Source organism: Lepisosteus oculatus, chromosome 2 (assembly GCF_040954835.1).
Source record: "Lepisosteus oculatus isolate fLepOcu1 chromosome 2, fLepOcu1.hap2, whole genome shotgun sequence".
NCBI lineage: Eukaryota > Metazoa > Chordata > Actinopteri > Semionotiformes > Lepisosteidae > Lepisosteus > Lepisosteus oculatus.
The window spans coordinates 59220844-59292932 of NC_090697.1; the positions used below are offsets into that span (position 1 = coordinate 59220844).

The following is a 72089-nucleotide window of genomic DNA, read 5'->3' on the forward strand; positions in this document are numbered from 1 at the left end:
CAGTCAATAAAAAACAAAAACCACCCAGCACTTGTACGTCTCCATGGCCATCAACCTGCTTATCCAGAATACATGAATACAGGATGGAGTGTGCACTGTACTGTATGTAATTATTTGTGTGAAGTGTCTACAGGTACTGTATGTATTATTAATTATTTCTGTTTTTGTACCAAGGCACCAGATCCAATTCTTAGTACATGTACTGTAAATTACAGTATTCGGCAAATAAAGTGATTCTGATTCTGATAAAACATGGTATGTTAAAATGACACAATGCACTATTAAGACCCCATATGGAATATTGTGTATAACATTGGTCACCAATTATACTTGTTATCTGAGAGCCAGGTCACTTTACTATCTACATTATATCAATTGTACATATTATTTAATCTGGCAGCTGGTTGCCTAGTCTTCGATTCTATACTTTTGAATTTGCTTTGCAGCCTCTACACAGCTGATCTATCAGGACCCATCCATTTGGAAGCTTCCTGAATCTTCACTAATGTACAAACTATGCCAAAATTTTGATCATTAGTATACTGTAAATACAGTAAGGAAGACCAGTGGTCTTAATGGAGATTGTGGTGGTACTCATCTAAATACTTCATCCAAAATTTAACATGACATATTTACAAATAAGGGGTCACGAAAATAGTGAATAACAGAAAATGACTTAGAGGATTAATCAATAAATCAGTTGAATATCATAATTCCCAACTTGTAAAGATTTTTTCCAAGAATATAACCAAATGGTACAATTAGAGGAGCATGAATTCTTTGTTCTCTGGCACAGCTTTGGTGAAAAGTGTAGTAATTCAGGAACACTGGTTTCAACAAATATTTATTAACAGTGACACTACACACACTTAACAACAGACAACATACTCTAAACATGCAACACACAAGTTATGTAATTTACTGTACAAATAAGGCTTCCCAGAAGTCTAACGTCCTAACCACCCAGAAAAAACCCAGACCATTATCAAGTATTCAAACTTACTGAACTGAACTTGAACTTGAACTTGAACTTTATTGCCATATGTAACCGGTGCTAGTACAATGGAATTCTTACTTACAGAAAGTCTCTCGATTGTAAAACAAGTGTAAAAAACAAAACAAAGTGCAAACAGTGCATCAAGACAATGTACAAAAAAACAATAGACAATGTGCAAGGAAACATGCAGACAGTTTGAATGTAAACAATACAGACGTGTAAACAATGACTGGAGAAGTACAATAAATAAATTACAATGAGGTAGATGGTGATGGTGTAGGTGTGGTCCGAGGGGGATGGCTAAATGTGTTCACCAGTCTCACAGCTTATGGATAAAAGCTATTGAAGAATCTAGTGGTAAGTGTCCGTATGCTCTTATATCTCTTGCCTGAGGGCAGTGGGGTGAAGAGCTCATGCCCGGGGTGGTGACTGTCCTCTGTGATGGCCAGAATTCTACCATGGCAGCGGTCCTCATTGAGCTGTTTAATCTCGGTGAGACCGCAGCCGATGATCTTCTGGGCCATATTGACCATTCTCTGCAGTGCCTTTCTTTCTCGCGAAGAGGTGTTGCCATACCACACGGTGATCCCGTTGGTGAGGACGCTCTCGATAGTGCAGCGGTAGAAGTTCACCAACACATGTATTGGCATCCCCCATCGCTTGAGGCACCTCAAGAAATAAAGGCGCTGCTGAGCCTTCTTCATGATAGAGTCAGTGTTCACAGTCCAGGTTAGATCTTTAGAGATGTGAGTTCCCAAAAACCTAAAGCTGGTGACTGTTTCCACTTCCGTTCCATCAATACTGAGTGGGCTGTGAGTGTGTGGCCTGTGTCTCTGAAAGTCCACTATTAGCTCTTTCGTTTTCTTTATGTTCAAGTCCAGGTTATTGCTATGACACCACCTAAGCAGCTGTACAACTTCATCCCTGTAAGAGGACTCTTCATCATCACTGATCAGTCCTATTATAGTGGTCATCGGCAAACTTAATGATGCGGTTGTTGCTGTGTCTTGCTGTGCAGTCGTGAGTAAATAGGGAGTACAACCTTGGACTCAGACAGCAGCCTTGTGGGGTTCCAGTGTTCAGGGTGAGTGGTGTTGATGTTTTATTGCCTATCCGCACCACCTGTGGTCTCTTGATAAGAAAGTCCAGCAGCCAGTTGCAGACAGAGTTGCACAGACCTAATCCCCTGAGCTTTGTCACCAGTTGACTGGGTATGATGGAATTGAATGCTGAACTGTAGTCCACAAACAGCATTCTCACATACGAGTTCTTAGTGTCCAGGTGTTCCAAGGCTGTATGCAGAGCCAGGGAGACAGCATCATCCACTGATCTGTTGTTCTGGTAGGCGAACTGCAGGGGGTCCTTACAATATTGTCCTTACTTATTTTTTGTTAATATAGTCATTCACATAGATACATAGAGATGCAACTCTCTACCATCTGGAAAATGGTACCGGAGCATTCGGGCCCGGACTACCAGACTCAGAGACAGTTTTTACCCCCGCACTATCAAACTATTAAACTCCCAGCCTCTCTCAACTATGATCTGAACCTCATAGTGCCTTCCCTCTTACCAAAAACTCAAACACACATAATTTTCCATCCTTTATTTGATTTGTATTGTTGTTGTATTGTTGTTTTTTGTACTACTTACCATCTGAGAGCTAGCTAAATAGCATTTTGTAATACCATATACCTGTATATGAGTATTACAAAATGACAGCAAACTTGAACTTGAACTTGAGATCTTAAAGACCGGGACAGCGATTCAACAAGCCCAGTCATAGAGACTGAGTGTCGAGTGAACATGTACAGTAAGTTACAAGACTACGAGAGCATAGATATAGATTATTGAGTAGCAATAATGCACACAGCCAAGGTGGGCCTCTCGCAACCAGTCTCATGTGGTCAGTTTAGCATTTTTCAATTGACGACCGTGTTTGTTTTTTTATTATCAATTTATTATTTGGGGGAATTTAATTTTTTGTGCACTGTTCAATTTCCTACAGTATGTGCACTGATTTCATAACCTGTGTGCACATGCTCATGCGCACAGCTCAGAGGAAATATTGCCTCTCACCCTAATTTTTTCTTTTTCTTCCTGTTGTCCACTGTGCCTCCCCACCTCTTTAAATGGTGTCTTTCTGCACTTTTGATTGACACTTAATAATTTACCCAGAGGTTAATTAACCAAGGAGTTACCCATTATATCTAGGTTCTTAGAGACAGCAAAGTTATTTTTGCAGTCATTTTTAGCTGTATCTATACATACAGTATACAGTATATTCTTTATAATGATAAACAGGACATAAATGCCATTTTCTTGTGTCCGCAACAAATTCTAGTAATTTTGTTAAAGAAGACCTTTCTAAATCCATGCTCCATGTATCTTTACAATGATTTTTTTTCTAAATATTCAAATCTATTTTGTTCCCATTTTTATTAATTAGTTTTATATTTGTAGTTCTCCTATCTGTAGAAATGTCCCAGCACTGAAATGTCCTACCTAGGGGTACAATACTGGGAAAATAACATAACTTCAATGGAAATTGAAATATTCATTTAACATATATTTATTGCATTTTTTTTATTAATGTCATGTTATTTTGTAGATAGTTTACTCCTGCTTTTAGAGTTCCATTACTTTTTTAGAACTGAAAAAAAATGCTTTACAATATTTGCCTCTGTTTCAATGTCTCCATTGCGGTAAATGTAATGTTTTTATGTATCTGTACCCATAGGACTGTATATTTTTCTTTGAATCTTGAATCATTTACACAGTCTATAGAGTGTTCTCAACTTTAAACCATTTAGGTCATGTTTTCCTAAACTTAAACTTCAATGGTTTAGGGATGAATTTGTTTTCAACTTTATGGTTTTGAAGTATGATCATCCGTCTTTGGTTGACTCTCTATCCATCCATGACTCCGTATAGTCTGCTTTTCTAAAATTATAAGCCCTAATTTTAAAAGGAAGCTTTAGAGACTTAAACATTACGTCAATGATACCATATTATGGTCACAGTTTCCCAATGGTTGTATAATGTCTGTTCCCTTAATTATATCCTGTTTGAAAAAAATTAGGTCTAAAGAAGCTCTTTTCACTTCTTGCTGTTTTTACAAACTAAGTTAAGCAGCAATCAGTAACCATTTTAGCCATATCATTTTCAACTTCTATTTTTTTCATCACAATATCCACATTTGTGAAAATCTTCTATCAAAATTATTTCACCTTTTCTACTACTCTATTATTCAATATCTCCCTCTTTCTGTTTAAACCCTATCCACACTAACACTCAAGACATTTTGAGTTCAAGTCCCTTGAGTTCTCAGCTCCAGACCTCTAAATAGCTTTCCTGCCTAACTCTCCATTGTCTTTGCCCATCAACTCCTTCAGGACACTGAAGACTCTCTTCCCCGTTCCCTTTCTGCCATTTAGCCACACATATAATGCTGTTCTAATCACTATTGAATCATGCAAGATAAGCCGGCTCATTTTTTTTAATAAGGACTAGCCTTATTCCAAGGTCCTCAAATTCCTCTTTGACAAGTCTATCCCTATTCCACCTCAGTCTGACTGTTTTGGTAATTTTCTAATTTTATGTGATTCCATCGGCACAACCAGTTCTCCCTCCTCTCTCAGCTACAGTCTCACCTAGTCTGCATTCTACAAAACCAACAACTCCAACTGCTCCTCTTGCCTCCACAATTCCGCCTTCTCCTGCTACACAGCCGCCAAGCTCTCCAGTTGATATTATCTCTCGCTAAAATTCTCAGATTCTTGAACCATTTTCTCATTCTGTTGCCGACATTAATTCACATCTGCTTAATGCTTGAAAAGCTCCTTCCCTTCAGCACTGCCTCCCCTCCCATCTTCAGTCTTCCTCTTTCCTTCTCTGTATCAGATTTTACCCCCAGCACAGCTACAGCCTTGGGCTCTCAGGCTTTAGATACTTTTTATTATCATTCATGATCATTCATCATCATCCAGATTCTTAAAGGTAAAAACATAAATCTTCCATCTCTAGCTCTAAATTTGATCATCATGTAGTGGACTGCAGTGACCTTGCTGTTATTTTTAAACCTCTCTATTCACACCTTTTCAAAAACGCTTAACCCTTGGCAAATTCATTATAGCCTAATGTATTGATAGAGATGTCATATGCTCTATCTATCTTCACAGGTACCAGGAATTGAACCACTACATGGACCACTACCACTATAATGCTAATATTTATGTTCATTATGGTGGATCTTTATTTTATGAATACCACAAAACCTTTTCAGCAGAAGCTGCAGCTGTCCCCGCTGCATATAACACTATTGCTAATTGGTCCTACTGACCTTTTCCATCAGTAACCATAGCTCATAGCTTTAACTCACTCTGTCCCAGAGCTGGAGCTTTTGCCTTCCTCCCTCTTTTCTTTTTCTGCCTAATCCCTCCCTGGCCTTCCTGTCCAATTCTATTTATTATTCTGTTCTCCCATCTCATTCTTCATCCTTGGACATATATGGACAAATACTGTACTGTATTATGTTCCACCATCTCTCACTTTCAGATTTTGAATTCCATCTCTGAACGTAATATGCTTTCCTTGTTGGGACATTTCAATAACACTATATTATACCACATTTATTTATGCCATATTATACCTCAAAGAAAATCTTACATCTCTCAACTTCTGTCTCTTTCTACAACAGGTCTCCCAATGCACCTGTTGCAATATCAGCCAAAGCTTAGAAGAATATTAGGATATGGAGTCTTTTACACCACTACAGGAACAGTCTGTCTGTGTTTTACAGTGATGGTGTTCTGCTCCCCATGATCTTTGTCTCTTCACTGATGCTTCCACTGTCAGTTTAGTAGGCATTTTGATGCCCAGTGGTTTTGTAGTTCCTTGTCCTTTCAAATACAAGCTCTCACCCCACATACAATTCTCTGCCCTTCTGGAATTGGTCGATTTAGAGTTGCTGCCACCCAACTGGGTTTTGTGAAGGCCAACACACAGTTCTCATAATAGATAGATTACATTTAACTGCCACAAGGCACAGACATTAATTATTTTTAGTGCCAAACATACTTATTAAATGCTGGATTTTTACAATAAGCATGACTTATTGACAAAAAGTATTTTTTAGACAATGTGAATATTTAAACATAAGCCCATAGAAAGCACTTTAAAGTGTAAAACATTAGCTCCACAAATCATTACCTTACTATGACACAGAACATCATTTAATTACACTTTCTACACCACCAAAAGACAACATTGCATTACTTTGCCATAACCACAACAGAACTATAAGGACATGTGTGACTGCTAAACATGCAAATGTTGGATGCACGATTCATTACATACTGTACAACAAAAATCCCTAATATAATCATAAGAAACTCAATAAGAAAATAAGCACGAAATGGGTAGGTTGAGAATATATTTTCTATTTTAAGTATCTAGCAAAGTGACTTGGACAAAGAATTGGATATTTAGAGTCAGGGCAACTTTCAACTCCAAAAGATAGAGGTAATGCCAAAACAAGCTTTAATATTAAGTTTTTTAATTTAAGTTGAGAAAAGGGGGTAAAGCATTAAAAGCATTACATGTATTAAGTTCTTCCTGCCACAAATTTCTTATTTTGCCCATTTGATAAGTAGGATTTAATTGAAGAATGAAAAGGTATAGAAGGAATTATAAATATTAAACAAAGTGGAGATCTGGAAAACAATTGAAATTGACTTTGCCCAAATATTAACAGAGGGTACATTAAGAATTTATCTGTATTGTACAATTTCTGGGATTTACTTTTTTATTATTATTTTTATTATCACTCTGCTTCTCAGAACCCATGCCCAGCACAGCTCAGGTGTTATGGGAGGGCCAACTGTATTTGGAAGAAGCAGGTGACAGTAGGTAGAATAACCTGCATTAATGATAGGAATTTAAATTGGGTATCAGAAACGATTTGTGTTTTTTTTTGTTTTTGTACTCACGCAAGTGCATGCATGAAAGCGGCTGTCTCTCCCTCGTTTTGGAATGTATGAATGTTGGCATGTGAGCAGGTCTGTTAGGGACAATGCTTTGTTGTGCTGCATTTTCCTATAATAAAGGGTGGTATTTCTAGCTCATGCGGTCAAAGCAATTCACTGAAATTAGTGAGAAACTAAAATTTCCTTCCTAAAGATCTATAGCACTTTTAAGTCCTACATTATTTATTCTTTGATTTTTAATGAACTTGGATACAGGGTAATGCGAGTTATGGGTGTGCATTATACATTAAGCCAGAACTCCCAAAAGGTTCTCTTTTTTCCCATGGTATTTGTGCTGCAATAGATACTATGAGAATGGACAGCTGGTAAACAGAGGAATTGATTAGCAATGGTGAGACTTTATGTTTCACACCTCGTGTAAGGGATAAAAAAGGAGTTTTTGCATTTCCGTTCCCTCTTAACAATACACAGCAGCAGCCCAACCCTGACCCTGGTGCTTTGAGAAGATTATTACTCTTGAATTGAAAGAGCTACTGAGCCAGACACTTATGTATGTATCTTACATATAAACAATCAATAAGTAGAATTAGTTGCTTTTATTTGTATATTAATGTTAGATCAGTAGATGTAATTTGCTTGTACAACAAAAAAATAAAATTAAAAAAATATCAATTCAGATAATGCCTTTATAGGGGACCGAAATGGATTGCAGTCGAAGTGGCTTTTAAGGATTGTCAGTACAAATGTGGCAATTAGTCAGCCAAATTCTGCTATTAACCCATCTTTGCTAGAACATGATGAGATTAATTATTTGGTAGTTCAAAAATTGATTAGTTTCCATGAGTAAACCAAAACAATTAGTTTGAGGCGATTTGAACCCCTAGAACTCTAACAATCCCATTACTAGCTCCCTCTATCTCCCTCTAGTGGCCACAGTGTCGACTCTGCTGCCAGTCATGGAGTTCTTCAAAAAGAATGCTTTAAACGAGCTGAATGTGACAAAACAAAATAACTGCAGAGGGAGGGATGATGGTAATATTAATAGCGAGGATTTTTTTATGTTATTGAAAATGGCAGGGGTATTGAAGATTATGAGGGTGGAGATGTTATTAAGTTGATGTTGAGTTTTTTCTGCCTTTCCAATAAAAATCCATTGGTTGATTGTTGATTTTTTAAATGAGAACTCTAGAAGTTCTTTAAACTCTTGCACTATGTGAAACTAATTGTTCTGCTTTAACGGGTGAAAGCCTTGTCATAGTAGTACAAGTAGTTTTCAACCCTGTGGGTGGTGGTCATAGAAAATTTATAAATCCTTTTTTTTAAAAGAATTAATAGATTTGGAATAAGCTTAAACACCTGGTATTGATGTGGAATGCTGAATATCAACTCTGTCTTGCCTCCTTTTGAGTGAGCCTGTTGAATTCTGCTGTTACACATGGAAATCCAGCAGGCATCTGGTAGATCTATCAGATTAAATTATTTCCATTTCTGATATTGCCAGATTTGAAAAGCTATATCAAAATCATGGAATAGAAATTATGTGAACATTATAGATATGGTTATTTCTGATAAATTTAAGACCAGTTCAGAGTTACATCCTAAAACAGTTTTCCTTTCTGAAGAAAACCCAATTATTATAGGATTAAGAATCTGAAAGCTTTTTGAAACTCCTTGCTCTAGTGAACTGTGCTACAAGTTTATAATCACAAATTATTAAAATTAAAATTTTAATCACAAATCTGTTGTAACAATGACTTTGATAACTTGAGTTAGAAATGTATGTTTCTATCCCAATTCCATTGTACTGTATGTATATACAAGAAGCCTCTACAAAATTGTGTTTTAGCTGCACTAAACTTTAAATGAATATATGAAATGATGATCCCAGTACTAAATAAATCTGGATAAACCTATACCTGATGCAAATGCATTATGGGAAAGTGTCTGCTTTGTAACAGTTATGATGTTGTATGTAACAACCCAAGGAAAATAAAATTATTAAATGATATGATTTTGAGTCTAGGCAGAATTTTTTTTACCGTTGTCAAATGAATGACATATGATTTGCAGAAGATAAGTGCTATTTGGTTAAATTCCTTAATAGAAAATCAGACATTGCAAAGAGTTAAGACTCATATCTTATTATGGTGTGACATACTGTAGTTATGTTATATTGTGGGGTAGAAAATCAATGTATTTTTACAGACAGTAAACATTACAGTAACCTGCTCAACCCTCTACTCATGAAATCGAGTTCCATGCTCAAGAGATTCACTTCAATTAAAGAATAAAAAATCCTATTTTCCTCATTATTTCAATACTGAAAAATGGCCAAAATTATAAGGGTTCAAAATGCAACCCAATACCAGTTTTTATTAACTCAAAGTTAATCTGCCCCCAATACTTAAAGCCGTTTCAAGTTACTCAGTTCAACGTAGACTTCTAATATGATCAAATGTAAATGAAACATATTATATCTACTGTATCATTCATTTTATTTTCATGACTACAACTACAAAATTATTTTTCATTTTGCTATCCCAATGAATTTGGAGAGCATTAGATATAATCTTTTCCTCCATTCTAAAATTCTAAGTCTGTGAGAAATTTAAGGAAAATGTTTCCTTTTTAGTGCTAAATTTATGTGTGATGTTGTGTGCAGTGCATGCCCACATGAACTTGCAGATCCAGCCAGTCAGAATGCATGCCAGATACTGCAGCACTTTGCTGCGCCCATGGCCTAGCGCACCGTAATGCACCCCATTAAAAAAATTCTGTTTTTTGGAGTGCACTATTTTTTACAACCGCCAGGTGGTGCAGTGAATACTTAATGTGGCGTGTGGAACATTTGGGCTGTCGCCAGAAAACACCTGGTTTCGAATCCCGGTCAATGCTTAGTCCCTTGAGACAATCTTTTTTCCAATTATAAAATCTGTATATTGTTTAGACTTTTATTAATTTTCAACTTTGTATTACAGTATGTTAAATATTAAATTAATAAAAAAGAAAGGCTGTTTTATAAAAACAAAATTTTTCATTTGGATACATTAAAAAGAGTATATTATTATACTGTAGCTCAGGGGTGCCCAACCTTTTTAAATGTAAGATCTACTTTTTCATTTGCCAGTCCAGCGCGATCTACCAGTGTGAATTTGAAGCTCTGATATAGAACTGTGGGCACATCAGTGCAATAACGATACCTATCACAAAAATGAAAGCAAATAAAAGCAAGTGACTCATGCTACAGTGAATAAATAATGTTCCCCATTTTAGAAAAAAATATATCCTACCTTAATGTGAGCATTGGCACTGAGAAGCTTACTTGAGAACACTTGTAATTTTTTTTGAATGTGTTGACACTGCTGATCATGTCGATGACATTTTTATTTTGTCCCTGCAGCTCGACATTCAACTCATTCAGCAGTTCAGTCAAGTCTGTGAGAAATGCTAAATCCAGAAGCCACTGGTCATCCTCTAATTGGGCATATTTACCATTTTTAGATGACTTGAGAAACTGTTTGATTTCAGGCAACAGCTGTCTGAACCTTGCCAAACAGCAAAGCAGCCTCAGCAAATGCTTTTTTATTACTTCTCAATCCCTGATTGACTTTTTGTGTCAGGATATGGCTCCAATGGAACAATGTGATGATTTCTGCTTTCCCTCTTTTATTAGGCCTCGTGAAAATCGACTGCTGCTAGTTAAGATTTTAATTTTTCCATTTTTCTTTTCCGTAACTCACTTTTAGCGGGAAAGTCCACATCTTACGTTTTGTGTGCTGTTTTGAAATGATGTTCTATATTTTCCTTTTTCGTATAGATGGTAGCATCGCAGATTTGAATGCAAAAGTACAAAAAAATAATCATGCTTCCATTCCTTGTGGTAATGGAAAATTACCTCTCGCAAACTTGAGCGTAGGTGGCGTCTTTCCGGCCTCAATGTACATTATCAGGCCTGGAGAGATTACTTATCTGATTATAAGGTTACTATAGAGTCTGCTAGATCCACCTACTTCTCTCACATCATTGAAAATCACCAAAACAATCCCAGACATCTTTTCTCCACCATCAACAGACTGCTCAAGCCAAACTGCCCCACCACATTACCTGCCTCATCACAACTTTGCAACACATTCTTAGATTTCTTTAGTTCTAAGATTGACAACATCCGGCATCACATTCTCTCCACTACGGATATAATTTCCATACCTCCTTCCTCCTCATCCAAGTTCTCTGGTTCCCGTCTCTCCAGCTTCTCTCTTCTTGACTCAGCATCCCTAAACAAACTAGTTACGCGCATGAAACCCACCACATCTATTTTAGATCCCATTCCCACCACTTTATTCCAGTCCTGTTTCTCTTCTCTCTGTCCCATTGTCCTCAATATAATACATGAATCCTTGAGCACCGGCATTGTACCAACGGTCCTCAAAACTGCTGCTATTACCCCAGTCCCAAAGAAGCCTAACATGGCTCTCGACAATCTTAACAACTTTCGCCCCATCTCCAACTTACCCTTTCTCTCTAAAATTCTAGAACGTGCTGTCACACTTCAGTTACATAACCACCTCATGACAAACAACCTTTTCGAACCCCTCCAATCTGGCTTCCGTCAACTTCACAGCACAGAAACCGCCCTAGTCAAAGTCACCAACGATCTCCTAATAGCTTCTGATTCTGGTTCTCTTTCCATACTCATCCTTCTTGATCTCAGTGCTGCCTTTGACACTGTTGACCATAACATCTTGCTTTCTCGTCTCGAGACTGTGTTTGGAGTCTCTGACACTGCCCTCAAATGGTTTAAGTCTTACCTCACTGATCGCTGTCACTTTGTCTCTCTCAATGGGTACAGGTCTGAAATTGGTCTTGTCAAGTCTGGTGTCCCTCAGGGCTCAATACTGGGCCCCTTGCTCTTCAGCATTTACATGTTCCCACTTGGTCAGCTTTTAAGATCACATGGCCTCAGCTTTCATTTTTACGCTGACGATACTCAAATATACATCCATACCAAACCCGACACTGATGTGGCTGTCTCTATTCTATCTAATTGCATCTCTGACATAAAAATTTGGATGACTCAAAACTTCCTTCATCTTAACTGTGACAAGACTGAAGTCATGCTTATTGGTACCCCCCACCAACTTCGTAAAGCCAGTCCTGTAACCCTGTCTGTAGATGGCTCTGTACTTGAGCTCCAATCAAAATTGAAAAACCTTGGGGTTATATTCAATTCTGGCTTAACATTCGACCCACATGTACAGCATACTGTCAAAACATCTTTTTTTCACCTTAGAAATATCGCAAGACTACGCCCTATGCTATCATTAACTGTGGCTGAAAAGCTGATCAACATATTTGTATTCTCTCGAATTGACTACTGCAATGCTCTGCTCCCTGGGGTATCTAAATCTACTCTGAACAAGCTGCAGTATGTCCAAAATTCAGCAGCCAGAATCCTGACCAGATCTAGTGCAAGTGTTCACATTACTCCTATCCTGGAGTCCTTGCACTGGCTTCCGGTCAAATTCCGCGTAGACTTTAAAATCCTCATGCTCACCTACAAGGCTTTACATGGCTTGGCACCTCAATACCTGTCTGAACTTTTATCGCCCTACTCCCCACCTCGCAACCTCCGCTCTTCAAATTCTGCCCTCCTTACTGTCCCCCAAGCCCGTCTACATTGTATGGGCGACAGGGCCTTCTCCTGCTATGCCCCCAAGCTCTGGAACTCCTTGCCCAAGGATATTAGAGAGTCACCTTCTCTAAACTCCTTCAAATCCAGACTCAAAACCCTCCTTTTCAGAAAAGCCTTTACTTAACTGGTTCCATTCTTCACCCCTCTGCTCTTCTTAATACCATCTTCCACGGTCTCCTCTATTGTTATTGTTGTATTGTTGTAATTATAATTGTGTCCTGTCTTGTGAAATTTTCTTATTTATTGTTGTAGTCTTCTTATTTATTGTTATTGTCATCCTGTAAAGCGCTTTGAGAAGCCACCTTTAAAGGCGCTATATAAAATAAAGTTTATTATTATTATTATTATTATAATGGTAAGTTTTCGGTCTCTTTGCTTCATCATTTTCGCTTAAACACTACAACTATCGAACAGGCAATCAAGCTTATCAAGCTGTTGGCAAATTTGTCATGGCCAGTCTGTTTCGCTCTGCTATGCACTGTAGTGAATGTGGGGTTCATGCAGAAATAACCAAGAGAACGTCCTTGAGTAGCACACACAACACTCTTTATTTATGGAGCTTTTACAGGAAGAGACTTTTACAACCCATTCGACAAGGGTTAAACATACACAAGGGCAGTAAAATGTATTAACCTTACATGCACAGATCTGAATAAATTTTGAAGCTATTAATAGCTTAAAATAGTCAAATAGCCCATTTATTATTTGCCGAACATTCTTGCGATTGACTGGCAAGCACTTGCGACTGGTCGATCGCAATTGGCTGGTTGGGCACCCCTGCTGTAGCTTGTTGAGACCGCAATGTGCCTCTTTCAGGTTTACATCTGCATTGAGAAAATCTAGAGTTAAATTTTGGTATCGGAAAATAAAAACAGAAGTACAATGTAACATATACCTAATGTACATACAGTAGACGGTAGTGGTAGCTAAATATTAAAAAGTACACAAAGTACACACCTTCTTTGATGCACAAATATTTTATGCATAAAAGTCTTTAACTTGCTAACTTACCGTGGGTATTTCAGAAAAGTTTTAACGAGCTAGTTCTAACATTATAAAGTTTAAATACTGTACTTCATAAAAAGCTACAATGTTTTATCCATTTCTAAGAATAAATAGTAAGAACACTGTACTTGTTGTCATTGTAAAAAAAAGTTGTACTGATTTAACGCTTGATAAGGAAAATCAATATAGAATCATGTAACTAAACAGCTAAACAGCTAAACAGCTTAATTGTGGATAATTTGGAAACATTTTGACAGGTTTGTTCAAATCCCAGAGAGACCATTGCTTACATAGCCAGACATATAAAAAAAATGTTTATTATTACAGCTTGTTGTGAACATGATATGCCTTTTTCAGGTTCACATCCAGATTGAGAAAATTTGTATTTTGTCTTAATGATAATCTCAGCAATGAGTAATCAGGAAACAATTTACCTTTACATTTTGATTAAAAAAATGTAATTCACCCATATTGTACTGTAGTAACTATAAAACAATAAAGTACCGTACTGTACTTACTGTGTATAATTGGTATATTTATATATATATTTATACCAGTTGATTACTGCATAGTACAATATATTGTAATACACAGTCCAAAGACATACCAGGAGGTTAATAATTTAAGTAAAATTGGCTTGAGCATTTGTATGTACTGTATGTGTATCTGGATATATTATTATAAGCAATGGTTTTGTGATTAAGGGATTGCATAACAAACAATGAAGAAAGCGGAAGAGACTATAAATTCAACCCCATCCACCAAGCAAAACTGCCTATTCAAAATAACAAACACAATAGGATGTCTCAGCCCCACACTTTGTAATAAACAGTGCTTGTTAAAGGAGTAGGGAGCTGTGATGCATGTGCAGGCTGCAAAGGAACTGAAGTTTAACAAAAGGCAATCAGCAACCAAATGGCCTGTAAAACTCATTATAGGAAAAAAATGGCAGCAAAAAAACATGTTTAAAAACAAAAATTTAGATTTAAAATTTTGTCATTTAAAATACATTGTGGCATTAAAATCTGTATTTAAAAATAAATGTTGTATACTGCGCATGTAAAAATGCAATTGCAATTTCTGTTTAAAGGTATCTTTAAATTATCTTGCTGGAACCTCGAGATGTTCAGTCTGTACAGTATGGAGTTTCATTAATGTCATTAGTGATATTCAGAAATGTGATTATAGTTTACAAATTCTGTGAAAGGTAAGAGGTGCTGTCTTCTGTGTAAAACATTTGGTTTAAACATCAATTGAACAGTTTTTAAAAAGCTTTTGAGTACAGAAGAGGATCTTTCCTGCTATCAACAGTATTACATATGTAGTTGACCCCTACCTGAAAGAAAACAGGGAATAAAGAAAGTTTGATCCCAATACTTACAGGCTAGATAATTGGATAATTGCTAACTGCTGGATAATTGGAGACTACTTTGAGTTTGTCCTTTTGCTATTCTACGTCCTGTTCACATGAACAACTACAGTATTTCTCGCATCGTGAATGTATGTACACAGTAGTGCCTAAGAATTCCAGTTAACGCGTAATTGTGCATCAGTCAGAAAGCTAAGGTTTATAAAGACTATAAGCTGACTGCTTAGCCTATGTGAAAGTTATGTTTAAAAGTTTTAAGTTATGTTTTAAAGTTATATGTGCATCCATTGCAAAGGTATTGACATAAAAATATTAATGTGAGGAAAAAAACAGTGGCATAAAAATTCACAAATCACTGGAAAAACAAGGCAGGTAGTTTGAAAATGTCTAAAATGAATATTGAACTTTGAGTTAATTTTACCACAGTGAAAAATTAGTGTTTTTATAAAACAGATCATTTGATTACTGATTGCCTTATGTTAAAGCACAACAAATAATGAGGCAAGATACTGAAAATGTATCCTTATCCGCCAAAACAACTATCTATTCCACATAACAAACACAGCGGGGTGTAACACCCCTGCCCTTTGTAATAAATAAAATGTTTGTTAAAGAAATTTGAGAACGGAGTATAAATTGGCTGCAATGGAATACGTAAAGTTTAATTCCAAACTGAAAGGAAAAGATCTGAAGTGTCTCCTCTATAACTCTTCAGCACTGTTGGTCATTAATTATTAATATTATTTATAAAAAAAATCCATATTGCATTTCAATTAGAACTATTTAAATTGGAAGTATAAATACCCCAGTCCATCTATTTTCTAACAGCTTTATCCACGACAGGTCAGGGTGCGACCTACAGTATTATTTTACATGTTTTATGGTTTTCACAGATGCTTCGGACTGATGCATAAAAAAAAGAACATCTTTCCTCCTGTCAAAGGAATTTCAAATGTAGTTTATTATAATCTGTGTAAAAACAGAAAATACAGAAAAAGTTTCACAAATTAAAGAGAGGTTGAACCCAATGAGTTTGTGTTATTGTGCTTTATACTGTATGATCAGGTGTCTCGCATACATACAGTAGTTTTTGAATTGCAATTCTTATGTTATGAACTCGCTTACACCTGGGATCCACTTTATTCAAAATAAGGTTTCTAAAAATGCAACCAGTTACTAGATGTTGTTTGTGTTTCAGTGGTCTTTCTAATACCACCTTATTATTCTTGATTAGAATTATAATATATATGATTTTGTTTTAAGGCTTGTTGTAAAGGCTTGTCTTACATTGCCCCCCTGGGATGAAGTATTTTGTTTTGAATTGAAATAAACAAGTTGAACTGGTTTTTACCACCACTGGTGACAGTATTCACATGTGTTAAATCATTCATGTTTCTAATGTATTAATATTATTTTAACGCTTAACACGTTGTGATACATAAAAATAATTGAACAATTTCAATAAAGTGTACATATTATTTACAAGTGTGTTTTTACAGAAGGAGTCTTTATTTGTTAAAAATAAAACTTGTGCCATGAGTGGGCCTTCTGGACGAGAGGCACACAATTATCCCACTGTACCAATGTGCAGCTTGGTAACATACAAGAGCTGAAACGGACATGTCAAAATGTTTCCAAAATAATCTTAAGTAAATAATAATAACACATTGATGCAGATCTGTTGAAAAAAAAGTAGAATATGGTAATATTACCAATTATATAAATATATTATTTTTAGATCCTTAAATTAATATTGTTCTTAATTTCTTTAGTTACACAATTCCATTTTATATTCCAAATTAAGCGGATTCTAAAACGTACAGGGTTTTTTATTGCAATAATGACAGGTATTCATAAAAAAGGTTAATACAATATAGCTTTTTAGAAAGTACATTACTTAACATAGTCAAAACAAGCACATCAAAACTTTTCCAAAATAACCACAGTAAGTTAAAGTATTTAATGCATAAAATGTTTATGAAGAAAGTGGAATACCGTTGTGTATTTTTTAGCTACCAATACCAGCCATATACAGTATGTATAATACAGTAAAGTCATATTCCTAAATAAATATCATTTATGACGTTCAGAGACGTTATGCTCATGTTATGTTTATGCTCAGCTACCAAAATTTCCCTTTAGTTGAAAAAATTCCATATTAATATTGCATATTAAGCAGATTTAAACATGCACATAGATAGATTAAAGGAAGCAATCATTTCATTAACATGTAATGCACCACAAGTGCCTATCGATCATCTTTGGCCAGTGAATTATATACTGCAATGCATTGCATGCCTTTTGCCGAATACTGTGCATTTTGAGTGGCTGTATTACTGTTCATCTACCCCATTGGCTTTGTAATTATTTACACATTTGTTATGGCACTTGTCAAGCGTCTTTATACTCATGTCAGTGGTGCATACAAGTGCCTAGGCAGTCGAAAATGCAAATGTAGTCTAACTTTAAGGAAATTAATGCTTTGACAGGTTGTAATTTCTATTGTTATATTTTCTAAATGAGTCTTTGAGACGTGTAGTGTGGCTTATTTTAAGAAAATGTGACCACATTGTTATTTTACCCCTTCACATATATGTAGGGGTTGCAGAGTGGTGCAGTGGTAAGCATTGCTGCATAGTAGTCCTGGGGCCCTGAGATCAGTTCCTGGAGTTTGTATGTTCTCCCCATGTTTGTGTGTGTATCTTCTGGGTGCTTTAATTTCCTCCAACATACTGTTAGTTTCATCGGCTTTTGGAAAATTGGACTTGCTGTGTGTGTTTGATTTTTTTGTCTGTGCCTTTGATGGACTGGTTTGGTACAAAGGTGGAACTAAAGCAATAATCTTCAGAAAGTGAAAGATGGGTCTATACATGTGCTGATTTGAAGGTTTTTGAATCAATAACCCTTCCAGAGTGTATCCTGCCTTGTGCCCTCACTTGCGAGGTTAGGATCGGGCTCCCCTGCAACTCTGTATTGGATACAGACGTTAGAAGATGAATGGATATACATATTATATGTATCTTGGATGTGGGATTTGCTACTATCTGAAGATTAATGATGTCCTTATACAGTATACAAAAGAGGTATAAATCCCACATGAATATCTGTGGGACATATGTAAGTATCTGATGCATTGTATCAACCCAGGATAAAGCCAAAATATCTATTGGCATGAATAAATGTACTGTACATGGTTCCGACACCATTTTGTACCATTTAGGTGACTAAAATTAATTCTAATGCTGTGCCATCAGCATGTGATTCTTGGTGGGCGCTTATACTACCCTGCAGGTATTTTCTAACTCTCTGTTGCACTTCCATAGTTCAGAGAGGTGAAGGAAAAAAATACCAAGTCATTGGTTTGCCAGAAACACATTACTTAGCCATCTATCTGTGTGTGTTCAATAAAATGTCAGTGCATCAGCTACGGAAATGTTCTTGTCATTTTCCTTATTTTAACTTTGGAAATTAAGTTAAATGTTTTTTTTAATGCTGAAGAAAGTTTCAAAAGCATTGATGCCTTTCCTGGTGAATTGTTTTTTTTTAAATTAACAGACCCAGGTGTCTTTGATCATATATTGATACAGTTTAGCATACTGTATACAGTATTTAATACTATTATTATGTTTCAATAAGCTGCAGTAGGCATATTTGCTCTTTCAGGTGTTTGAGTCTTAATCTGAAATATTTATGGAGGCTGCATATAGTATGTTTTGATTACACAACCAGTCTGTAACTTCTGTAACTTAATCTATTTTAGGCCCTTTTCAATCATGTGTTTTTGAAAAATCTTTTTACCCACCAACCCCTCTGAACCTGAAAAGATGTGGTTAACTTTTTCATACATTGCACCAATTGTATAAGTAAAATAATGTTTCAGTGGACACCTGTGACATTCATTTTCAGCTAGAGGAGCTTGCCCATTTTTGAAAATGTACTACATTAATCACAAATGTTAATGTTTACTTTCTCTTAGCAAAAACCAAGAGAAAATACTAAATGATTGTGTAGAACAACTTCTGGTGCTTAAAATGTTATATGAGCACCCACTTGTTACAATTGGAAACAAAATGACAAAATGACAGATATGATATTACCATTTACTAACAATTAATATCACTCTTTTTTGGCAAAAGTCAAGTTAATACAGTATTTCAAGTTAGTACAGTAGGCTGTTGATCATCTAAGGCCTGTGTTTTTTTCAAGTTTTATACAGAACAAACCTCCAAATATTCATTAATACTGACAGCATTGTAGTTATTTTATATATTTTGGTAATAATTCTATCACTTACGAGATCCATATCAGCCAGGTTTTCTCATTACTTCTCTTTGAGGTAACAACTAATATTTCAACTCATAAAGAATCACATTCCAGGTGTGCAAGTTTTGTTTTTCTGAAAATCCCAATTGCGATTGTAACCATACTGTAGGTCTTGGGGTTTATAATAAAATACATAACTTATTTTTAAGATATGTGTCAAGAGACACACTATATGGCTGAGTGACATTACAGCAATCTGGATTTTACACAGAAGGATTTCAGAGGTGGGTGGAGGTCAAAGTGGAGAGCAAAGTCTTCATTCAAGGTCTGTGCAGCTGTTTAGAATGTTTATCAAAATAAAGCCGAAGTAATGTGTACTAGGCTCATGCAGGCAGATGTAATTACTCTAGAATAGATGGGCACACCTGTTACTGTTCTCTCTCAGGTCACATTCAGCAAAAATGCATTCTCATCCTCTGTAGTATCTACTCAACATGATGGTGTTATTTTACCTCTGGAGAAACTAAGCAGAAAGGCCAATTTCAGCAACAATTTTTGTTTCTCCCACCTGGGTCTTTGTAGTCTTTGATCGAATGCATATAAAAACTCGACTTGAAATGTTTGGTGAACCCAGCAATCAATCGCTCATGAAAAAACTCAGTCCTTTCAGCATGTGGAGAATATTATGAGGCCCCTTCATCAAGCTTAAGCAACTGCCATCCTTTATATAAAAATCTGCAAAATATGTAGCCTTTTAATGGAGTTTACTGATGTGCTCCATATTTCATATTTTTCCAGTTAGTCCTTATGCAACCCAGGACCTCTGAACTTGGTTTTCTTTACATGGCTCATTTTCTAAATACATTTGAACACTTTCAAAACTAAAAGGGTTTAGCCAGAGATATAAAAAAAAACCTTACATATTTTTTGCAGAGTGTGCAACCCATCATGAACACCTTAGATTTTTCACTAAGAAAAATCACTATTCTGTCTTTTCCAAGTGAGAGATATACATCATAGTCTGTGAATGTAGGTGTGTGTATAAATAAAAAAAATAAAAATAATACAAACAGTGGCCAGTACCATTATCAACATAGATGTAATATACATTCAAATGGAATATGATTTCAAAGCCGTTGACATATTACACACAGGTGCCATATCTGAAGATGAATTGGAATGCTTTTGACCCAAGGTTGTCAGACCACCATTTCTGGGGCATAAAAATACAGTGTAATTTTTGATTACATTCTGGCTTATATAGCAAATAAAAGTCTTGGTACTGATGGAAGATCCATACATCTTAGCATTGAGTAGTATTGTTGAGGCCTAGTCTAGGGATCACAAAGAATCTACTGGAGTATGCTACAGTATATGAAATTTTAAAATTGATTAGTTACTACAAATTCTTATAAGATACAGTATGAAATTTTGTCCTAAGGCTATAATGGGGTTCAGTTCAGTGTATTATAATCAATAATCATAGACATAATGAATACAGCAGACTCCATAGTACAACATCTTGTCCTTTTTCCTTTTAATCCTAGTTTTTAATAATCCTAATCCTTAATAATCTAAAATGTGAATAAATATTTGTGCTCGTACCTTGGATTCTAAAATGAAATTGTAAAATTATGGGACATACTTAGAATGCTTCATTATCAAAAACAACATCATCTGACCTGAAGATGGATAAATGCCATTGGACAGATGACTATGTAATGTTGCTGAATGCTTCCTACACTTGTGCTCTGCACAATTTTATTTGAGAATGACATAATCATGATACAGAACACTGTCAAAAAAGAAAGAAAGAAAAGTACTAATATTCTTCCTATTAATTACCACATCTGAAATACAAACCAAGTAATTTAGCATTTAACAGCTGCATTTTACCTTAAATACAAAATATCTTATTTTTGTTTTTAAAGAAATAATTAGCTGTCTAAAACACTCAACAGTTTTTTTTTTTTAATTTTCTCTTCAGAAGAGACCTACTGTACCAACCTACTGTTAATTACAGGTCGGACTGCAGAAACTGTCAATGACTACAAGTGCAGTACTTGGGACTGATCATAGACAAAAACCTAAAATGACACAAATGTTTTGACACCATTTATAAAAAGGTTTTTTATTAGGAAATCTAGCTGCAGTATATCATGGTAGATGGAACTATTTACTGTTAAATTTTTAAAGTAATTTATTTAAACATACTTAACACACTGTCTCACTGGTTGGTTTGGCCATATCAGTGCAGTTAATTGTAACAGGTTGGGAAAATTAAATAGCAAAATCAGAGAAAATAAAATCAACTTAAATATCTTAAACAAACAAAAGGTTGTAAAGAAAGCCAAGAACGTTATGTAGTCTGAGAGACATCTCTGTGTCCCAAAGTGTAAAAGTACAGTAATAGACTCGGGAAGTCTTTTATTTCTATTGCAATATCTTTCTCAAGGTTAAGTACCTTTCCTAACTCCTGTAACACTATTGTACGTCACTGATGGTAATGTTTCTCTTCCTTGGTTCATTGTTATATTAACAGACATGCCATAGCTACTGAAATTCAGAACAATTTGTTGTGCTTCTTTTTGTGATAAACTCTTTGTTAGGGTTTAAGAGACAAGCGAAGCAGTAGTCAAAGTGTTAAAGTGCAATGTAGGTAAATATTAAAAAAGAGTTTAAAACTCTTTTTTTCATTTCAAAATGAAAAAGATTATTTAATCAGAATGAAATAAGAAATACATGACATATACTGTACTATTATTATTAATGTTATTACGCTATTCAAAGTAATAGACCTCATGCTTCTGATTCTGACATATTTATTATTGCAGTTAATTCTGACTTCATATCTTAAAATTCAGAAAAGAATAATTCCCTAAAGAAAATATCTCTGGCTGTATAAACAGATCTAAGAGGAACCTCCCTGAAGAAGGACTATTGAGTTAACTGTAAGCGTGATTTTTGAAATTATCTGTAACAGGCTAAGATCTTTCCAAAGATTTCCTTTGGGGGTTTCACTGGGCCAACAGCAGCTGAATTGCTGTTGCATGCATGTTAAGCTACTGCCAGCACAGTGTTTTCAATAAGTCAATGACTGCTCACATTCTTTATCAGTAGGGTCTGATTTTTCAGTGCTTGGTTTCTTGTTTTGTACAAAGCCCTACTGTTTGGGAACTAGAAGTACTTAAGTCGGGAGCTAAACAGCTGTAAAAAATATCCAGAAGCATAGTACATGTTTCACAAAATTTGCTGCTCTACTTTCCAACTGCAAAAAAACCACTATGTTTCCAAAAGCAAATTCAAGGGAAAAACATTAACTTCATTTCAGCGTTCAACTTTTACAGTTGCTTTCAGAAAATAGGAGTGAAAACAATGCTCTAGAAACCCTAGAAAGAAAAGCCAACAACCAAATTTGTAAAGCTCCCTGTTTTTTGTAGAAATTGTATAATATAACTATTTATAACTAAACTTTTTATAAAAAAATAACTATTTTAATTCTTGTGAATGCTTCTATCTACTGACAAAAATAAAAAATCCAATTTAAATTTTTTCCACTACCAATAATGAACCCATGCTACATTTGGACAGAATTTTTAAAGATTTGTTTGTTGCGGATAGCTTGTGATATTACAGCCAAGCAATTTAGAGCTACAGTACAAGCTCTCGGTCTCAAATCTGACTGTCTAAACAATGGAATTATACAAAATTAAAATGTTTGAAAATATATAATTTGAATTAAGAAAATCACATTTTCACATTTTAGTAAGTATACTCTATGTTAATATAATACAATATAATAAGATCATGCTGTTATGTAGGAATGCCATTGCCTGCTCACAGCCCAGCTAACATGAGACAAGCTAAACAAGTTACATTTCTGCAACCCATCAGGCTGTAATTGTATACATAAAATGTTTAAGCACCCTGCAGATGCACCTATAGCTGACAGTGGTAAGAGGTAAGTAGTATAGTATGTTATTCACTGTTAACTAGAAATACAGTACATGTTTCAGTTGTAAAAACCCATGACAAATATGGGATTTGCATCTCAATTGTAAGCAATTGTAAGACTATTATTCCAGCCGTCTGAAGTGATCATTTTACAATGTACAGAGCAAAGGTTTTTGTTATAGGCATTATGTGTGCTAAGAAAGACTCTAGTAAACACCTTCTTGATGCACAGGACATGTTTTACAGCCTGCGGAATACAAGATCAAATTTAGGCTACAAGGCTACCATACTGTAACTGTGACCTCTTGAGAGATTGCATACAACTGGCTAGGCACTTCCAGGACTGGGTGGGGTTGAGTTCACTTTGTGAAACTCAGTTTACTTCAAACCAGCAATATCTTTTGGGCTCTTATGAGACTGACAGCTACCAGTAAGTTCTGTGTGTACATGTGTGTGTCTATGTTTATTGCATTACGGGCTCATTATGCAAAAAACACCTGTAAAACTTTAGATGCACAACACCAGGTACTCATAAAATAAGGTTTCTTCTGTAACATTTGGCTGTGGCATAATCCATGAACAAATTTCTGACAAGAAAGCTAAAAGTCACATGTGGTATAAGTTACATGCTGCATTCCATTCAAATATCCCTGTGTAATTCATCTTTACCTGATGTGTCCACCATTAGCTCAAACACAGATGTGCAAATGGCAAGAAATTGACTAACTGTCATGTTCTTCCATTTCAGTCTATATAGAAGGTGCCCAATAAGCAATTATTTAATTATTGATACTGATTAAAAAGTATAACATCTGTTATTTTGGGTTAAATTTTGATAGTGTAATATATAATATTACAGATGCAGCCATCTTGAATGCATGAGTTGTCAGTTGGTATACTGCTGTAGGTACCACAGTAACCCAGACAGCACTTTTCTATATTTTCAAATTGTCTGATGCAGGACTGCAGTACTCTGTAAAACTGACTGGTGGCCCAGTGAATCCTTAAAGTACTGCAGCTATGCATGGTTTTCAGATGAGTATGGTATTAAGTATTACAGTATGTTCATTAACCCATCAGTGCTTTACTGTGCTAATTATACAATATGTACTGTATGCATACTGATATGACAACAAACAATTTCATTAAATACAACGATTACGTTGTTGAGACAGGATGTTGTTACAACGTTGCTACAATTACAACTCCAAATGATATGCTAAAGGTCAAAATACTTTACAACACTAATGCAATTATCAGTTTTTAAATTACATACAGTGTACAGGATTATTAGTAATTGTGTATAAATAATAATTAGAAAACAGATTATTTTATTTCAAATTTTGATTAAAAAACGTACATAGTGGCTTTAAAAACATTGTATTTAAACTTTGTCTTACTGCTAATTATATAATCTAAATCAGGGGTCGGCAAACTTTTTAGAGCAAGGGACACTAATTTCTTTTTTACTAACCTTGCTGGGCCATCTGAGTGAAATCCTCTATCTAGCCGATAAACTCACCGACAGGAGTAAGTCATGTTTCTCGGGGCACATCTCCTCCGTGATCTCTTGCATACACTGGGTTTGCCTGATACCTGGCTCGGGTAGACGCAACTTGCTCTGAATTTTCTCTTGAACAGTTTTTGCTGCCCCTGAAGTCACTTTTTCAACTGTTCTAATTTTTCCCTCTGTTCATCTCTCGTGTATTCCAAAAACTTAGCCTGATGTTTTGTCTCGTAATGCCTTTTTATGTTGTAATCACGTTGATTGTATCCTGACTGATAAGACACATGACTTTTTCTTTCCAAGTGACACAAAAGTACTTTTCTGACCATTTGTCGTAGAATTTTCGACCCTCTGCATCGATCTTTTTTTTTGACACAGCAGGAATAACTTACAGTTAGCCTCTTGTCAGTTATAGCTTTTAGAACCGTTCGTAATAATTACCTGCTTTCAAACAAGATAACATACACTAGACGTCATTTGTGTGACTGAGCCAATCACAGTAGGCAACAAAAATCAAAATGTATTTACGGTAAGAATCAGTTGTAGCACAATTGTATGTAATCTAGGCTAAAGGTGACGTCTGATAGGCTAAAAGTAAAATGCATCATGCAATAGGTGTTGTTCTGCTATTGACCTTTAGTGCTGAGAGAGAGCAGCAGAGCTAACAAGTAGAGCCCACCGGCAGAAGATTTTCATATCAAATGCAAAAAGTAACCCTCGAGATTCACACAGTAGTGAGCTGTGGGCCACTCAGAAAAGTTCAGCGCCTGAAAAGATCACCCCTGATCTAAATGGTAGAAGGAAACCAAACTAAACATGAAAATACCTTTTTTCCATTTTCATTCACACAAACAAAATATTGTGTCACATTTTCTCCATCTAATTCTCTAACTTGATCACTGTCTGTGGTTATTTTGGAAAAGTTTTAATATTGTAACGCTTGCGGCCGACAGGCCCTGTGTAAGAGCCGGCGTACCAGAGCAGGTGATGTCACGGGGCTGGGTCGCTGCAGAGTGACAAGGGAGTCCCGGGTTCGAGCCCCCGACGGTGGGGGGCCGACCTAATGTGGCAAGGGCGCCCGCCTGAGCCCCCGTTGCGTTACATTGGTGTCAGGAAGCGGGATGGGATAGCCCTTCGCCGGGGATGGCGATTTAAGCGGGGGAGAGTGTAACGCTTATGGCCAACAGGCACTGTGTAAGAGCCGGCGTACCAGAGCAGGTGATGTCACCCTCCTTCCCTGTGATAGTAGGACTACAGCTACTGGGCTGTAGAGAGATCTCTCTTTAGCTCACGGGGCTGGGTCACTGAAGAGTGATGCGGGAGTCCCGGGTTCGAGCCCCCGACGGTGGGGGGCCGACCTAATGCGGCAAGGGAGCCCGCCTGAGCCCCCGTTGCGTTACAATATGCTTGTTTTAACCACATTTTCCTTGAACACATTTAAGGTACAAATTAAAAACAATAAATAACAAAGACTAAAGAAACACAAGTTACATACAGTATGTACTGATAAAACATCAAGGCTAGGCAGGACCTCCAGGGTCCAGGGAAGGAAACTTTTGAGTTTCTGGAAGTGATTTCCCAATCAGCCTTCTTGTACTTGGCTTTCTCTAGAGCCACATGTTATTATGTGATTATCTGAACCTTCTTCGATTAAATTGCATCATAGGCATCTTTATCTTCTTTAAGATATAAAAAAATCAAAAGTGTTTCTAAATGCTTCCTTACTTGTTGGTTCGGCATCATCAGTACCGTTGTAATAGGTTAGGAACATTAATGAGGATAAACAGCAATGTAATTGAAGCAAATCTATTTTTATTGTTATTATTATTAATAATAATAAAAATAATTGTATATAGCACTTTTAAAGGTGGCTTCTCAGAGCGTGTTAAAGAGCAACAACAAAAAAATACACAAGATAAACACAATAAAAATACACAATGAGAGGAGGCAGTAGATGGGGGTCCTGTACATAATACAGAAAAAGAAGGTTTTGAATCTAGATCTGAAAAAGCTTAGGGAAGGTGACACTCTGAAATCCTTAGGGATAGAGTTCCAAAGCTTTGGGGGGTAATGGGAGAAGTCCCTGTCACCCATAGAATGTAGACAGGCTTGGGGGACAGATAGAAGAATTAGAAGAGTGAAGGGAGTAGAACAATAGTAGCTCAGATAGGTACTGGGGTACCAAGGCATACAGAGCCTTATACGTGTGCATGGTGATTTTAAAGTAGACACGAAACCTTACAGGAAGCCAGTGCAATGACTCCAGGATATTAGTAATGTGATCACTTGCACTAGACCTGGTTAGGATTTTGGCTGCCTGATTCTGGAGTTTGTTCAATGTGGAACAAACGACAACAGTTAGCGATAACATGGGACATAGCTGTAATTTTGACTGAAGCTCAAGAACAGTGCCATCCCCAGATATGGTTACAGCACTGGCTTCACAAAGTTGATGGGGGTGCCAGTAAGAAGGAGAATTGGCACAGTTTAGATTAAGGAAATTTTGTGTCGTACACGTTTTTATGTCAGAGATTCAAATGAGAAAGAATAGAGAGAGCCACATCAGTGTCAGGTTTGGTATGGATGTAGATTTGAGTATTGTCACCATAGAAATGGTCATGCTATCTTAAAAACTGACCAAGTAGAAACATGTAAATGCTGAAAGGCAGGGAGCCCAGTATTGAGCCCTGAGGAACACCAGACTTAATGAGTCCAATTTCAGAGCTAAATCCACCAAGAGAGACAGTGACAGTGATCAGTGAGGTAAGACTTGAACCATTTAAGAGTAGAGTCAGGAACTCCAAACACAGTCTCAATACAAGAAAGTAAAATACCATGTTTAACAATATCAAATGCAGCACTGAAATCAAGAAGAATAGAAAGAGAATCAAAATAAGAAGATATTAGTACTGTAGATCGTTTGTGACTTTGACCAGGGCAGTTTCTGCGCTGTAAAGCTGTCATAAACCAGTTTGGAAGGGTTTAAGAAAGATTTGCAATGAGGTGGTAAAAGCCCTCTATAAACAGATGGTCTTTAAGAAGGCTAAGAACATTAGGGAGCATGTGGCATACCATCTCCACTATGAATTTACACTCCCTAGACATATGAACTTATGTCTCCCATCTGGGAGATGCCTCGGTGTCACCAGGTGAAAACTTTTCAAACCTTAATTGAACTGTTTGTGACTTCTTGAATCCCTACATTGTAATTCTGAATCAGGTAATACATTTGTGCACACTAAACACTGCTAACCTTTCTGAAATTCAAACTTGAAAGTAAGCTAGTAAAGCAGTCACTTTTGGGGGTCATACCAATTCAGGAAGATTAGCAAACACGAAAGAAACAGAAAATTAAATTCAAAACACATTTTTGATAAAAATTCACATCTGGGAAAAAGCTGACATTAACTGTATGATATACTATATTGTAAAGTTAAATGTGTTGATTCGTTTCCCCTAGAAATTATTGTATGTTAGTGTTTTTAAGTAAACAGAAGAGAAATGTACAAAAATAAAGCAGTCTAAGAAAAAAGTCTGTCTAGCTATTTCTGTGTTACAGCATTCCCACTGGGTTTTTGACAGTTCTATAAAGATTCAATAAGCAGAGGGAGTCTCTTTAAGGAGCAGAAACCTTACATTCATCACAATGGTGCAATATTTATGATGAAATGTTTTTGATTTATAATATGCTGCCTTTACAGTAATATTGTGTAAATGTTCTTTCAGCATTTTTAAATCACATCATTTTATTTTTGAAATACATGTGGTTCTTTGGTTTCACCCTCTGCAAGCAATTATAATATAGAATCAGCAATTTTAATCATCTGTTGCTTATATATAATATTTGTATATAATATATACAGATGGAAAAAAGAAACGCAACATTTTCTGGAATGTGAATACGATAGTTACAGCTTATCTACTTTCACAAAAAGTTGTCAATTTTTTTAAGCCCCCTGACCAGCAATACAGCAACGGGCACTGCACTTGGCACTTGTCAATCACACGAAAGCTCGTTACGTGCATTTTTACCCAACGAGGTCCAGGTGGAACAATACCTAATCAGGTCAACTTTAAAAAGGACTTAATTCAAAGTTTAGGCCACTGCACGAAAAAGTCCACATGTATTCAGTTTTCTGTGCATTCCATAATGCCTTTAATGTCACCAGAAGCTAGGGACAGGGCCATTGGCATGCTACAGACAGGCATTGACAGACACTATGGAGTAAGCTGCTCAACTGTGTGTCGACTGCAGAGAAGGTTTCAGCAGACCGGCAGCACAGATGACTGTCCAAGATCCGGTTCCCCTCAAGTGACCACACCAGAGCAGGACCAACACATCAGATTGGTTCATCTGAGTGATCGTTTCAGATCTTCCACCCGTACTGCTGTTGAAACTGCCGGCAGACACAATGCCCACATCAGTGACAGGACAGTGAGGCTCCATGCTGCTGGCCTTAGAGCAAGGCGACCTGTCAGAGGCCCCCTGCTCACACCTCCTAAGCGTCACACCCGACTGGCTTGGGCCAGACAGAGGCTGCGATGGACTCGTCAGCAGTGGCATCAGGTCCTGTTCAGGGACCCACTCATTTAATAGTTGTTGGGATAGGATACACTGTGAGATAGAACACACATTATTCCATTTTTGTCCTTTCTCATATCAATTCCATTGAATTCCTAAAATCTCTGCTGGTTTTCTAATGTCTGTGGATCCCTGATTCTTTCTGATTTTCAGTTTTGTGTTGTCAACACTATGCATTACTTCACGGGAACATACACATCTTTATATGCCACCTCCACAATATGCAGAGATTAAAAGTTTGCTAAGCATCTAAGGGGTTGTTGTGAGAGAACTGCAAATATTGTAGAATTAGATTTAAGTGGACATCCATTTGATGTCTTTTTCCTCCCCCTTTGATGGGATCTACACCAGTTCCTGATCTTCTTTAATCAGATTCTTCTGTGATCTGGCTTTTTTTAAGAGGATGGGTTAATTTTGCTGCAGGACCTAATGTACCATTCAGTCTTATGTTTGCACTTTGGTGACTTCTGAGGCTATGGAAAGGAAATCAGCACTGCTACAGTGTCAGTTCCATGTGAATGAGAGATACCATCAAGAAACGGGTAATTATTTGTGCTCATTTCCTGTATCACCTTAATTTTAAACTGGTGTCACCTCAGTGTCTACTTAGTGAAATTGGAGGTTGTCTGCATTTATCATTTGGCCAAATTAGGCCCTTTCCAGATAACAAACAGTTAATAAATTCAAGCAGCGAACTGTTTTATGAAAGATGGGTATGGTCTTCAATAAAATTTTACATGTTTATCTTTATATACTAACATTTTGTTTTCTTTTATTTATTGCTTCTCAAACTTTTCTAGAAGATGTAAATGGTATGTTAACATATGAAACACATATGAACATTTTTTTTTCAAAAGTAGATTAAACTCACTATTTCCCATTTTGTATTTATAGTTTACATGTTTGCTACCTAAGGGCTATACTCTACATTAAATGTCATCTTCCAGGTGTGTGCTCAGCCTTGAATTTTATGTAAATTGTTTTGAATTTAATTTATTGCTTCTATAGTTTCATAAAGGGAAAGAGGTGTTATAGTTCATACCAATGAAAAAATAGTTTTAGTTAGTACATTACCGACTGAATTCTGGAGGTAAGGTGTTATGGTAGATTAATCATGATGAAGATATGCATCAGTATTTAAGCTTCAAATGAGAGCAATGGCAATAACTAAGCAAAGTTATGCTGTTATGCAAACATGAGGTTTGAAGAATAATCCAAGTTCAAAAGTATCACCAAACTACCAATTCTGGTTTATACTCTGAATTGTAGCAGTATCAACAATAACACAGAAGTTACCAACTTTATGACAGTTTGACAGTTTAAGATATATCTTTAAGATAAATGCTGTAGTATATATCTTATCACTCAACTGTAATGTGCAGAAATAAGAACAGTACTATCCATATATTTGTATATTTGGTCAGAGAAATACTTACTCAGAGAAATACACTAAGATTTTAGATAGCCACAATTTTTTTAATAGCATTTGACCTGGCTTTAATAGATACGTTTTATTTGTTCTATAGTATTAATTTCACATTCTTGTGTCTTGATTTGTTTAATTTGAAATAAAAAAGTAATTATAGACCCATAAGTCTACTATGTGAAAGTGCAGTTTATGGAAACGTGAATTACTATAGAACTAGTGGATCACCAATATAAAAAATATTTTAGGAAATACTTTGAATTACAAAATCAAAGCAACAGTAATGGATATAAAAAGAACATATAATAATGGTTTATTTAGATTTTCAGAAGACTTTGAGAGACTTTCTAATAAAAGCTTCTCAAATGTGTTGCAAATAAATATTATTTTGTCTTTTATGTGTGTGCAACCACATGGTTCCTCTATCTGACTGTGCCAGAGTAATAAAGAAACCACATGATTCATTTGGTCAGTTTCATTCCTGACTGTACAATGCCATATCATAGGGTTTTTAGAATTGGTGAAAATACATTTCCAAATGTTACTTTGTACAACACCCACATATACTGTATTGTAGCAGTGTTGTTGTTTTTTTCTCCTTTGGAGCACCACACACCATGACAGTCTTGAAGAACAATCAAGAATTGCATTTTCCCTTTCTAATTTCTAAGGTTTTTGACAGATACATTGCTCAATGTACAACTTCCTACTTTCTGGAATAAGTCTCTGCCTGAATAGTCAAAATAAGATGTGATCAAATTAAATACACTATTCATCTAAAAAATATGCAATTCCACAAAGGAGAAAACCTACTTAGCTTTGAACGAAGGACAGTTGGTCGTATTTTCCATTTTCATCAAGACCTACATAAAACTTAACAATGAGATGTAGCCATAAGTAGATATGAAAATCATTTGCATTTAAAACTGAAAAAAGCAGTTTATTGCTCCCCTTATTCCTCATCCATGCTTTCACATACTTGCAGTATCAGGACAATCCTGGCCTGAGAAGTCTTCCTGAACCTTCTAAAGCCCCGCAGCTCAAAGCTCTCAGACCATCTTCAAGGCTCAATATATAATTTACATGTGTGTATTTTCTTCCACATTACCCATCACATTATAGCTGCTTCATTAACATTGTCCTGAAGATTACTGCACTCAATAACTATTTATTGTCACTTTATTTTGTTATTTTGCATATTTATGCTGATTTGCACAGTATAGTAGATATACCTTGTGTAGATACTATACATGGTAGGATATTATTCCCAGTTTAGATGTTTTTTTTACATAAACTAGACTAGATGTTATTTGCATAAAGATTAGTGTGTCTGTTATGTGCTCAGAATCTGTTCTGCAAAAAGGCTGAAGCTAAGACCCCTTTAAACCTCAAGGTCTTGTCCCACATCCAGGATTAATTTAAGTCAAGACCCTGGAGATTGATGTCCTTGAACTGGGGTTGTACTCCCACATCAGAGCTCGGGATCCTTTAGAGACGTCAAGGATAGATGTTTTGGCACTTGAGATAAGCCAAAACTGCAGGTCAAAGTCCAGAGTCACGGTTTGGGATCCTGTTAAGACCTTGAAGCATAATTCTTGACCAGGGTTTAAGACTTCGTTGAGACTTTGAGAACATGTGATGTGTTTTTCTTCAACCATATCAGATACATTTTACTATTAGTTTTAGTAATGTTTGTAAAATAGAGGGCTCCCCCTCCTCTTTATACTGTAACTCACCAGGTATTTAATAAGAGTACAATTTTAATAATAAGATGACATTTTCTGCATTTTTTAAAAATTAGTTTTAATCTGCGCTATGCTTAACAAAACTAAGCAATTCTTACAACCTTTTGAGCGATATACGTAAATAATGGTGAATTTTATGACTTCAAGTGGATAGGCAGAAATTCTACAAAAAGATAAGTGTTGGAAGCCGTGCTGTACATTACATAATTCTTGTAATATGGTTTTCATACTTTGTCCATATTCAGTGACTTGTAGAGACAACTTTCATGCTGTAAATTTTTGTGCTCTCCGAGATAACTAATATTGTGACACTATTGAGCCCCTCAAGTAATCTTTCTCAATTATTATTCACAATTAACTGTCAAACTCCAGGCCTGTCTGCTTGTGCTGATGATTTAACTGATTAACAACTTGGATATCCTAGAGCAGATGCAGTTATTTATTTAGATTTAATTCTAATTTATTTAGTTTTTATAGTTTCAAAATCTCAGGTTCACCAAAAGAGTGATCTTAATGTAGTTAATTTAATTCACTAATACACACAGAAGCTAGATTCCAGAAAGTGTGTTTTATTTAAGCAAACTTGAAATTTAGCTTGGTAAACAATCTGTAATTTCATTTATTGCAAGACAATTTTATCTCTACATACATTTATAAATTGGAATACAATCCAATGTTTGTGGTCAGGTTCATTATGCTAATACAAACTAAAAAGGTCACTGTAATGCTGATATCCCTTGAGTGTCATTGCTTAACAATATTATTATACTACAGTGTATGACATACAAAACTTAGCCCGTGAGAACACTACAAAACAATTCAACTTCATTTTGAAGAACGGAGACACTATTATTCAAAAACAAGTTAAAACAGACGTTTGGTTGTTTTCTTCACCCAAATTTCTTCCTATTTCTGTCAAAGGAAGAAATGCACCAGTATTTGGAAATCCACAACCCCACATTTATAACATCACACAAGGGAGTTGTTATTTTTTAAATTAGCCATTTCACTAACTTTATAACCATTTTCAAAGTAATAATATTCCATGTAGGAACATAATTACAATAAAATAAGGACCTCATTATCAAACAAAATATGAAAGTATTGATCATTGCAGGTTAAGGAATTCATTATTTGGACTAAAGGTCAACAATGCCTTTCAGATTATCTACTCATTATCCAATGGAAGTTTTTGTAGTATCCAGGATTTCAACTGCTCAAGTTGTGGTCTGCTGAGTTCGTGGTACAGGTCCGAATAAGCATGAAAGGAAGTCTTCATTCCTCTGGCTTTCAGCAAATTGTTAGTATCCTCACCCCACTGGTACAGGACAAGTTCATCTGCCTTTCCATGGCACTGGAACAACTCTGGAAGAGGAGTTTCACTTTGCTGTATTGCCTGTAGAGAAAGGTCAGTATTGAAGTATTTCAAAAACAAGATCTCAAACAGATCTGGAAAGGCAAAGGAACTGGAATCACTCTGCACAGTGTTTTTGAGGAAATGGAATGGCTAAACAAAAATTACCCCAGAAAGCTTTGATTAGAAAACAAGACTATTCAGTATATTTCACTGGGTATTTTATTAGTTTGTGAATCTAAAGGACGTCAGGGTTTGGGCAACAATCAACTGACTGGAAACACTGTTCCATATAACCCTAAAAATCAGTTTTATAAACTTTGAATCATATCTCAATTTCTATTGTTCTATAATGAATAGGTTTGTTCCTTTAACTTGTCTGTACAGTATATGACAGTTACTTAAGATTCATTTTTGTTTAAACTTTTTCTAAGTCTATAGTTCACTTTTGTGGTATGGAGACCAAAATGAAACATTTTTTTCTAAATCAGGATCTACTTGTAGAGGTACACCTAGAGCTAATCTTTCCTTGATTTGAAATCCATTCTTTACTGTGTACCCAAGCATTCTGTTTGATTTTATTTCCCAACACTGTCTTAATGAGAACATAGAACAGTGATGGCCAGCCCTGGTCAGGCAGAGCCACAACCCGACAGTTATTATGGGATTATCTTTAACGTAAATTTCTAAACACTTGAAACACTTTTGTTTGTTTCACTTAAGCAGGTAGTGTCCACTTTAAAAAGATTATAGATCATTTCAAATGTAAATGCCAACATACTATTGGCCATTCCTAACTTAAACTTTAAACTTGAACTTATACATAAAATTATATTAACTAAAATGATCGAGACTCATACTGTATGTGTTCCAAATCTTTACAAAATGATGATTTATGGGATACACATATGAGCTTTTGAATTCCCAGAATCTGTGTTGTTTCCCCTTAATTTGTGTTTAGTAGAAGAATGTACATAGATGTCCATACAGTATCTCTTTAATAGATAGTTTTCTGCAACTCAATATCATCCATTCAATATGTACGCTATCTATAGTATATTCACACATACTGTAGTACTTTGGACTTATTGACTTAATGCATGTCTAAACATTAATCAATCAAAACTATAAGGGTAATCCCAGGGACCTGTTATAAACATGAGCATTATGAAATCTTAATAACATAATGGCAATAAAGTAATTTCACACTTTTTTAATCCATCATACATTTTTTTCGTGCTCTCATATTATATACAATACATATAGTACATCTCATACTTTCAAAAGATAAATTTGATGTTCAATACTAAAATACTGCAGTAGTACACTAATAAAAATATTAGTAATAAAAGTTACGCTAACTTTGACACTAAATATTAAACATTATGTTTTAAAAATATACCTTTTCATGTAAAAAGGTATCTTGTGTTTTGGACACTCTTACAGTATTTAACAATGCAGTACAGTACATGCTCTCTTCATAGATATTTTACACATTTAAACCAGAAACAACCAACATACAGCATACAGATATTTAACAATTTTAATATGCTTTTTTGTCAGTCAGGACCTATAGGAGGAACTGAAATTTATTTTAAATAATTGAGAAAAAACTTTTGCCACTGTTCATTATTTTTCAACACAATACAAACAATTGTCTGTATTGAAGCGGACAGCACATTATAGGTAAGGTAAAAAAAGAACAAACAACAAATTAATTTCTGGATTGCCCATTGTAGGACTGGAGAAGAGAGAAAACAGCACATTTATTCAAAAATATTACTGAAAACAGAACATTGCATAGGACACATATGAAAATTTTAAATGAGAAAAAGCTTTCAATCAGGCCAGAATAACACTTGATTATTAGAATGGGAATCGCCATCACCATGCAAGCTGTGAAGAAATACGTTTAAGGAACTATTAAACTATAAATCATTATTTACACACAACCATTAACTGTGCTGGAGCAGTAAAGGTGTTGTGAGGTGGTGAATAAAAGTAATGAATCTCAGAGGGTCCTGTATAATATATAACAGATTCAATATTTCAGCTGTTGGGAAATACAGGGCCAGGAGTAAACCAGTTCTGCTTGGGCCCGGTGAAACAATAAAATAAGAAATACATTTAGAAGCAGGTTTTATTTCTTTCTGTGATACAAGGAAAGAAAATGTTATCTGTTATCTGTGAGCCTCACTAGAGAAAACATTTAGAACTATTGGACGAACATCCCCTACCCCTACCCTTGTCATATCCTATTTTAGAATTGTAGAATTAGGTTATGGTATGCTATGTTAAAATTGTATAATCACTTAGTCAGGCCTAATTAAGAATACTATGTACAATTCTGGTCACAATTGTATAGAAAAAAAAATTGCTGCATAGGAATCAGTCCAGAGCAAACTGATAAATTCCAGGAATTAAAGAAATGTCCTGCACTGAGAGGCTAAAAGAAGTGAACTTTTTTGGAGTTGATTAAAGAAACCTACAGTATGAATTAAAAATATTCAGATCCTCAAAGGTGCTGACAAACCCAATCCAGTGGACATCTTCAGAATGAATGTAAACCAGGGGTCACAAATGGAAACTACAGGCAGTTCTAGACTGTCAACAGGAGAAGCAGTTTTGTAAGATTCTGCTTAAAATCACACTTAAATCTAAAATAAAAGCCAATTTTCCACAAGAATGTATGAAAATAAGGGAGCTGCATTCAAATTCTCCTGATAAGCAGGCACCTGAACTCCCAAACAAAAACAGCTACACATTTTTCTAATGTAAAATGTTTATATAGTAGGACTAAAATGTCTCTTTTTAAACTTAAGATATCAATTTCACGTAAAATGTGAATAAAAGTGATCTGTTGTGAAGGGTGTGGAAAATTCATGAGTCATGTGTCCTTAAACACGTCGGAACTGGCAACTTTCTTCTCTTTACCTCACTGAGCCTTTCAGATGCCATTTAGTTTAAAGTCTTGCAGGCAACATTACAAATAATCTTTCCTTATTTCATTTTTAGCTGATTATCATCTGTAGAATGTTTTTTAAATCATTCTATTTATAAATGTTAGGACTGAACAAGTTACTTTAAATGCACGTTGTTTTTAAAAAACACTGCATTAAGTTTGTTTTGCAGATTTTGTTTTGCACACAGTAGCCTTTATGGTTTTAATTTACATTGAATACAATACAATTAAGGTACAGATTAAGGCCCTTTTGTGATGTATTGGATAAGTGTGATATGGTGGGATATGAATGGCAACTGGAAGAACACTGAGATAAAATTGCTCTGCTGCCTGTGTGTCACCTAAGAAATTCTGTTCATTCTTGTGTGAAGCTTGTACAGTCTGTCAAGTTGCCTCCTGTTGGCTGTGCTATAGTGTGTTAAAGAGAGAATTAATTTGTTCTAAATTAAGAAATAGTACACATTATTCAGGCATGTTAAACCAAAAGTTTGCAAAGTAAGAGGGCCTATATACAGAAATACCTGTAAATGTTGTAGTTGTAGCTCTGTATATAAGAACATTTAAAACTGATAATAGGGGGCACCTATTTAAGCAAAGGGATGTGAGAGTACGGATACACAGCCATTTTGTTAAAGTAGATACCGGGCCTCATTCAAGAAATAGCTGAATCAGATTCTAGGATCTACTGGCTACAAACTACCAAACTAGAACTGTAGGAAGGGCTAAATAGCCTCTCATTTCAATAATCCATTGAGATCCTACTTAATGTGATAGAGGAAAAATTAGTTATATAGTAGCATATCTGGCGTGACTCCTATGTGAGCCAAAATCTCCCTCATTTTGATCTAGGGGGTTACTGTAAGGGTGTAGATGAGGTTGTGTGAGGGATGTGAGAAATATACATGGAGGGAAGTCCTGGGTGTGAGACTTAAATATGCAGATGAGCAGAAGTGTAAAAGATTAGAATCTAACCTTCCTCCCAAACTTCCGTTATAAACTCCATTTGTAACCCTTACTATGTTTTTGTGTTTTCTGCCTCATTCATTTATCCTTCATTTGTTTGTTCCAATCTTATGAAGCCACTAAAAACATAAGGAATTGGGAAATAAAGCTGAAATACCCTGAAAGTGATGTTAAGTTTTTAAAAGTATATTCTTATGTATGCTCCTTAAGAACTGATTAAGCCACTGAAACTGGTAGTTCAAGTCGAATTTCACTTGGCTTTTAAGTTTACAGAAACAATTCCTGATATTTTGTTCATAAGCTATACATTAAAAAATCGTCATTATTATATTTTCATATTATATGGATTTTCCAAAGAAGGCAACAATATATTTAAATATAAATAAAATGCTTCATAAAACAATAATAGAATATAGGTCCCTCTTAGTATCTTTAATTCTTATCATAGCAAAACAATACAAATCTTTCAAATTTAAAAATATTGTATTTTGTTTTTGTCATATATGTTTGTATATATACATTTTATGTCTATAATGTGGAAAAATATAGAATATAAAGGTTACTTAAGCAATGCTATTTCTACATTATCCAGTGGAATCTGAACCTAAAAGGTTTAGAAAGCCAGCTGGAAATAAAAATAAATAAAGCCAATCTAAATAGCAAGTACATCTGCATAGTTTGTCAGTGATTAGCAATACAGCGGTGCATTATAAATCAAATCCTCAAGGGAGAAACTAAACATGGTTTCCTTCCCAAATTGATGAATCAGCACACCCGTATAATTTAGTTTTGCTTACCTTAACGGTCAATTTTGTTTGAGTAAGGGTAGTTTTTCTTAACTGTCAGTTATATGTTTTTCTAACTGAACAAAATGACTAGTTTCTTGCTCCTTACTGGAATTCTGCCAGTAGATGTGTGTAAAGACAGGCTTCAGTTGTTCTTGCACAACACAGACATACTCATATATCTGGATCTTAAATTTAATATCATTACCAGGAGGAATTTTAGATTAAAATAATATATTGTGTTTGATGGGAATGCCGTTGTTTTCTGGCATTATAGCTGTTTAGGTACTGTATGCTGTTAATAATGATAGCTTATTTATGGTGTTGGTCATGTTGTAAGTGTGATGTTCATCATTAAAAAATCAGAAAAAAATAGTATGCTTCAGACCTAAAAATCATTACTTAGAGAAATAATGTGCCAGAGATGTGATTCAGAAATTGAAACATCTGCAGATCTTCAACAAACTAAAGACTTTTAGTTGTCATATTTCAAGAATAAAATATGCAGACTCTTATGTAAATGTGTTAACAATTTTTAGCACAAATTATTATATATTAAACTACTGTACTAAAGGTATACTATACTAAATATACTAAATACTACATTAAAGGGCAAACTTATCAGTAAACCTGTCAGTATAATAATAAATACTTTACTTGTCAGAATCCTCAAATTATTGTATCCAATTTGGTTGTTTTTCAAACAATTATATTCTGAATGGCAATTTGAAATGATTCATACATGTAAATGTGTGTCTGTCATCTCAGAAGTGAAGCACAGCTGCTCCTCCTGAAAAGACCCAATGTGAAACAGGATGTGAACTTTACTCCTGCTGGAATTTTGTGTGCTGTTTTCAATCCAGCTTCAGCCTGGAGCAGACTTTGGTGTTTGAAGTCACTCCTTAATCAGGACAAAAAATTGATAATAACAGGCAACAGCAAACTCATTCCTTAAGTGACAAAGCTTATAATTATGCAACAACAGAAATAAAGTCTCATTTTTGGTAAAATTATGCACTTTCATTTTTTATGTGAGAGACATATTTCCCTTACAAAGTAACATATTCAAAATTAACAAAGAAATGACTGACACACCTAATTACAAGTCTGCATTAAAGAGCACTACAGCACTACTGTGTAAATAAAATGGGTCATTTTTAACTATACTGTTAAAAATAATTTGTCACAGGTGTTCAATAAGTGAGAACACATACACTAGGGCATTTAGGGAACAGCAGTATATGCTTTCTAAACTGTGTCATTTAATAATAATGCTCTGTTTATACTAATTTCTAACTGATTGAACAACAACTTCAAACACTAAGTCAGATTGTCTAGCTTTTGATCTAAGCTGAAAAAGATGTTCCTGCTATACTTGTATAATATTTTAATTATTTATTATTCTTAAATTAATATTGTTAATGATGTTCAGAGACAAAATTACACTTCAGTTATTTTTAGCTAACATTTCTCTTTAGTTACATGATTCTATATTAATATTCCCTATTAAGGAGTTTAAAAGTACTACAATGTTGTTTACAACAGTAACCACAGCAAGTATTCATAGAAAAGGTTAAAACATTATAGCTTTTTATAATGTATATGAACTTAATATAGAACAAGCATGTCAGAACTTCCAAAATAACCCCAGTAAGTGACTGAGTTAAAGACTTTGATGCAGAAAATGTTTATGAAGAAGTCGAAATACTGTTGTGTATTGTTCTTTATTTTTAGCTACCACTACCAGCCATACAGTATGTACAATATATTTATATTCCTAAATTAGTATAATTCTTGACATTCATACAGTAAATGTAATGTTCTATTTTTTATGTCTATAAAAACGCCATATAAATGCCATATAAATGTTCTATTTATTGGATTTAAACAGATTAAATGAAGCAACTGTTTTACTAACACCTAACCCACCACAGGTGCCACCTAACAATTGTCTTTGCCCAGTGAATCACATAACATAATGCGCTGCATGACAGGTGCTGTGTTTCGAAAAAATTACACACGTTCTGATGGCTGCATCTGTATAACAAGTAATCTTTTTTAAATCAATTTAACATATTTTATTCAAATCTCTAATGATCACTTTCATGCTAAATACATTAATATTATATGTGAAAGAAAGTAAATATCAGCAAAACCTGCAAAGAAGATTTTGAAAATGTGACATTTATGGATAGTGTACTCAGTCATTATCTGGATGAAGCACCTTTGCCAGCAATTACTGCTGTTAGTATTTCTATATACAGTAGACGTCTACATGTCTTGGTCACTGCTCTTATTTTGACTAGTCTGTGAGGGACTCGTGATAGAAAACAATTATCAAGCCTCCCCCTTACCATGCCCATAGAAATATGCTGTATACTGTATATCCTACAGAAAATACTATAGCATACAGTATGTTTATCATTCAAAGGCACTGTTAAAGTTCACAGAGGCATCTTTAAATCCAATTCCTGCTTGACTCTTTTTTCACTATGGAACAATGACTTTATCGAGTTGGTGTCTGGGTGGTATGATGCACATTCTATTTATTCTATTCATTCTATTTATTCACTGCACTCAAAGGGATGAATAACCATCTCTAGATCTGTGACTCTCTACCACCACTTTTTGATTTTTTTTAAAACTCTCAAGGTCACTGAATGACCCACAGACAAGTAGAATATAACCAGAGCTTTAGATTTTTTGTCTTTATATATATACACCAAGAAAATATCCCTGAAGCAAAATGCTGACAACAAAAAAAGACACCAGACCGGGTTATGTCACGACCACCAGGCAGTCAAGACCAAATCGTAAGCGAGCTAATCAGCACCAGCAGCGGGTGATTATTAACAAACGCTGCCGCACGAGTTAAACCACCTGCACACACTCACTGTGCGGTGCGCACTGCTATTTATACCATCTTCACCTGCTTCCCACTGCTCGGTATTGAGTCTACTCCTTGAGAGCTCTACCTGGCGTTTTTCCCGTACCTCGTTTATTCTGGATTTTGGATTCCCCTTCTGCCTTTTCAACCTTGCACCTCGCCTCTCGCCTCGGACTGTCTGCTACCAGAGAACTTCCTGGATTACGACTTGGCTTTCGCCTTTTGACTACGACCTTGCCTCTCGTTTTGGTTTGTTCGCCTGCCTCATCTATCACCCGTGCCTGCGTCTGCACAGGATCCGTGTAATTGTGGAAAACAGAACTAATTTTTCAGAACTAATTTCAGAGACAGAGCATCTAGATCATGAATTAGCGTAAGACAGCAGAGAATGGAAATTCACTTTCTTTTTAACAGTGAATTTCAGGATTGTGCCTCCATAATTCTGAAGGCAGTTTACACAAAGATTTTTTAAAAGACACAGTGTAAATAGTTGAACTGACTGATACAGTACATGGGTGTGTTAGTATGAATGTTGGGAAATAGATGGTATAAGGTATGTATTTACACCCTATATCTGGTGATTGTATGGAACTGTGGCTTGTTCTCCACTTGAAATGTTGTTACAAACTCTATTCATTACAAATAAATTACTCGAACATGGAACCACATTTTTAGGGTAGCAAATACTGGAAGTATAATCAACACACAGCAAGGGCATTGAACACAAAAAAAATTACATTTGTGAATGAGGCCCTATGTTTTCACATTTAATTGTGGTACTGGATGCAAAAAAGGACATTTGTATATAAAAATGTGAATTAAAAATACAGATTCAAATCTGTTTACCTTTTTGTCCAAACTGCAGTTGAACACTGTCATCAAACTAGTCACCCCAGAGATGCCTGTGAAAATCTTTTGTAACTACATATGTGGTTGTATAAAGCTACAAATAATGCATATACTGTACACGTATATGCAGAAATATACATATAAACTGTAACAGATACTGATTCCATTGTTTAAACAATGTCACTTGTCCAATACTTTATTCTATCTATGACCTAAACAAGAAAAAGATGGATACATTTATTTCCATTTGTAAAATTCAACTTCAAAGCTTAATAATATATCCTCTTCTGCAAAAAGCATGGAAGCAAATACATCACACTCACACTTGTATTGTTAAACTGTATTTTTTTTACCAAAAATAAGAGTGTCACATATGTAAGTATTTTGCAAGTACTGTACATTCAAGTAACAATGAAGAATTGCATTTTGTATTGCATGTTATGATTTGCACAATGCATACCATTTTACAGATGTGTTCCTAATTTTGTTTATGCTTGTTTTTCTTTAAGGGCATTTTTATGTAGTACAACTGAAGCACACGTGGAGCAGAACCTTGTAGAGTTCACATCATTGTGACTGATAAGAGTTCCATATACAGAAGATCTATGGCACAAGTAAAGGCAGTCAAAACCTTGGAGGTTATCTTAATTATTTTCCATATTAATGCCCTGTAACTCACTTAATGGTTTCAATTACCTGGTAAACAATAGAGTCCTTGTTGAGGAAGCTGGACAAAGCAAATACCCCGGCTACATCAGCGTGGAATCGGCAAGCTAAATGCAAAGCCATGGCTCCTCCCATTGAAAAACCTCCTTAAAGCACAAAGAGAACAAATGTTAAAATAGTCTTTCACAGAAAAGTGTCTATTAATAGCAATATATTCTATTAATGTAGCTCCTCTCCAGAGTTTGCCAATTAACTTTAAATTATGCATGGTATCAGGTTAGCTTGTACATTCCTTTGATTCTAATTTTAACACTGCAAATTTCACAGGTCATATTTGAATAAATACAAATACTAGCACATTGTCATATTTCATAACTGGCATCAGAGATTTCTCAACATGAACTTAATCTATTTTACTCCAAAAATAATGCTGCTGAGCATGTTAACAGAGAATTTACACACGTCTGCTTGTGGAACTGGCTTGATCAAATTTCTTTATGATAAAACTAATTAATGATAAAGAAATAATTATTTTTCAGTTCATACTTTTAATTTACACATTTTCACAACAATTGGGTAAAGTGTAAATTCAATTACTTCCAGAATATTTTTCTAAAATATTGTTTATAGTCCACAATAATGCATTAATTTTCCAAAATTAGTCAACGGAATTAACCTCTCCTCCAATCAGCACTGAACAAGGACGAACGATTCTAAGGTGGGCAAAGTGAATTTTAACTACACTCCCACTTTCTCCCTGTGTGCATTTGTGGGATTCATATCTGTGAGCAACAACCACAAAATTTTACTCTTTAGAAGTGCAGTGGAATCTTCTGGAATTATACAGTGGTCTCTAAACGTTCCCTGTTTCCCTGGGCTATAACAGGAGGTAACACGTGGAAGACAAGCATGCATTATCCTGGTTAAGGAATCCACAAATGTGGAATCTATCACTTTCCACTGTAGTGTCCAAAATTAGAAAATTTAAGGAAAATGTCTATAGTACCAGGAAGAGGAGACAAGAGTACCTTGCCAACAGGGGCTGAGAGACAAGTGGTTTGGAAAGCATCTTAAATCCAAAGGCAAAAGTTGGAGATCACTAACAAAAACTAGAATCTTCAAGAAAATGTCAAAAACAACCATTTGAAGTTGCTTGCATGAATGCAACATCCATTGCCAGATTCCATATTTTCTGAGGAAGAACCACAAAAAGAGGTATCTTGAATTTACACAAATACTGCTGAATTACAACTGAAACCATGTCTTACGCTGAGATAAAAGGCAAATTACGCTTTTTGGAAATGCTCAACATAACTTTTTTTTGGAATAAAATTGTTCATGTTGTAAAAACACTTGTGCCAAATGTGAAATATGGCAGTGTTCTACTGTGCATTGAGGCTTGGTTTGTATTATAAATCCTATACCCCTTCTTAAATTAGAAGCCATAATGAACTCAAAGATACAGCACAATATTTTGGCCAAACACTAAACTCTTAGTTCTAGCTTCCAAGAAGCTCAAACATGACCAGAAATAAACATTCCAAAGGACAGTGGTCCAAAGGATACATCTAAATTGGCAAGGAAATAGTTAAAAAAATACAAAATTAATGTTCCTGAATGTCCATCTCAATCCAACTACCCTGTCCTCAATGCAATTGAATATTTGTGCTTCAAGCTCAAGACCAAAGGATCACTACACACAACATACATCTTGTTAGTGTAGCATGCCAGAGAAGTATTTACAAAAAACTAACAATAAGGTCATGAATATAAAGAATGCAACCCTAATTTTCTGGACTTAAATATGACTTTGCCCTATGCAATACTATTAAGATAACAGTATGACATTTTTTATTTTTAGCATGACATATTGTTCATTCTGTAAATATTTCTGGTATACAATGTTTTTATTCCTATTTCACTGGGATTATGAATAACTCTGGAGGGCAAAGTATATTTGCATTACTGCAATCATCAAAGGAACTATGGAATGTTTAAGAATGTTTGATGTGTAAAACTTCAAAACCTCAAGACCAACTTTACTCGAAAAAGACAGGTTAAAAATAGCCAGTAAAATAATTCAAGTACAATTGCTCTGCTATCATTTCTGCCATCTTCTTAGAAATGTGTCTACAAATGATTTCCCAGATGTGGTATGAGTAACATTTGAAAAATGGAAGAGTATGCGAGCTCACTTTATTCTGTCTGCCTGAAAATCGATGGCTTTTTCCACAACGAAGGGGTAAAATTACTTCACATAAACCACCTACACAGTGCACCGTAAAACTCATTAGATTTTTTGTCATGATTAAACATAAAGATTCTACCCCCCTGCCCTCTTTCCCTTGTAGTTACATGCTGGCACATTAACCATCCATTACTCACATGAGCTGTCTTTGATACTATAGTCACCTGGAGTGCAAGGGAATATTAGGTAATAGGACTTTCATGTGGTTCACCACTTCTTAAGAGAAAAAAAAAACAATAACACAAAAGCTTGGATTCTAAGCATTTAATTTTCCAAGGAAAAATCTGCAACTTGTCAGTCAGCCCCAGAGTGGTCTCTAGGTGAATACTGTATAATATCTGTAATGCACACAGTGACTTCAATGAGTATTTATAGTTAATGACAAAATGTTATGATTTAAGAAGATAATATTTCAATACTGTCTAGCAGGAACATGTGTTTTATGTATCAGTTAGTTGGAGGAGAGCTCAGCGGGACTTTTTGTTGTGTTTTTAGTCCCCAGCTAATCCAATCTTAGGAAATACCTTAAACTGATTTTTTTCTTGAAAAATGCAAATTAACCCTTTCCTTGATGGTTCTCCAGTTCTGTCGTGTTACCATTGTCTGATATCCCACTCTTTATAAAACCAAAGCATAGCCTACTATAATAGTAAAAACGATACGTTATTATAATTGGCTTCATTTTTTTTCATTTATCACTTGTTGTCCAGTTAAATTTGAGTGTTGATGTTTTGTCTAATGTATTAGTAATCACAATAACATAAGCATAAATACCTTCTGGAAGGCTTACAAATTAAGATCAATTACATACACGATCATGCAAATTTCTACTGCTATGTTAATTTACAGCGATACATGGTTGACACATACTATATAATGTATATCCTAGTTACTATTTTCCATCTTTCAGACACAGTACGATGTCTTACAGTAGGATGTCAAACATTAAACATAGAATAACAAAGAATATAAACAGCTAGATATAAAATTAAGTTGAAAAAAGAACTGTAAGTAGCTGTATCCCTTTAAAGCTGAAAAAGATCTCCAAACAACAAATCCTTAAACATCTAACATTAATAACAATCAACAATCCAAGAGGTGATTAAATCATGTTTTTTAAAATGCTTGTTATTTCCCAACGAAATAAAATTACATAAATTATATAATATTTACCGAATATAATCCTGTTTTTTGGAATACCAGCTTTGACCTCTTCTTCGATAAGGGCGCTGAGTGTGTTGCACATGGAGTCAATGGATTCAAGGTGTTCTGGAGAATTCCAGGAAATTTTGTGTCTGTCAAACCACACATTAGAAAGAGACCCTCTCATAGGTGTATAAGGCCTGGAACAGACAGAAGTAATATTTAGTATGTAACAGTACCTAGAGGGATATTTGTAGTACAAACAGTGTACACTACCACTGATCACCTAATATAGATTTTGGCTAGCAAGGTGGAGCAACCAAAGCAACGGTCTTCATTCAAAATTAAATTGAGAAGACATACAGTAGATGCACATTTTAGATTATATACTGCAACAAGAACTAAAGCATAAAAAGACTTGTTTCACAGGTGCCTAGATACAAATACAAACATGAGTACTAATTACTGTACAGTATATGACTTGTTGCTCAAGTATGGATACTCAAAGGACAAAGCTTTACAGTCCCAAGATGGTTGAGGGTCTAAAAAAACTTTTGAATTTACTACTTCATTCCATCTCTATTTCACATTTCAGAATTTACATATAAATGATGTATTTTGAATAAATCTTGTTGCTGACATGTTGCACTGTAATGATTTTCACTGCCCATATGACAATAGAGGTGGTGGTTCTGTAATTGATTTTGTTTTGTATAGAAATCATGGAGCCGTGGTAGCTCAGATGGCAAGGAAGTCTAGCTCCTGATTGGAAGGTCCTGGGTTCAATCCCAGGTAGGGACAAGTGATATAGCTTATTCTAATTCCTTCCAGATGGTTCCCAATTCCACTCAGCCTGCTTCCCAAATGAGTACCGGGGGTTAATCCTTCTGGGGGTAATAGGCCGGCCGGAGCGTGATACTGACCACATCACCTCCACCTCCAGTGTCAGATGGTTGAGAAAAATGGTGGCCCTTGCCCCCCATTCCCCCATGGGCCTTTATGGCCTGAAAAGGTACTACCTACCTACATGGAAACAGGAAATGTAATACATACCTTTCTAAGTACTTTATATTGTACTTATTGTTGTTGTTGTGAAACTTAACATTAAAATCAACAATATTCAGGTACTGTTTTTCAGATGAAAGGTCCTGACTCTCAATAAGAGCAGGGAGTTTTCCCGGTGTACGGGCCAAATTTCCCCCTTTGGCCTTTACCGTGGTCTCCAAATTGTCCCCATGTATGATTGGCTTGCACGTGCCCTGCAATGGACTGGTGCCCAGTGCAGGGTGTACCCTGCCTTGCGCTCGCTGCTTGCTGGGTAGGCTCCAGCTTTCCACGACACCGTTACGTTCGTCACACAACGAGTTACGTAAGGATGAAGACTCTGATATGGTTTCCTCACAGTGATAGAAACTGATCTGATTAGCTGATCTCACTCTAGCTAGCACTGCATTAAAATCATCTGCATTCCCCCTGCTGACATCACCAGAGACATATCTTGATATTATTTATGTTTTTACAGGTAGGATCCATACTGTATACAGAAGATAGAGAGGTGTTCCCGCTGGTGTACCATTTAAACTGCCTAGCTGTATTTTAGGAGTCCTGAGGTAAAAATAAAAGTTGATGGGAGTACCACCAAGGGTGTGGGTGTTCTGTGCAGACTGGGAAAATATTCTATTCTTACTGTACTTTGCTGGAAAAAATAAAAAAGCATTTACCAATGAGTTTCCTTAATTTTCTTGTCTAGTGTTTCATCTTCTTAATTTACTGTATATAAAAACGTATATATATTCTACAATATATTGGCACAGTATATGAATAAAATGCCAGTCATCAACTGCTGTCCCTTTGTTGCATTAATGTTAAAATGGGATTAATGGGATGGGATGCTTAATGATATAATAATAGGAAGATTACTAATTTAATTGTTTCCTTTTATTCCATTTTTTTCCTTTCACAGAAAATTCAGCTATACAGTACCACTGGAGGCCTTTGCAATTGTATTCTTGAAATATTTTCTCATCTTCTGAAACCATTAACATATGGAAATGGATAGCAGAGATTTAATTTTGATTATCTTATCACCACTGTCAGATCTGAAGGTAGAATTATGGTCTCATGATTGATGTCTTCAGCATTTTACAAAGTATGTTAAGCATATCTATTTAACTCTACGTCTTTAGAAGTTTTTTCATAAACAAGTGTTCTGTGTTATATATTGCATTAGCAGGGATGAAGATATGAAAGAAACCAGATGATCTTCTCAGCTACATTTGACACTATATCCTCTTTAAAATCCTTTTGTTTATATGTGGGAAGGTTTAGTGATAGTGTTATGAAGCATTCTGAGTGTTCTACAAACCAAGCTGAATTAAACCTCGAACACAACTAGAAATGTAAATATCACACAACTCGTTTACCTTATAAAAGGGCCATTCAGGATTTAAGAACATTGTGATAATCCCTTAGAACTGTTCAAAAGTTATTTCATGTACACAAAGTATAGTGTTTTACTGCATTTTTCCCCAATACCTTGTCTGCCTGACTATAGCACCTCTCAAAATGAACCAGATTTATTTTGTGCAAGAGCATGATATTTCAGAATATTATCAGATGGTTGATTGCCAGCAGCTGTACAGCACAATAAACTCTGGTTTTATGTTACTCATGGCCATTTGTTCATAAATGTTCCTACAATGATCCTGGAAACCACACCTGAGCAAGGATTTTTTGCAGGATATTTTCCATTTAAAATATTTGTGTACACAGTCCATTAAAAGTGATTGAAGATATGCTACATTTCAACCAAAATAATCATTTCATAAATTTGAAAAGATCACTGCAATGTGTTTTGAGCTGTTCCATGAGATACTGTACCAAGTATATGCTTTCATCAATTAAATCATGTTTAATGTTTAATACTAAGTCACAGTACATACCCAGGTAGTTGAAATCGGCTGCTACTTCTCATTGCTTTCAACGTCTTATTATTATGTTTCATGCCAGACATATAATATACCATATAATGCTAATTAGGATCAATCTAATTACAGCTATATACAGTACTGCCCCTTACAGAGATGTATGTATAATTTGTTACGAAATGGGTATGACGTATGTAAAGAAATAGGACAAAACTAAGATCTCTCATAATGGGTACACCTCCACACAGGATTAGAAGCTCAATAATTATATCATGTTCTCCAGATTACCCAAAGGTCTATCCCTTGCTCTAACATGTAAGCATACACCCACATACACCTTCTGTTAGCAATTTAAAATAATCCCTTTTCTCATATGAATATGACATTCAAAATCCCCATAGAACTAAATCAACAAAAAGCACATCTGTTAAAGTAATTTCAAATATACCAGTCACTTTATTACCTGGTATTGTTCAAATGAGAAACTTTAAATAAAAAAAATGATTTTTTTCTTCTTCATGTTCATTGCTTGAATTCTAATATCTTGATAAATTCTTAAAGTTAAAGTGTAACATCCTCACTGATGAAAGCCGACTTTTGTATCTCATTGCTTTCAATATCTAATTATTATGTTTCCACAGTATCACAGATTGTTATGAAAAACACAGTAAAATACTTTGGACACTCAGTGTCAGTGGCACTTTACTTTAGTGTTTAATTTAATGTTGTGTTAAAATGACATAATTTTTATTTTTCACTGATTTTAATGTCTCAAAAGCCTTTCAGAACTTCCCTCCATTTGGACTCCAAGTAAAACAGTTACTTACCTTGCAGGTGCTGTAGGGTAAATTATTCTTATGTGTGGAAAAGCAAGGTCTTGTTTCAAAAGCTCACGGACCCATGCTCGAAGGCCTTCGCCAGTGTCACCTAAATGTGGAGAAAAATGTACGTCACAACACCATAACAGGATTGCATCTGTTAGTAGAGCATCCCTACAAGTGCTGTAAACACTAAAACATGGATACACTTTTAGTAGCGAAAGAAATTTGGAAAAACCCAGTATTCACTACACCCTACCACAGATTCAATTGAATTCCATCACACATTAATTCCAATTTATATACTATCAGAGAGTTCTTTGTTCTTAAAATGGATACATCACAATTTATCACTTGACTTCATTAAAAATAATATAGCCAATAAACCTTTATACCTACAGTACCTACCCCAAATAACTACTACAATATAGATACATAGTTCTTAAATATGTTCATAAACCACTGACACTGGTTTTAAACAAAGGCTATTTGTATGAGGCTAATTATTACAGCAAAGTAAGCATTGTGTGATGAGATGATGTTGAAAGAAAAGGTATTACAGCAGCTAGGGCCCATGGATTCTACTGTGAGAATCTTTTGTAATTGAATTAGGAAATGTAAAAATGTGGCACAATTTATGTATTTATTTAAATAATCAAAAAAGGAAAGAGTAACTATAAAGGTCCATTTCAATTTACTCTAAGGCATAGACACTTTTGATGATGTACAGTACATGACTTTATACAATTGAGAACTGCTAATGTAGTGTCCATTAATAAAACAGTGTATGCAGTGTTTTTTGATACATTATGCATGCACAATCACAAGTGCACACATCTTATATATGCATACTGTAAATGTATATACAGCCTACTGTATTTACTAATATTATAAGTTTAAATATTATAAAAGGCAAAAGTACAGTATCAATTTCCTTCATTTTCCTGTTGCACTTCTTAAGAGAAAGCTATTAATAATAATGTGCTCAGAACATCCACAACTATTAACTCACTGTCCAAACAGTACTAACTAGCAAAACGGACATTCTCATTAGTGGTTTTTAAAACGTTTTGTTCCCAAATATATTTTGCTAAGTGTTATGCACTGTGTGGTGTATATAGTGGTGCATTATCTAAAGGAGACCTTTTGAGCTTGAAAGTTTTTTTTCTGTGCAAACATTGTTTGGGAAAATATCTGAAAGGTTGTAAAAAAAACAGAAATTGAGTAAAATGTTACAGAATTAATAATAGTTAACCCGTTGGCCAAATATATTTTATAGGGTAGGGATGAGAATGCATGACCTTCAGTTTTCAGCATAACTACATTATATTTGCACTATCAATTAGCTATCAGCTAGTTTAGAGCCGTATTGCTTTTGTATTCCCTATCCATACTTTGTCACTGTTGCAAAAGTTCAGTATAATTAAGTAGGGCTACTGTAATTACGATAGCCATGTGAATATAAATGTTAATGAAAAACCCATTTACTGTAAATACTGTATACAGAAAACAAAAAAGAACACATTTAACCATATTTCTATTTCTAATCACAAAAATATTTAGCAAAATATAAAAGGGGCAACAATTAATATGAAGAAAAACGGTTGATTTAATTTAAAAAAAATGCAAACTAGGGGGCATCTATTTTGCAAAAATTGAGAAACGTGTCTTACTGAAAATGAAACCACTTATGAATTCGTTAGTAAATTAGTCTCAAATTTAAATACTTAGGTTTTCATCCACCGATCGATATATTTATTCCAATATATTTATTCCAATCAATAGGCAGGGCTCTGTATTTGTGTACTGTAGGAACTGTGAAATGCATTACCTTCCACAATTCTGTTTATCCGTTAAAAGAAACCAATAAACTTTAAAGTGTTCATTCTATCAATGGCGTACAGTAAAAAGAAATTTTCTTTAAACACCGCCCCTTTCCAAGGCTTTCGAATTAAATATTCCACTCGTTGATTAACATTAGAGGCGTACAGTATTTCTCTGGTGAATTCTGTTTTTAGACGATTATCCTAAAAGCAAATTCTAGAATACTCACGACTCGTGGCACCAGCCACCACTACTACAGCATGGAAAGACCTTTAATTTAATTAAGTTTAAATGACGAGTTGCTAATGTGGTCACACTATCACGTTGGCACGTTTACCCCCTAAACAATAATACCATTTTAAAAAGTGAAAGCAACCTGAGCCGTGTAAGAAGAAAACGGATGCCGTATGTTTTCCAGTTTCTGATACTATGCATCTGCCCAACTTCTGAACTGCAGCCATCACTGATCAGTCTGTGACCCGGAAAATGCTGCGTTTGTCACACGGAAGGAACTAATACGTATGAGTTATATGGAGCTGCACGATACAGAAAAGTACAGAGTTACTGAACGCTTATAATTGTTGCAAAAGGGAAAGAAAAGGCGAAGTGTATTAGATTGTTGACACCGACAATAACGTACAGTACAAGTACGAGTGATTAGCACCCTATACAGTACAAAGATAGATTGATATGTAGAGATTCTTTAGATAAAATGACCGCAATAGAAGAATAATTTAAAATAAAATTGTGGCACAACCGAATGAGACGTTATATACGTTTTCATCTCCTACTTTTTAATAATAATAATAATAATAATAATAATAATAATAATAATAATAATAATAATTGCTTACACTTATATAGCGCTTTTCTGGACACTCCACTCAAAGCGCTTTACAGGTAATGGGGACTCCCCTCCACCACCACCAATGTGTAGCATCCACCTGGATGATGCGACGGCAGCCATAGTGCGCCAGAACGCTCACCACATATCAGCTATCAGTGGGGAGGAGAGCAGAGTAATGTAGCCAATTCATAGAGGGGGAGTATTAGGAGGCCATGATTGGTAAGGGCCAATTGGAAATTTGGCCAGGACACCGGGGTTACACCCCTACACTTTTCGAGAAGCGCCCTGGGATTTTTAATGACCACAGAGAGTCAGGACCTCGGTTTTACGTCTCATCCGAAGGACGGCGCCTGTTTACAGTATAGTGTCCCCATCACTATACTGGGGCATTAGGACCCACATGGACCACAGGGTGAGCGCCCCCTGCTGGCCCCACTAACACCTCTTCCAGCAGCAACCTGCTGGAAGAGGTGTTAGTGTTTCATCTTTTTTAAGAGAAAAAAGATAGTTGTCCAGCAACGAGAAATACACCAACAGCAGTTTCCACCCCATTCAAATTACGTTTTTGAAAAAAGAATCCTATAAGGATAATTACAATTTACAATAAACAGCGTCAGTCTGGATTGCGATCTGTATTAATTAGATCGAATATTATAGGAGTAAAAGTGATATGGAAAATCTGGTATTTCCAAAATTTAAAAACTATACGGAAGGAAACTACCTGCAAAAGTGAAGTCGAAAGATGGTAACGTCTACAATCTTGAGGTGTCGTTACAGCAACTAGAGATCAATCAAATACTTATGCCAAAAGACATAACAAATACCACATTCTTAATCATGTCCTTAAACCAGTTGGAAGTTTGGACACTTTCTACTTTAATGTGTGTCAGAACCAAAATCTATTATAATCCATAATCTATATCAACAAAACATCAATCATATACAATAGACAATACTTGGATTTTTTCATAATGAATTACAGAATTCCTATTTAAAAGATTTAAAAGACAGGTTTAATGAATACCATTTACAGTCTACTTAAGGAGAAGATAATCTAAACCTCATTTTTATGCACTTTATGGAGAAGGTATTGTTTCTAATGGCACAAAATAATGTTGTTTAAGATTATGAATTAAAGCAATCAACAGTAGGAAACAACTGTTTATATGTTTCAAGAAAATATTTGGTTCCAATGCTCATCTGTTGCATTTTGAATGTCAGTGTAAATAAAAGAACAAACGGTTCATTCCACAATGGAAATTAGAAAGAAAAAGCTGAAGGATTCTCAGCAGACATAATGTTTTTTTTTCTTTCTACTTTTTAGCATGCATTAAACTTCTACTTGTTCCTTTGCAGCCAATTCGCTGTAATACAGTAGCTTCCCACTCAGGTATATTTATCAGAAAATATACACTGCCTTGCAAAAGTATATTTGTTCAGAAACCGCAAAAAAAATCAATAACTAGAACTTGAAGATTGCATGACTCTTCACTCCCTTTCTTATGACAAACTGTAGCAGTGTCCCTTCTTATCACCAGCCTGAGCACCATGGCAACTGTTTCCTGGCCACTTACAGTATGTAACGTCCTGTTTTTTTTTACTGTATGAGATAAAATGGTATTTTAGTTTACCTAAAACAGGATGTTTCTTTATAGTCCCATTATTTGCTTCTCTGGGAGACTAACCCAAAATCTGCAAAGCATAAAACAGAGTCCTGCTAACTCTACAACCAAACTCTTAGTCTATGGTGACACCCTGACCTTCACAGGAAACTCAGGGAAGATGTTTATACTTTAACCTTAACCAATCATATCAACCATAACCAGAAACCAGAAATCACAAACCAAACCATATACTTAAAACCATAAAGCTGTAACAACAAGTCACCCAATATCTTACGATCACTTGGTACTCTCTATGTAAAACCAGGTCTTTTCTCTTCTTCATTCAATTTAATCCAATGGAGAAAGCACGCCTCCTGTCCCAGTTTTCCCTTTCCTGAATATACTGTATGGAACCAACCCACTACTTGGAGAACACTCTCTAGATGGTGGTTAGACATATCCCTTGGAAGAGTCAGCCATGCTTTTTCCTTCAACCTCCCAGTCTCTCAAACTGTATCTCATCTATCCTTGCAACCAAACTTCTAACCTAGGCAAGCAATAGGCAGAATACAGGATACACCCTGCAATACACCCTGGGATACCAGTGTGTCTAGGGCACACACAGACACAAGCACAAACCTGCACGTGCTCAAAAGCCAATAAACCTACATGTAGGTTTTCTTGTGGCAGGAAACCAGAGCACCCAGCGAGGCCTCACATGAACATTGAGAGAACATGTAAACTCCACACAGATAGCACCCCAGGTCCACAACTGAATCCAGGGCTAACCATTGTGCCACTGTGCTACCACTCTAACACAACCATTTAACCTTAATATGGTTCTCCTGATGCCCCAACCAAGCACTGTCTTTCTGAACATTTGGATTTGTAAATCTGGTGGTCACTTTATATACTATGTTTTTGTATTTTCAAGGTTACTGCATGCACACATTTTTGGAGTGTATAAGGCTTTATGAGCACTCAGCATGTGTGATAGTGGAGCATAACTGACAGCATATTGTATTATATCTTCATATGTGGACCCTTTTCCTGTTGATAATGTTCAGGTCATGAGTCCCACATAACTAAGCAATTTTGTGTATCAGAAAATTTGAAGTCTTACTAGTTTCTACAAGATATGCCAAAAATGGTATATTAAAATTGACTATTAAAACCATTACAGATAAAATTATGAGGGTGAAATAGCTGTACATAGTAACTAAATAATAATAATAATTGCTTACACTTACAGTATATAGCGCTTTTCTGGACACTCCACTCAAAGCGCTTTACAGGTAATGGGGACTCCCCTCCACCACCACCAATGTGCAGCATTCACCTGGATGATGCAATGGCAGCCATAGTGAATGCTCACCACACATCAGCTATCAGTGGGGAGGAGAGCAGAGTAATGAAGCCAATTCATAGATGGGGATTATTAGGAGGGCATAATTGGTAAGGGCCAATGGGAAATTTGGCCAGGATGCCGGGGTTACACCCCTACTCTTTTCAAGAAACGCCCTGTGATTTTTAATAAACACTGAGAGTCAGGACCTCGGTTTTACGTCTCATGTTACATCAAAAGAATATTTACTAAAATATGCAATTCGTCTAAAATCAAGTTTTAGATTTTGTCAAAATATTTTTTTTTCCTTGCCTGACACAGCTGCCACATTTTATGATCAACATTTATTACTTGTCTTAACAGCATCAAATGCAAAGCTCTGGAAGATTTTGGATCTGCAAATCCCAGTGGTGTATGGTTTCATTACTCAAACACCCATCTGCTGGTCAGTGCGGTGGAATTTCTTAAAATAATTTTCCTGATTCTTTTTGTCACTTATACATGGAGCAATTCCTATGAATATTAAGTAACTTGATGGGTCTTGGTTTTTCCACGTGTGCCTCTAGTGCAGCCAAAACAGTATTTTTATGCTTTTTGGTCACATAGCATTTTAGGTAATCTGGTGAAAACTGCAAAAGTCAATCAATCGTGAATATGAATGAATTGTACCCATTCAGTTGTCAGTGCTTTATTTTCAATGCATTTAGCATGCCTTACTTTATTATGATGTTTGAAATCTGTTGAACATATGTTAGTCCTGTTTGTTTCAGGAATCTATGTCGTAAAATGGAACGTTATTAATAGGTATTGGAAGGAAGTTGTTAGTCATTTCTCATGCTTCTGTATTTTATTTAATGTCTTGTGGATGTAATACTTTCTAGTTTTCTTCCTCTGTGAGGTATTTTAACCTGATCATTTTCTTGACTAAACAGGGTAAGCTGGCTGTGGAATAGACATTTCTTCTCACATTTTAGAATAATTTTAAGTGCTAGGTTTTAAGGAAGAGTAAATCATAGCAATGTTTTTTTACATTATCTGGTTATCTTACCAAAGAAAACCAAGCAAGGAGAAATAAATAGTTATTTATGATATAGAGTACTTGTTTTAATTGTAGCTGTTTCATTTGCCATTTTTAAGATCTTGAGAAATTATTAAACTATGCCATCAATTACTATATAAAATTCCTATTCCATCCATAACTCTGAATGCATCAGATATAAATCATCTCATCAGCAGAACAAGTTTTCACAGTTAACCAGTCAATTCCCCAATTTGAACCAGACAGTTAAGTGTTGATTGATGACTGCTGCAGCTCCCGCTGATAAGACACATGGGGCCTCCCCTCCACCACCACCAATCTGCAGCATCCACCTGGATGATGCGACAGCAGCCATAGTGTGCAACAACGCTCACAACACATCAGCTATCAGTGGGGAGTAGAGCAGAGTGATGTAGCCAATTTATAGATGGGGATTATTAGGAGGCCATGATTGGTAAGGGCCAATGGGAGATTTTGCCAGGACGTCGAGGTTACACCCCTACTCTTTTCGAGAAACGCCCAGTGATTTTTAATGACCAAAGAGAGTCAGGACCTCTGTTTTATGTCTCATCCGAAGGACGGCACCTTTTTACAGTAGTATCCCCATCAGTATACTGGGGCATTAAGGCCCACATGGACCGCAGGGTGAGCTCCTCCTGCTGTCCCCACTAACACCTCTTCCAACAGCAACCTTACTGTTTCCCAAGAGGTCTCCCAACCAAGGTACTGACTAGGCACCTGCTTATCTTCAGTGGGTTGCCAGTTGTGAGTTGCAGAGTGATATGGCTGCAGGCGATTAAGTGGGATCTTAGAAGCAAAAGTAAATTAATATGCATCTGTTTGTCACTTGCCAGCTGGGACTGGGATTCCCCAAGCTAGCCTTGGGATTAGTTGGAACGGCTCTCTCATCTCAGGGCAAAACAGTGGTGTGAGGAATGGGCCTCCCCCTCAAGGTTTGAAACTCCTGCACAGGGCTATATATGGGCTGTGACATGTGAACAAGTGAGTAGTTAGAAAGTGAATAGCAAGGAAGGGTTGAAAGAGCCTTTTCTACAAATCTTTACAAGATGAATGGGAATCTCTCTAGACAGTATCTGCAACCTGGTGCAAAGCATTAGTTACAAAATTACCAAAATGACCAATGTCCTCTTTCCAGTATTGGCCAAATGCTTCTAGCCTGTGCCATCCACAGTATACCCCTACTGATGACAAATATTAATCACCATAAAAATGTATCCAGATCTGTTCAATAAAATTGTCCTGCTTCTGTGTGAAATAGTAATTGTCATGATAACTTTGTAAATTGATTCAGTTACGAAGGATGTTTTTTCAGTATAAAAAATAGAAGCTATGTAGTGGGTGCTGGAAAGGCTGCTTGGGATGAAGTTTAGTTTTTTGTGATGTTCTATTCAATTTCATGTTTGAGTTCCTAGCAAAATAAATAAAGCTGTGATGTGAAACAAAATGTTAGGCTTCCAAAAACCTTTGATTTTTAAATGGTTTCCATCAATAGGTTGAGTGAAGAAACAGTCAGAGAATAGAAAGCCAATATTTTTTTTTGTAGAGTATTTTAAGAGTTGCACAATAGAGTGTGGGATATTTTATAAATCTGTTTGGACTGCTGGATGAAGTTTCTGTTAGCCTTTTTAGTGTTTACTGATGTTTTTATACAGAAACAGAAAAAGAGAAACAGGCTTTATTACTGTACAGTAGGTATGCCATGTTACTCAAAGGCAAATTAAAGAATCGAATTAGTATGTAAGTATATAAATTAGGAGCATCTGCTACAGGTTGGTCAGGAGGTAACTGTGGTACCAAAATGGATCTCTTATTTTTCTTCATTAAAGCTACAGTAACAATACTACTGCAGAAAGTAATGTTTCTAAAGATGAGTTCAAGAAACAGAGAAACAGATGAGCTCATGAGACAGATTACTTTTTAGTTAAAAATGCAGGTATTTAATGACCATCTTATATACATATATATGTTTTTTGCATTTATTCAGAAATCACTTATGCAAGAATTTCAGTAGAGTTCCAATTTAGGTAACCATAAAAATGCAACAAAAGAACATAAGTAAGGTTATAAACAAAAGAAAGCCTCTTGGCTCATCTAGCCTGTTTAGTTGCTAGCAATTAATTTTATTCAAGGATCTTTCCCAAGCTGTGTCAAAGAAGTGGCTAGATATCTTGTGCCATACTCACACAAATCTTTGTGTGAGTCACTCAGGATGACATGCAAGGAAAAAGCAGCAACTAGGAAATATTTTTTAATAAAGAATTTAAGATCTTTAAAGTAAAAAGGATAAATGAGGGAGAGAGTGAATGACTGATGTGAGATGTGGTTGGAGTGAATTTACAGATTGAATAAAGTGCCTTTTTCAACATGTACCAAACACATCACTTCAAGGAGACATAGCTTGTTTTTTGTGACCATTTTTTAAAATTAATTTAACAGTTTTTCAAAACAAGCATTCCCCCTACCACTGCTATCTGTCTCTGAGTTCCTTATCAAAGGTCTCCTACAATTAAGTCAGACAGGTGTGAATGAAGTACTGTATAAGCAATAAGAAATTCACCACATTAAAAGCAACACTCCACACCTCCCACAACCACACCTCCTAAATAGCATTGATCCAAGTAGTAGACAGCTCCACATAAGTGATTTGTATATAGAACAGGAATCAAGGGAGGAAATGTGGTGACTCTCATCACATTGCAAATATGTTATAAGTGTGTGAAAGTAGTCAGACTCCTTTATACTAATGTAAGAGGAAACAATTGATAGTTATCTTTTAGCAAATGTATTAGGAGAGAGCAAGGAATATAGTGTATGTGCTTAGTACAGTATGGTGGACAAAAAAAAAAGAAAATCTATTTCCTAAACTTAACCATATCTGTACACTGGTCTCTTTTCACAGAATTATAAAAAGTATCCAATAGTGCCCTATGAATAAAGGGCATGTAAGTTTTATGAAATACACTCTATGAAGAAATGTGAAAGATGAATTCATGTTGCCCAAGGTAATATCTTCATTGGTAGCATTCAAGTTCCCATTTCAAATAGAAATAGCAGGTTCATATAGAACACAAGTAGGGGAAATCAGTCTCTTTGTTTTGCCTCTAACTGATACAATTGTAGATACCGGCATGGTAATCTGACAATTTTATGGTTAGTATCTCAGTATTCTATTCCAGAAACATATTGTTTTGATATTGTGAAAAAAAAAGAAACTGACAGAGCCAATGTTAATTTTTTTTCATTCTACAAAATTTCCCATATTAATTAACAATACAGAAAAAGCTTTGTATTTGTATAAAAAGATAACACATTTTCAAATATTACAGTCTAATTTCTTTGCTGCTCATGAATGAAGTTTAGTTTGTTATTTGGTAGTGTCTAGGCTGGGAGAGTGCTTTCTGCAAAGTTGCATTAGAAAGATATTAGATTCGTCCTTCTGTAAACATGCCAATAAGCATATTAAACATGTAGGCAAGGGACTGTGGCAGGGCTGCTCCATGAGAGGTTTGTAATGACCATGAGTCTGTCACTAGTCATCACTGCCAAAAATGGCTACAAAACGTATGGTTCATGTGTAAATAGTTACATCTGGTGTATAAGCACCTCATTGTTTGACAGAAAGAAATGAGTGCGTTCTCACATGAGGTTAATTAGTGACTTGTGTGCATATGACAGTGTGTCACTGGGGGAAATGAGCTGTAGTTTGGGATGGTAAACAAGAATGATGAGAGTAGGCAGTTTAGAGTTTCATACATGATAACAGTTGCGGTTAGAGTATTTGAGGGGTGGTGGTAGCCACTTTCTCTTTAGTTGATAGTTTGTAGAAATCCTCATTAATCAAGAAGTGCTTATTTTGTTAGAACTTCTTTAAAAATAAAGCCAGGGAGGCTTGTCAAGTTTCAGAACAGTGAATTTTGGAGTTTTCAATGCATACGTTTCCCTGAGCTGAAGATGGGGAAAAAAAATCTATCTTGACTTTTTCCATCATTAAGTCACAAGCACATTGGGAAGGTCCTCAGGCCAATTTGGCCATAGCTCCATCCTCGGGTTATTTTTGGTTATATGAACATTTCAGAGACTGAGAGGAACTGTGATTGGTGTGCCAGCTGTGACAAATTAGGACACAACTGGTGCCAGTGTCACATCTCTTCAGACCCCAGCATACACAACTTTCTGCTTCAGGTTGTGCCCCTTGGCACCATTGTGAAGAGAGGATGTGGTGTTATTAAAGTGCTCAGTGCAGGAAAGAAAGAAGAACTACCCGCTCTAAAGTTAGTCTTCACTTCCAGTCTTGGTGCTTTGTCTTAAGCACAGTGGTCAGAATGCACAAATAAGATCAACCCAACCATAACTAAGTTTTGATTGCACATTTTTATAAATCCACATATTCTGAGCCAACATTCAACCACAAATCCCTCAGAACTATATATTTTTTTCCAATGGAACATCTCATATTGTATTGCTCTGATATTCAATCAGCTTCTCAGGAGTAGCATTTGAGAGGTGGGAAAAGGTCAGTGCCTCAGCAGCAAAAGGATGAATAATCCAATCGTTCTGGGTTTGTATTTCCTTTGGGAAAATATTTATCCAAACTGGCCCTGAAAGAAAGTCAAGTTTTAAATTGGCTTCGCAACACTCGGCAGTTCAAATTACTGTATGTTTCCTGGATGATATCAATTATTAATGGAAATGGAATGTTTAAATGTTTGAATTCTATAGATCTGGTGTCCTCATCAATGCCAGCATCTTGCTAAGGAGGTCAAAACTTTCTGCTCCTTGTAATGACACATTGAGATATTTCAGTTTGTAAAAAATTGTTAGCGAGGTAGGCTAAAAGCAATGAAGGGATAAAACAATGTCTCTGTTTTGCTCAAATTAAAATCCACCAGAAAAGTTCAATTTAACACAATGCATAACTTTGCCGCAAGACCACAAACTGACCTACGGTATGTTTGTAACCACAAAGCACTTGTTAAACTGTGCCTCTCACCAGAATGACAGGGTTGGGCAAGCAGGGTGTTCCTGACCCAAGAGCAAGGGCGTCACAGTCAACATGCTTCAGAATGTTCTCTACTTCACAGAGCTGGGTACAGGAAGCAAAGTCAGGAACATGACTGAGTGTTTGGTCTGCACCTGGAACCTGACAGTTTGGGTTTAGGACCTCAATGTGGTCCACTAGCACCGGATATCAACTGATCGACGGGTGGACCCTTCATGGGGGTCTCCTCCAGAGACCAGGCCAAACGTGCTTTCAGCAGAGTAGGGTGATGTGCCAGAACCGGGACTCTCAGGGTCCCCATAGTGTCTGGGTCCAGTGCAGAGTCCTAGGGACCTCTGGTGGAGGAGCCACACCCACTGCAAAAAGAATGCAGTGGAATGCTGACACAAAGGAACCAGGAGTCCCTCATGCCCACTGTGGGACAATTCCAGTACCACGTGGGTGCCAGGGGAACAGAAGTGTGTACACTGACAGCAGGCAGCAAGTCCACAACCCCACACAGTGCCACAAGCTTGCGGCATGCAGCAGGCTGGAGCGGTGGAAGAGGGCACAGCAAAGGACGGGTTCCCCAGGCAGAGTCAGGGCATGTCAAGACATGGTCAGGTGACAGGGAATGTCCAAGCAGGAACAGAAGCAGGAGCTGATGGAGAACAGGAAGCAGGCAGGGAGAACTCCACTGGGAAACTGCTACATGGTGGTCTGAAAGGGTAGTGTAGGAGATGGACTGACAGAGCAATGTCATATTGCTGAAGAGAAGATGAACAGGGCTTAAGTAACCCACAGCGCCTGATGCAGACTGACTTCTAATTGCATTCAGATACTACGACTATATTGTCCCCTCAGCAATCAGTGCAGGGCCGGCGGGAGGCTGGAAGTCACAACCACTGCACACTTCCCACAGCTTTACACTGAGAGCATTGATCTCTGTTTACATGTATGCACAAAGCCTGGCAAAGAGACAAGCCTCCTATGAGGTCTGTTAAATACATTATTTTTGCAGCAGAATAGCAGTAACCTTGTGATCCATATTTGTTGTTGTAAGATCTCAGTGTTTCATACAGATGCAAACACTTGGTTTTCAAGCCTGTCCTACCACTAGACATAGAATGAACTCCATTATTGCAGATTACGATGCAGTCGTCCAACTTTCAGCACATGAGAAGGCAAGAATCGTTTAAAATGTTAAACCAGTTCATATCCAATTACACAGATCTTAACTGGCTTGCACAGTAAAAGATTTTTTCCAGTATTGATATTTTGTCAGAGTACTGAATGTAAGAATTTAAGGGGGCTTCTTTTGATATATATCCATTGCTTCATAAACTAGACTGCAAGATATATTCTAAAATGTCATAGATTTTCAGCAGACTGTGTTGTCAGACATCAAATGTTGCCCTGCTTATGTCTAGAACTTCTGGGAGAAGTTTTCCCACTTGAGTAAGGCTTTATATTCTTGGCCTTGTGGTGTGTAATTTGATGTGTTTCTTTTAAAACACTTTCAGGAGTGAAGAACACTTTTTTGTGCTTTCATATTAAAAATATTACTATTAAAAAAATCTGTTCCTTCCTACTGGATAGCTGTGCTTTGTTTCCAAATGGTATATGTATTATTTCTAAGAGCCCTAATTTCTCTGGTAACTGTAATAAAAGTGAGACCAAAATCCAGATGTTTCATCATAGTTTCAAGTATTTGCAGGTTTAAATCAACTTTATTTAATGAAATTTCAGATTCTGTCATTCACTGGGGAACACAATAATCTTTTAGAAGTACAGTACGTACTGACCCATGTAATTGAAACACAAAATATCAGCCCTCAGCAGAATACAAACAAAATGAAATACTAAACTGAATTGTATTTGCCGTAGAAATGGTATAGAGTTATAATTAATCACATCGTACATACTCCTGTTGCTACACTGGAAACCCCTATATTATCTACAAAGTTCATGTGATTACGCATTCTTTCACATTTCATTGTATTGTACTCACAACATTATATTATTATTGAATAATCATTTTTAATATCTAATGATAAATGGTGGCTTTGGATAATGGCTTTGGGCATTATCTGTCCTCAATGTTTCTCTTTCCCCAATAGGATGGCAAACCTTCTGAAAACCTTAGCTATCAATAAACTGGGTTTAAACATTGCACATACTGTACAATGCAAGAAGTGCACAAATGTCACAAATGCTTTTATGTTAGTGTAAAATCCTGGGTTCAGTATAGGGTTTTAGGCATTCATGTGAAGGAAAACAGAGCTTCCACTCAAACTTTATTGATAAAAACAAAACCAAACTAGCAGACCAAGCAAGAAGAAGAAAAAGAATAATGGACACAGCGCGAGCCTGCCTTCTCTCCTCAACCATCCACACCACTCTTTTCCCTGGGTCAGAGATTTAATAAAACTTCACTCACACCAAACAAATTACCACACAAAACACTGAACATGTTAACCGAAATATGTCTCACACTAGCAAGCCCCAGGTCATGCTGGTGGTTGTAGGTACCTATCAATAGAACATGTGTCCCTGAAGTCAGACCTGGACATTGTGATGGCCTAATGGTGCCAATTATGGTGAGTTAGGAACAGGAAACTTGTTCCAACCCTTCATGACGGTAAGCCAAGAGGTGAATGTCTGGTCTGAAAAGAGCAGATTATTATATCAGGTGTTAGATTGGACAGGTGGACATAATATCCTTCATTTTTGCAACCTTAGGAGCAGAAGACAAAGTAGACTGTAAGGGAATTTATCTGCCTGCTGATCCAAAGCACCAGAAATTTGGTCTACCCTTTGAGGACTGTAAAATTATCTGCAGTCGTTTTTTTTATATTTGAAGGAAGATTTATTTTCTTTTAAAACCCACCGGCTTGTGTTTCTGGAATGATCTTGTTCAGAGAAATAGATCTCATACTGTACATCAGTTTTGGAATGCAGACTTTTCATGGAAGAGTTTTGTATAATTTTGCAACCCCACATTGACTTAAACTGTGGCATTTATCAGCTAGCTTGTATTAGGACTGGTCTGTATTTATGAGGATAGCTTAAAACAGTAGAAGGCCTGCACTCACACACTCACATTTCAGAAATAGTAGTTTGGAATTGTGTTGGAAATAAATCCGTGTCTTTTGATTTTCTGCCACCTTATTGTTCTGCCATCTCACTGCAGTGGGTTATATTTTAATATTGTTTTCATTGTCATTTGTACTTTATGAGTAGATACCCTTATCAAGGGAGATTGCTGATATTGTATTAGGTTTCATAATCATAGCAACATGAAAAAGATCATTCTATTTCATTTCTCTCTTTTACACACACAAAGAAAATTAATATTTAAATGAGCTAGGTTTCACCCTTCCACAACTAAATGATTGAGGATGATGGACGTGACTTCAACCTAGAAGTGGGGGAAAGAATGATGATGCGATTCCATAATTACTCCATTTTCTAGTGTTTTCAAGTTTGTGCGTTCTCTTTTTCTAGCGTGCTCCTCCTTTTTCAAGTGAGCGCTGCACTTCAGGGTCACCGTAAGTTTCTAGTCTCTTATCACACTGAATGTCAAAACTACTTGAAATTTTAGTCATCAACAAACATTTTCTGTTTTCTCATGTGTTATGACCCCAGGTGATGAGGAGTAAAGGGGTGAAACATTTAGGATCATTTTTGGATGCAGGTGGGTTCTGGTGAGGGACTTAGGAAGTGTGATAACAAGTGTTGGTGCAAAAGTGATTATTTTAAGGTGAATAAGTGACTGGTATGAAATAGGACACAATAACACACAGGATAAGGGAACTAGAGTGGTGCCAAAGAAAAGGAAATAACAAACAAAATGGAGCTGGCTAAGAAAGTGAAAGAAAGCTGACCTAACTACAAAAGAAAGCCCAAAACACACGGTCTTCGGCATCTTCAAATGCCCTAGCTAACCTTCACTGACTACCCAAAACCATACAAGACAAAAGGCATACTAACTACATGTGTGGAATGTCCCCCACAACCTAAACTAACCCTTAACACAAAAGTTCACACAAATACACAAGTGAACTACAAATACTAACGAGAGTAGACAAACCTAACCAGGTACAAAAGATCACAGAGGTTGAACATATAACAAGTTTGGGCAAGGTAATGGGGAAACAAGGATAAACACACAAACAAATGAAAGTACAAAGAGGCGAACAGAAACCAACAAAAGCTGAAACTATACGAAAATACACAGACACTTTCTCAACTTCATGACACATGTTCCTTATACTGTAAGTGATATAAAGACATGAATTGCAAGTCATTTCTTCAACGTTGTGAATACGACAGGAAAACAGTTCTTAGCAAAGTGATCTTATTTTCCCATTTACTTCTCTAGCAGTGGCAGGGTACATCAGGCTTTGTTCTTGACACAATAATGGACCCAGTGCAAGCAAACAACATCTAAGACATTTAACAATCCAATGCCACAGTATAGGATTGCAGTATAATTTTACAACCCAGTAACGGTAAGTAAATGTTGAACCCTCCATCTTCAGCAACTCTTTAATACTTTCTTTTCTATTGCAGTCTGTGGTTCCTCATTCTATAAAGGGTATATGGATGCATGCATTAGTAATGGCTGCAGTGCTCATAACAAAGTTGCCTATATATACAGTATTGGTTTAAGTGCTGATTTATGCAAAATATTTGGTGAGTAAGTTTAATATTGACTGGTAATTTGCATTCAAACTTGAAAAGCATATCACTGATGTTAAAAGTGATGTGGTAGTTGTTTGCATCATATGTGTTTGCTATGTAAAGTATATGACAAAATTGTATGATTTGTGACACCATTGTGAAATGCAGAAAATAGCACTGCATATATTGTATAATTTCCATTCACCAATCAATTTTTCAGCCACATTATCCAATACAAGGTGTTGGGGGAGCAACATGCACAATGCAGTATAAGCCTGCAAGAGATGCCAACACAGACACAAACATGCACATGCTCTGACCAAGGCCAATTTTCTCAGAAGCCAATTCACCTCCCAATTGGTTTTTGGACACTGGGAGGAAATAGCACCCCAGGTTCAGAATGGAACTCAGGGCCCCAGAGCTGCAAGACAGTAATGCTAACCACTGAGCCACTCCACCACCACACCCCCCTTTTTGTATACTTTCCTTATATTTGAGTTGAGTGAGAATATACATTGATTTATCCTGCTCTGTTTGGTTCATGTTACTTTGATAATATAATTTATGGCCATGGATCCCGTAGACCCATGTTGTAATCCTCATAAAATATAAACTAAAATGATTCTAATTAAATATATCCTAGTCAAATAATTTATGAAACATGTCAAAAGCCATAACAAGCATAACTGATTTATTACAAAAGGTACAGTATGTGCTTAATTTAACCCTTTATCCAGGCCTAAAGACAGTGATTAATCTGGCACTCTGGCTTTTTGCCTCAACAATCAAAATTGAGGATACAGTATGTCTTTAACCTATACAAGAAAATACAAAGCAGCAGCTAGTGAATGAATTCCTTTAGTCCTGTCAGATGCCAGTGCCAGAAAGCCAGAAGAAGTCAGACTTTTAAATCAATCCATTTGTAATAAATTCACAAATCTTGCATCTGTTCTCTTTCCCAGTTGGCTGATAAGCCATGTCAAAATTCCACTGAAGAATCCTGCTGGGATGACCATTTATAATACATTAGAAAACTGTATTATTCTCCTCTGACTGCACTGTTTAAACTTTAAATGAACCTAGAATCAATGCTGGCAAACATTGATTTCTATTGCCTCAATATTCAGTGTAACAAAATTACGTAATCTCAGTGCCACTTAGACACAATTATACCTCATTTCTTGTTCAGGTACTGTACGTACATTACTCTCTCTTTTTAACATGAATGGATGGTCTCTGAAGGATATATGTCATCTTATGTGCACTGGCCCTGTGCATTACCCAAGACAATTTCAGAAAGAAAAAAGTTCATTTGGGAGTGAAAGCAGAAGATTCAGCTTCCAATTTTGAGCTCATTTTAAGGTCACCTTTCAGAAAAGGGGAAGGATTTATTCCAAAATAAACTTTAATTACCCTGCGTTACTACTCTCTATGTGATCTCCTAGCTATGTGTAAAAGAATGTTACTGTGGTGAACAGAACAAATCAGAACTGTGCCTTCTGGAAGACTTTATTGTTTCTTTTACTTTTTTAAAAACTCTGCCCTCTGAACACATTTATTGCTGTTTCAGAATATACTGTACACATACAGAACATTCCCTGTATTTTACATGCGAAATCTTCCCGTTCCCTTCCAAATCCTCTGCCAAAGAACCTCAAAAGTGGAATCTTACAAACGTGGAAGAAGTACAGTTCTCCAAAGGAATGACCACAGCAGTAACAGCACTCCAACACCCTCCAGGCACAATAAATCTGGGTAGTAGAAATCGCCTTATAATTAAAGCCAAAAAATATCACGTTCAAACCTCTGACGTCTTGACATGCACCCTCTCACAAATTGGAAACAGTGCAGTTATTTTTAGATTTTTAGGTTACAGTCTAAAATGACATTCAGATTCTTGGGGGTCCTCAAACTTAGAATTTACAGTATATTTTTAACATGCCTTATTTTCACACTGTTCCCCTTTGTCAGCAAAATTTGACAATTTGAACATTTATTCATTTTTTGTCACTTGCTCACTTGCACAAAAGACAAAACTATAACTATTAAAACATTAAATATACTTAGTCGTCTTTCTGTTTAAGTGTAATTGGGATTTTACCATTTCAGGACTTTCTATGGTCTTTAACAGAACAAAACAACAACTAATCTGCCTTAATATGTTTATGTGATATTCTCCCTTGGGAAAGCCAAAAATATAAAGAAGATATTTAAGAACATAAAAAAGGTAATATATATCCTGGTGTACTTTCTTTATAAATCAAAGTACAGTAACTAGTTAAGATAGAAAATTATTTGATTGTTATAATAACACAGGTCTACAGTGGATATCTTAATTTTAGGTTATTACTATTACCATCCATCCATTTTCTATCTGCTTCCTCCAATTCAGGGTTGCAGGGGAGCCAGAGTCTATCATGGCAAACAACGGATGCAAGTTACATACATCACAAACAGACATGCCCCACAACTGGTTTTCCTAGAAGCCAGTTAACCTAACAATATGTCTTTTTACTGTGGGAGGAAACCAGAGCTACCAGTGAAAACCTATGTGCAGACAGGGGGAACATATAAACTCTACACAGTCAGCACCTCAAGTCAGGAACTGAACACAGGACCCCAGTGCTGCAAGACAGCAATGCTAACAACTGTGACACCATGCCACCCACATCTCTATTACCTTGACAGTCTATTTTCTTTCTAGATATACAGTAAGGACAGTCCCAGCAATTTATGTGAAATATATTGGGTTGCCTTCTATATTAAATAAATGTTATTAATACTTTTAAGTAGATACAGTAGCTGCGACAGCATGCATAGACTGCAAAGGAACATGTAAGGTCTATTCCATGCTGAAAGGGAAAGAAAAGAGACACAAGGTTTTGTGACACCTGAAGACGGCTCCACATTTGAAACATTGTGTCTCAATTCATATCCGTTCAGCATGCATGAATACTTTTACTTGCTTTCAGTTAATAGCTTTTCTTGTTTTCAATTAAGAACATTGTAATCCAACCCAAAAGTTCTTCAAGGCAGTATGAACACCAAGCTTTGTCAGCCTTTTCTAAGATCTGGCTCTACATCTGGATGGGTTATTGTCTTCATTCTGTCCCATAGTGCAGTAAAAAATGAAGGCCAAGTACAAACCTATGGAAAGCAAATATTTTAACTGACCTGCTGGTTACTGTTATTGCTTGCATTTACGAAGGATCCCAAAGAGCTTCACCTATTAAAGAGGGCTCACTTCATCCATCACTGAGCTGTAGCACTTAGGTGATGTACTGTAGCAGCATTCATATGGCAGTGGCCAAGATGATGAGTGTCAAATTGTAATAGGGGAATGCAGGAAGGTCAGATTGTGCAAACCCAAAGTGGAAACCAACACAGTGAGATGAAAACTCTTATTAATAGTGCCATCTCTAAGGACCATATAGATAGGACCTCAGTTTAACATCTTATCTGAACCATGGCATCTCCTGCAGCAGAGGTACCATACTTGGGCATTGGTTTGGGAATTGTTGTCTGAGTGTCATTGACTAGTCAACTGACACTACTTACAGCAGCACCCGGTCTTCAGACTGAAACCTTGCATAATTTTGGAGGCTACAAGGTGGTCGTGCTCCTAAAAAAACACATGTATTTACAAATCTCGTGTCTCTTTTTATATTGATAATAATAATGCTGTATTTAAAAATATCATAACAGGAACAGTGTTCTAAAAAAATATCCTCAGCTGCAACAGTAGATTGTTTCAGTTCAATTCAATCTGAAGATTGTGCCAATCATTAATTATATCATTACCTTGCTTTAAATATTGGCAGCTTCCAGTTTACCAATATTAAGTTGTTACATACAGTTGACATGGCCTAAGTCAGTCACAGATGGCTTCTGTCAGTGTTGCTGGAATCAAGTGGTAGTCATGGAATGGACTCTGTATACTCTAGTGGTTTCACATTGTGACAGTACTGTTATAAACATTCCCTGAGAGTGTTCCCTTCTCATTCACTTAATTTTGGCACCAGGAGTTAATTCGGCGAATCTTTTATTTAATTTAAATATTTAATGTTTTTATTGTTGATTGAGTGAAATGTGACTTGTGGTACAGTGTTTGATTCTCTCAGTGGGTGTATTTCCCCATACTTATTACAGTTATTTGGAAATCTAATATTAATGTTTTAATTAAAAGAAAAATGCACTTGCAGAGTCATTAAATAAATACTATATTTACATTATGGCACAGTAGAGGATGGTGTTCATGAACTGCAGGGTAAAAAAAATCCATTAGACTTTTTACTGTTAGGCCTGACATATTTCTTGTTATAAAAATCTTTATTTCTGAGCTGCTTTTTTTCTGGACTACTGCTATTGCATATGTAGTGTAACTTGGTGAATATTTTGTCTTATACATTACTCGATAGATTTTAGTAAATGTCCTGTAGTCAAACAAGTTGTGTAATGTAGTGTAATGTAATGTAGTGTAATATGTAAACCAATTTATCTTCTCACACATTTACTTCAGTTCTGTGATTTATAGATATTTTTCTGGTAAATATCACAGAACGTAGTGCATTTTACTTACTGTTTCCCTTGAATCTTGCCAATTGCCATTGTGAAAAGATTCATATAAATTAATAACAATTATAAATTAAGGAGATGTTTATGTACAGTTCTTTTGTACTTTTCAGTGTGCTTCCTTTTCATTTCCTGGTTGCTTTTTTCTGTTCTTTCCTAATGGTGATTTTAATCATTAACATCAAGACTTGACTTCAAGGTTTTTAATTTGATCTATTATTCTAACATGCATTGTAATGTTCTAACATGCACTGTATAACTGCACTGTATGATTGTATTTTAAATGCATAAGAAGTCTTCTGAATTTTTTCCTTTATTAATCTTACATTTGTAAAGTTTTAAAATGGCTGTGGTTAATGTCCTTATTAACAAGCTTTTTTCTAATTACTTTAACCTTACAATTACAATAATGCAGATTACATAAGTATTAATGATAGAAAAACATTCCCTAAATAAAAAATAACTATAAGGAAACATAACGTTATTATATATTTAGCAATAGACTGCTCCAGCTACGGTGTTCAAGGGAACGTTTCCGCAGGTCTTTCCTCCCGGCGGCTGTCAGGGTGTATAACGCTGCCCTAGGCTAGGACTGTTAGGCCTTCATTTGCTCCTCTATGGACAGCATGTTTACTCCATTGTACTTTTTGGACAATCAGTCTGTATAAACCTATGCACATTTTGCACATATTTTATTGTTTTTACAGTGACTATGATCAGCACATTTTGCACACACCTATGTATTTATTTTTATTTATCTTGTTTGTCTTTTGTTTTATAACTATTCTGATGTCTGTTTTGCTTGTCTTGGGCTGGACTGCTGTAACACATCAATTTCCCTACGGGATTAATAAAGTATTATCTATCTATTTATATACTGATGGAAAAAAGAAAAGCAACACCTCCTTCTCCACACTCTGGCCCTCCCGTCTGCATGGAACAGGCTGAAGAGTGACTCATCTGTGAAGAGGATCTGATGCCAGTGCTGACGAGTCCATCGCAGCCTCTGTCTGGCCCAAGCCAGTCGGGTGTGACGTCTAGGAC

The 72089-nt window shown here is 35.9% G+C and overlaps 1 protein-coding gene across 1 annotated transcript; it reads right to left on the minus strand.

Annotated features, from left to right (window-relative positions):
- Positions 1-33080: 33080 nt before the first annotated feature.
- lyplal1 (lysophospholipase like 1) lies at positions 33081-52430 on the minus strand. The gene is made up of 5 exons (XM_006625771.3): positions 52330-52430; positions 50139-50238; positions 46415-46584; positions 43024-43139; positions 33081-33923 (listed from the first exon to the last, which is right to left on the minus strand). Exons 1-5 carry the CDS (start codon positions 52412-52414, stop codon positions 33696-33698), a joined length of 699 nt encoding a protein of 232 aa, XP_006625834.1. The 5' UTR covers positions 52415-52430; the 3' UTR covers positions 33081-33695.
- Between the last annotated feature and the right edge of the window lie 19659 nt (positions 52431-72089).

What these genes read in the sequence shown, in the direction of transcription:
- lyplal1 (XM_006625771.3), bottom strand. Translation starts at nt 52,414, where the DNA reads ATGGCTGCAGTTCAGAAGTTGGGCAGATGCATAGTATCAGAAACTGGA. An exon ending in TACCCTACAGCACCTGCAAG is followed by an intron (nt 46,585 to 50,138) that starts GTAAGTAACTGT and finishes TGTCTGTTCCAG; the next exon opens with GCCTTATACACCTATGAGAG. An exon ending in AAAAAACAGGATTATATTCG is followed by an intron (nt 43,140 to 46,414) that starts GTAAATATTATA and finishes TTGTGCTTTAAG; the next exon opens with GAGGTTTTTCAATGGGAGGA.